The sequence below is a fragment of the Cryptomeria japonica genome, chromosome 5, assembly GCF_030272615.1.
Source record: "Cryptomeria japonica chromosome 5, Sugi_1.0, whole genome shotgun sequence".
Classification (NCBI taxonomy): domain Eukaryota; kingdom Viridiplantae; phylum Streptophyta; class Pinopsida; order Cupressales; family Cupressaceae; genus Cryptomeria; species Cryptomeria japonica.
Window position 1 is genome coordinate 814056961 of NC_081409.1, and position 72089 is coordinate 814129049.

Genomic DNA, 72089 nt, shown 5'->3' on the forward strand with positions numbered 1-72089 from the left:
GATGCTTTGGAAATGCCTTAGAATCTTGTAAACAACTGGTAGGTGGAAAGCCACATTCAATTTCAAGACCAGATTCTCCACTTCCTCTGTGTCGGCTTGCAAGATCAGCGACAGTTTGGCTCTCTGCACAATAACTTCTTTATAACTGCACTGGAAACAAGTCCCTTGTCTCCTCCACACCAATAATGACGTAGCAGATCTATCTAATGTCGAACTCGAAACACCTCGTCGTGTCCTTCATATTAAGATCTAAATTTCATTTTTTATAAACAGATTGAAGCAACCATTGTAGGAAGATTGGTTTGAGTTTGGCCCATCTTTTGAAAATAGATAATCCAGGCTAGAAGATTCTGGATTGGATAGTCCTGGCCTAAAAGGACTTGAAACAGATGGGTGCCAAACAAAAGAACTTCCAATCAGACTTTCAGATAAATTATTTTCTATAATGAAGTAGTCAAATGCCATTGTTTTAGATAGAATTGAATGGATATTTGTGATTAGAACATTTCAAAAACAATAATCATTTACACAACACTATAAGATGGGATGTGAAAACTTTGTTTTCCATTCCAACACAATGTCACTAAAAAACAGAGAACTTGGAAACTTTATTTCAACTCAAAAAAATCTATATGTATATCATCTTAAGTGAGAGAATGCTTCAAAAAATTGTATAATCTGGTAAGCTTTACAATCATGTTTTAACGCTACAACAGTAATCTTACAAGGATATTGATATAGTAGTTCAAAAAGACAAATTTGGCCTAATTGCAAGCATATGCACTTAAAATTATGTCCTCGAGAGCAGTTTGCTTAAAAAATTTGACCCAATTGGTGCTAGAAGTCATTTAATCTGATGAACTGGAAGGTATTAGTTTTGTTTCCAGAATATCTCCTTCTGATATGTGTCTACCTATTAATAAATAGATTCACCAACCCCTCACTCCTCCCTATTATCTTTACTACTATGCCTTCATTCCTCAGTCCTCAATCCTAACTCCCCCACAACAGGACGTCCATTGAAAATGCCTGCTCGCTTCATACTAGGGTTGGTTCATAATATGTTAATGTAACCCACATGGCCAGAGTCTATCTTTAAAGAGAAAGGCTACATCAATCCATTTCACAATTTTACCTATACAAAGAGGTGCATTCATTTGTTAAGAATATAAATGCCTATTAAAATGAAATTGGGGAGAGCTTTAGGAAAGGTTTAGAATATAAATTCCTGTTAAAATAAAATTTGGGGAGAGGATAAGATTTGTTTTGAAATTTATTTTGATGGATAATCATTTATTTATAAAATAATTTTATACATATTCAATTCCTGTGGATATAAAAAATCATATGATCAAATTTTTAAATTGCAGTTGCATGCAAGTCAGGTTTCCTTTCATTGTAGGAGGTTGGGATGCTTCACTTACTTCCCATGCTAGAGCAGCCCAGTTCGTTTGTTGTATTCATATGGACTATAGTCTCAATATCGAAAGAATAAAATATTACATCTACAAAATTAGAGGTTTGGGCTTTATAACTTTTATTTTTCTATGCCATATTTAAAGAGTTTTAGCGACAGGAATAACTTGTATAAAATGGCAATATGGATGCATTACTCTAGCGAATGCCTAATAAAGCACACATAGAACATTATAAATCACAATGAAAAAGATTGTAGTTCTTAGAACCCTAGTGGTGGATTGTGTTAAATTGATAATTTTGTATATATTTTTTTTGTGAAAGATAATGAATCTGTAACAAATTCTTATATGTTGCTCTTCATGTTTTTCAAACCATAGTCTTTATGTAAGATTTGCTTAGCTTTAAGTTTCTTCAGGTAAATAGCAAGCTTAATTCTATGGGGGGGAAATTGTGAAGCTAACCATACATCCCAAAAGCATATGAACAACTCCAATGTCGTTGGAAGGTCAAATGATTTCTTATAAGAATTTAAAAAATTGTATTTGTACTCCATTATTATAAACATTAATTTTCTTTTAATATCTTGATTATTTGAAAAAATCTCGAAGTTCACTGAGTTCCAATATTCACTTATCTTCACATTTCAAATTCAATTTACTTATATTCTACAAAGATAGTCCTAAAAATGAAAATTTTCATCCCCTTTTATTTGGCATTGGGGCAACCTTCATTCATCAATTGAAGTGAAAGTATTTGTAAGAATTTTTTTTTAATGTTTATTGTTTACTATTTTCTTTTTTCCCCTCCAGTAAAGGTAAATAAATTTACCGTGTAAGAATTTTTTATAGTTTAATGTTTATATTATATATTTTCATTTAAAAACATAATGATGTGGCTAGTGATTTAAAAGCTTTATGTGCTATTATAATATTTTATTTAAAATAAATATTAAATATAATATAATATGTTTGCCAAATATTAATATAATTTATATTACAATAAATTTATTTTAATACTAAGAGGATTTGGTTAACACTGAGAGGGAGGGTGAATCAATATTAACACAAATTGAAACTTTAAACACAAATCAAATTTATATCAGATCTAAAACCATTTATCAAATATCTCAACTTCTTTCATCAACCTCTTTATTAGATACATCAATCAAATCAATCAACACATATGTCAACTTGTAATAAGATCATTTACCATATCATTATTAGATCAAAGCATCTCATTAATCATATTATCAATACTGGTAACCTTTGATAAATCTTTGATAAACAATCATAAACTGTCATAACTGGTAATCAGAAATAATGCATGAAATAAAATATAAACATGAACATCATATGAAAAGAATTCCACACATGAACACCATAACTTTGACGTGGAAACCCACATAGGAAAAACCACGGTGGGAGTTGGTACCCACTAAAATTTGTGCTCTTTTGTAGTATGCCCTGTTAGGAGCTTACAATACGTCCTGTCAGGAGTCACCTAGTTAAGGGATTTGCCTATCAGCCTGGTTAGGAGCTTGATGACCTATTAGGATCAACCTCTTATGAGGATTTACCACTCTTTTTAAGAGCTTCCCTATTAGGGGACTTAAATGTTTCAGGCCTGTTAGGACCTACTTGGTTAAGGGATTTAACCTATTGCAACTGTTAGGGAACAACAGTAAAAATGTGATCTGTTACTTGCACTTCTCAACTTGCTAAATCAAATCCAGTTATTCTCAAAACTCAACAACACTTAGGAAGAATTGAATCTTCTTTGGGATGACTCAACACATTCTTCTAAGACCGCTGACACAATAAACATCAACTATGTCATCATAAATACCCATCTCAACTAGGTTGGCCACTAAACCCTAATTAAATTATGAAATTACAATACAAATTATTAAGGATCATGTCTGATCAATATACAGATCATTACATCAAATTACAATGCAATATCAACTATTGATTGATTGAAACCCATCACAAAAATCGGATTTGTACCAAAGTCAAAACCTCAAAACACTCCACTAAGTGTTTCATTGTTTCCCAAGAAATTCCTCCTTAAATCGTGCCAAAACAACATTCAAATCTTTCACAGGCATTTTGTCATGTTACCTCTTTCATGTAGACTTGATGTCAGTCACCGACATATCAAAAATCTTTACCCATTTGATGTTTTCTTCACTGATCCTTAAACCCTACTAAAAGCTTAGCAAAACTTCATCAAAAATTTGATACATGCCATCCGGTAGTCACCACAAGATGCTTTATCGGTTAAAGTCCTATTTCACAGTCTTTTGTTCTTTGCCAATAAACCCTGTCTCTGGTAGACCAAATCACTTAGATGACAAACCAAAACATTAGAAAACATCAGTAATCATCAACAAACATCAGTTCACGTCAATTACCATCAATGAGAACATAATTAATTGATCATGTCATCTAAACACAAAATCCCAGTCTTTTGTCCTCTACCGGTTCAATCATCATCCTTAAACTGCTTTACCTGCATCATCTCATCTGCATCAGTTATGCTAAATGCCAACAATTTATACAATTTTAATTTATATTATATTTTTTAATTAAATTTATTGATAGTAAATAAATTAAAGTATATGTATTATTTTATTAGTATATGTATAATTATTTTTTATAATTTTTTAAATGATAATAAAAATAACATTTTTTTTTTGTTATTTATATTGTTTAACAATATTCATTAAAGTAGATCTAATTTGTTCTTTACAAGTGAAGATTCATATTTACTCAAAATTTGAAATGTTATTTTTCTTGTCAGTAAAATATATGTATATGAGAGTATATATATATAAATAACTTGAAATTGAATGTATATTATTAAAATTATATTAATAATATATTTAATGATTAAATTGAAAAGCTTGAAATTGAATGTATATCCTTGAAAATAATTTATTTATTGTTCTATTATGCACATGTTTTTTAATAATTCCCCAACCATATTTAGTTCAAAATGTGAAATACAAATTAATATATATTTTATATAATATAAATTATTATAAATAAACATATTTAACTATTAAGAATATATTTAAAAATTTATAGTATATAAAAATATAATTCTTATTCAGAGGTTTTATTTCAATTGTGTTTGAATCCTTATAAGTAGACATCATCATTTTTTAAATGTCTTATCAATTAATCTCATGCACCAAACAAATGTATATGAAAAATAGACCATTTTATTTTATATTGACCTTTCACATCATTTCGGCACCAAGGTGCAATCGCTAGTTAATTTTAATTTTAATGGATAATATTTCTAACATGCCATCTTTCTTTATGCAGATGACTTTACATGGATTTTCTAGTTTTCTTCAAACTAATTGGTTCAAATAATTTGCATTTTATTACAGATTTCCTCGGATCCACTTTCTACATGAGTTTTTTTAGGCAATTTTTTAGCACTTGTCATTAGGCTAGTACTATTGCAATTGGTTGCACCCAATTTTCATTAAAATATCAATAAAATATTAGTATTAATTGTCTTTTCATAAACTTAAAATAATTGTAAAAGTATTTAATCTTTTAGCTTTATAAATTCTCAATCTTAATATTTTAATATTTTTTTAATTTTATTTAAATCATTGTATTAGTTATTACATTTATAATGTTAGATTATGATAATAAATATTTTTTTAATTTTTTATTCTTATTTATTAAATATTTATCTTTAAATTACAAGTGAATAATTAGTTATTTAATTTTTTATTTAAAATATTTTATTAATATTTTTTATTGAATAATTATTTTATTTTGTAATAGTAATATAATAAATATTTTTCTTACTCTAGATTCAACCCCGATATTTATTAAGTTAGAATTAGTATTTTAATTTAAACCATATTCATAATTTTATATCAAATCATAACTTTAATATTGGAAACAAACTCAATTTGAACCATAGTCTTAATTGAACATTAAACCAAATTAAACACCAACACTAAATAAATTAAACCTTAACCTTAATCACAACCCTAAACTATATCAAACCATAACCCTAACCTTAAAACAAAATGGATCCCTACTCTAACTCTCAACCAAATGTAATTCTAACCCTTAAACAAATTATAAATCCTAAAACTAACACTATAAAATAAATTAAATCCTATTCCAAATATTGAATGCTAACCCCAAACTAAATTATACCCTAATCTTAAAACTAATTGAATATTCTACCAAATTGAATTATAAAATATCATAATAAGTATAACCTTTTATACCTTAAATTAAACTAAATAAAATTATTAATATACTTTTTATAATAACTTAATTTTAATCAAATCAAATTAATTAAATAATATAATTTAGTTCAACTCAATAATTAAATCAAATAAATTAAAATAAATTAAATTAACTTAAATTACATAAATTAAAACATTTTAATACTATAATATTATATAAATGATAAACATAATTTAGTATTTTATTCTAAATCAAATTGAATGCTAAACCTTAAGACTAAACCAAAGTAAACACCAACAAAAAACCAAAACAAAATTTTAAATCACAACTGTAACCTTGCACCAAATTTAACCCTAACTATCGACATTCTACAAAGGCAACAAGGGTGGAGTGTGACCATGTTAATGTTAACTTTTATTTTTTAACTTAAATTTTTACAACCATTCACATGTCCAAATATTAGTATTAATTATAAACTTAAGAAATTGAATAAACATCATATAAAATAAAATATATCCTCATTAAAATTATAAGTTTTAGATAGATATATAAACATAAAATAAAAACAAAGATATTTAAAAATAATCCAACATTTCATAATTAAAATATTCATCAAAATTTAAATATAGAAAACTAGATGCCAATAAAATAGTTTCAATTGATATCTATACTACATTATCTTTAATTTTGACAATTTGGCTCAAAACCAAATTGTATCCAAATTGTATCATTATATTAACACTATACCAGTTAAATACTAACCATAAACCAAATTTAACCCTAACCTAAAAAATAGCCTTAACCGTGATTGAACAATAAACTCAATTCAATTATAAGACTCCTTCAATTCATTCTTGACCTTTTCCTTTCCTTTGTCTCCTTTACTAAAATTTTTAAAACTTTCAAAATTTTCAAATACAAGTACAACTTTTTATTTTCTTCTGATCATTGAGCATCACATCAAGCACTTCATTGCCACCTTTAAGCTTCTGAGCTTTGTCAATTTGTTCTTTTGCCTCTTTTAGCTCCTTCCTCAGAATATTCACTTCTTCTTCAAGTTTGATATATTCTTCAGATTTTTCATGTAGCTTTTTTTTCAAGATCATCAATAGCCTTTCTCCCTTCATCAAGTATCTTTCTTAGATAGGTGATCTTCTATTTTCTTGCACTTGTTTCTACTTTCATCTAGATCTGCTAGAGAATGCCTCAATTCTCCATCCATGTCTACCACAACATCAATGTCTTATTAATTTTGTTTCATAGCATCCAAATTAGAATCAAACATAGTGTTCAAAAACCTAGATCTACTTCAACTGTTATGCTATTAATTTAGGAACCTTGTTCATATACTGATTGTTGAACGCCACCAAATGTTGAGAGGGGAAGTGAATCAACAAATATAAAATATTAATTAGAATTAATATTTCTACTTATCTTTCATTCCATACTCTTTAAGCATGAAAGTAAAAGACTAAAAATGCAAAACCAACCACTCAAGAATACTAAGATTTTTAGTGGAAAACCCACATTGGGAAAATCCACAATGGGAAGTATCTCACTAAGTGATAAACTGATTACAATTTTTAGGTTGGAGGCCAAGGAGCTCAATGCCACTATAGATTAATTGTAAAGGTAAGATGCACAACCTTAAGAAAAAATACAAATAGGACTTGCAAAAACTAAAAACCACTTCTTCAGGGAAAGATACAATACATCAGATAAGGATACATCAATAGAATTGAGTTGTAAGGAACCACAACCACTAAAATGGTAATCATAGTTCACAATTTAAAACATATAAAAAAATGTCTTCATCATTGCTTTGTAACACTTTTATACCATTGTACTACTTCACATATACCTCAAACAACATGCACTACTTTTTTTTTATGTTTTCACAATGATTTAATCCTTTATATACCAATCACAACCTCAAGGACACCAAATAGGTCAACCTAATTAGGTGTAATATGTAAATTCGTGACTATTAGTCTAAAAACAACTTCCAATGCAATTCCTAAGGTAAAATAAGATGTGTGAGGCTTCCCACCAAGTTGGTACACCTTCCAATCCATCCCAAATCATCGCTCATAGATCCACATGCACTCACATGAACCAAAATATGATAGGTTAGGTGCAAAAGATAAAATTGTCAAAGCGCACTACCATAACTTTAATACACAACCTTCAATGCATACCAGTAAGAGTATTTACAAATTCCCAAGATAGAATCATAAAACACTACAAACACTAAATAATTGCATTACCAAAATACTAGTAGGTATGGGAATGCAACACATTCTTGTACACCGACACCAAAATAACCACACTTCCCTAAACACCAATTATGGATCCAAGAAACCAATGCTAAAGATTTAGAAACATCATGATACATTATTGTAAGCCTCCTATTACAACCACAAATAGATTCCACATATCTACATGATCATATTGCTACTCCAATGTAACTGTGCTATACCAGAACACATCCAGACCAAAGACTGTAACCAAGTTGTTCATCCTGATCAACAAAATTTGACATCAATAACAATAAGAACACATATTTGCAATACTTGCGTGATCTAATATACCTAAATGAATTTTTTCTTCTTCTTATGAGACCTCCCCCCTTGTTTGTTTGAAGTTTCAATCATTTAGCCATCTACATGTGTTTTGTCAATTATCGATAGCTTGACATAATCTTGTGTTAAGCATTATCTTTATATATGTTATGTATGTTCATACTTGATTAATTAAAAAAATGTTTTATGTGTTCTATGTGCATTTTTCTCATATTCTCTAGGGTTATTTGGTGGGTTGTTGCACTTCTAAAATTTATCATTCTTATTGACTTGAACATTTATCCCTCATTATCATCACTCCACTTATTCTTTGTTGCATATAGTACCCAATAAATATTAACATTTATACCAAGTGGAGCTAAATATTATTCAAAAAATAACCTAACCAAACATTTTATAGCTATGTTCCTTCCTTGGATCCTTGGGTAACTACTAAATTATTTAGGATCACAATTTGATTCTATTTATACTCTTCTCAACTTATTTCCATTCAACCATACCCCCAATTCATATGAAAATGATGCCTTTATAATCCTTATAGTTTCCTAGTTTTAAGAGCTCTTAAGATAAGAGATACTTTGAAAAAACCATGATTAGAGGAGTAGAGTGTGAAAATTCATATTAAACCTAAAAAGACTTCAACAACACAACAAAATATTGACCATGCTTTATGGTAATTCATCCTCCTTCGATTGCATATAAAATTATTGTCTAGGATATTGTATTAACCTACAATTTATGGAGCCAATCTCCTCTATGATATTTAAATATCATCCACATTGATGGTAAAATAGCTAGCGGTGTGCTAATGAATGGGGAATTCCCTTATAAAATGTACATTTATACCTAGGAGGAGCATCCATTCAAGTAGATGGATCATCTTAGAATGGGAGAAAGCTTGACCTGAAATGGTGCTTTAAGGAGGTCTTTGGAATTGAGATGATACTTTTCTTGAATTTTAAGTCTAAGAGGGATGAAGCAATAAGGATCTCTAAGCCTTAGTTATGTTCTGTGGATGTGTCAAGATGTGAATCTAGAATGGGAATTAGAATCAAGATCAAAGAGGAGGGGAGAAGGGAGTTAGGAAAAGGAAGGAAAGGGTTACAAGGGGAGGGAAGGTGATAGAACTAGGTACCTTAGGGTCTTGGATAGTATGTCCCAAGCCTATTTGAGGCTCTACAATCTAGGGAGGGACATGCAGAATTAAAAAGAAGAGAGAATGGAATGAGAGAAATAAATGCCTTAAGAATTAGGATAGTAAGAAAAATAACGACCTTGAGACCTCATCCTAGGGGTCTACAACCTATGACTTGTGAGTCTCATAGCATTTCTAATTCTTGCCTTCACTTATTATCACTTTATACCCCATTTAAACCATGAAATATGTTTGGTGAGTTTAAAAGATATTTAAGATGTTGACATTGTGAATTCTCTTCTTCTTGTATTAGAATATTTAAGTTTGAGAATTTTATATTTCCCCTAAAAAATTAGAGTTGTTCATCTATTTCTTACTTTGATATGGGAAGTTGGCCCCTTTATGCCACTATTGGACCTTTAACAAATTCATAAACATGAAACTCAACTACATTTTCAAATTTCTTACTATGCCTCACCTCATGCTATATTGTTAGATATTTTTATGACTTTTGAACCTTATTGAGGTTTTGTGAGGTTCAAAGAATTCAAAACCTCTCAACAACAAATCAAGGCATGCCTTGACCGGTTCACAAGCCCTAATTCATTAAGGTGTTTACCAATAACTATCAGTTCAAATCAAATGCTATTTAATTGTTATATTAACCGATAACAAATTGATATGTTTCGAATGCTATTTTAATATTATGATAACCGATAACAAATCGTATGATACAAGTGCAATACGATTATAATGTAGATCAATAACAGATCGGTATTAAAGCAAGAGCAAGTTTAATACAATAACTATCATATTTATCATATGATAATTATGACACATAACATAAATCCAATCTGCTTAATTATAATCACACCACAACATAAGAAATATGGTCATAGCACAGTCGATGACAGATTTGTAATGATGTCCAAGTGTTGAAATGTGCAATCTGATGCTTGGAATATGAAATGCATATAAAGATGATTATAACAAGTTTATTCACTCTATCATGAAGTCTACCATTATCTTGTAGTTGCATCGATAAGGTAGATGATTGAATGAGAGATAAATGAAGTCTCTCATTCAATCATTTATATTACCGAAGCTACTTAGTTTCAACACTCCCTCTTAGCTAGGGAAGATAAATGGAGACCTATGTTAACATTGAAATAAGCATCAAATTTCTCATAATAGAATGTATTACATGACCTTTTAATACAAAGGATCATATCACATATGCTCGTGATATGATTTCTCACATAACAAGTGACACAGGAATATATCACATCATCTCATGATATAGATATTACATAACACGTGATATCAGTATCACATAACATGCGATACCTTCGATATAAAATACTTGAGAATGTTGAATTCCCTTATATCCAAGTTATAGTATGTGCGCTGACATTACATCACATAATGTCTACCATAACATATCATGGCACATCCATGAGTCAAGATGATATCAAGTTAGTGTGATATCAACATTACAAGATCGTCAACTTATAATGTTTAATACAAGTGTTCATTGTCTAAAAGATAATCACCTTTTAGAAATGTACATAAGGGGTGGAGCCCATAAAGTCATAACACAACAAAATAAGTTTACACATTAAACATCTCATATAATAGTACAAATTACAAAAAAAATTACTACTCAATCATACCAAGACCTTTCTTGAAGTGTTCAACTTTCACTCTGGATAGAGGTTTGGTAAGTATGTCTATTGTCTAGTCTCGTATACTAATATTTTGTAAATGAATTACATTCCTATTCACCATATCTTTCACATAGTGATAAGGAATCTCTATGTGTTTGGATCTATCATAAAATATAGGATTCACAGAGAGTTTTATACAACTCTGATTATCACAATGAATTATAGTAGGTTTTAGTGGCTCACCAAATAATCCCACAAGAAGTTTCTGGAGCCATACTTCTTATCTTGTAGCCATGGAGGTTGTGATATATTTGGCCTTTGTAGAACTCTGAGCTACTGATGATTGTTTCCTGCTAATCCAAGATATCATGGCTGAATCCAAACTGAAGTAGCACCCTGAGGTGCTTTTCCTGTCAGTCACACTTCTAGCCCAATCTGAATCAGTGAAACCATGAAGATCCAAATAAACTTTCTCATACTTGAGGCCATAATTAAGAGTACCTTGAAGGTATCTCATAATATGTTTCACAACCATAAGATGTATCTCCTTAGGTTCACACATGAACTGGCTCAAGGCATCTACTGGATAACAATTATCAGGTCTAGTATTGACCATGTACATCAACGATCCAATCATCTGTCTATAGAGAGTAGGATCTACCAATGGGGAGTCTGTTGCTACCTTCTTTAGTTTGTGAAGATTTGTTTGCATAGAAGTCATGGGTTTGTAGTTCATCATACCAAATCTCTTCAATATGTCTAAGGCGTACTTTCCTTGATTAAGTACAATAATGTCAGTGTTTTTCCAAAATTCCAATCCAAGGAAGTAATGTAGAAGGCCTAAATCCTTCATATCAAACTCCTTCTCAGGGTTTTTCTTACATTGGCCAATAAGGTGATCTTCTCTTGTAATTAAAATATCATCAACATACAAGATCAGTATCAACATATCACCTTTGACTTCTTTGAAGTATAAATTTGGATCTACATCATTCTTTGAGAATCCCAATCCCATGAGATGGTTGTCAACTCTTTCATACTAAGTCGTGGGGGCTTGTTTGAGTCCATATAGGGCTTTCTTTAATCTGCACACATGTGATTCTGCATTGTGGATCTCAAACCCTTTTAGTTGTTCTAAGTAGACTTCCTCCTCAATTTTCCCATTCAGAAAAGCAGTTTTTACATCCATCTTATGGACTTTCCAACCTTTAGTTTCTGCAATGGCCAGTATTGCTCTGACTGAGGTGTATCTAGCAACTGGAGCAAATGTCTCATCATAGTCTATTCCCTCTTTCTGTGAGAACCCCCTGGCTACAAATCTTGATTTATGTTTCTCTATGCTACCATCTGTAGCATGTTTGATTTTGAATAGCCACTTGGATGAAACAACAGATTTTCCTTTTGGCCTAGGAACAATTTCCCAAACATCATTGTTTAAGATGGATTTATATTCCTCAAACATGGCATCTTTCCAAACTTGATGTTTAAGAGCTTCTGATACATTAGTGGGTTTTGATTTGGAGAGATCATTCATTAGGGCTACATAACTATTAAATCTTCGAGGCCTCTTACTTTCTCTAAAGTTCCTGAAGGAGCTGCAAAGTCCCTTGCATCTTCCATTGTTTTGTGAGCCTATAGAGGTTCTTTCTTAGGGATTTCTTTGGGAGGAATTTGTACTTCATTTTCTTCTAAACACTCCCTCTGAATCTCAAGAGTGGGATCCTCTTCTAGGTTTGAATATGGAGCATAGATTTATGACTCAATAGAGTATTTAGCCCTTTTGAAGGCTATGTCTTCTTCAAATATTACATCTCTACTAAGTTCAATATTTCTATGTCTAGGCACAAATATTTTGTAGGCTTTAGAGGTTTCACTATATCCAACAAAGATTCATTTTCTTCCAAAGGCTTCTAGTTTTGTTCTTTTCTCTTTAGGTATATGAAAGTAAATAGGGCATCCAGATATCCTAAAGTGAGTGATATCAAGCTTTATCCAAGTGAAAACTTCTTCAGGAGTTTTCTCTTCAATGTGAGAGTGAGGACATCTATTTTGTATGTATACAATAGTGTTGGAGGCCTCTGCTTAAAGATGAGTTTCTAAGTTTTGATCAAGAAGCATGGCTTTGGCTGCTTCTACAATGGTTCTATTTTTCCTCTCAACAACCCCATATTGTTGGGGGTTGTAAGGAATAGTGAACTCCCCCTTAATACCAGCTTCTTTACAAAATTCCCTAAAATGTCTAAGGTATATTCCCTCCCATTATCAGTCCTTAGGATTTTTATTTTCTTTCTGGAAGAGTTTTCAGAGAGAGATTTGAATTCCTTAAATCTCTTGAGGATTCAGGCTCTTTACATTTAATAAAGTAGATTTGGGTCTTCCTGTAGAAGTCATCAATGAATATTACATAATAAAGGAACCCTCCTAATGATGGTACATACATTGGCCCACATAGGTCAGAGTGAACTAGTTATAAAACATTGCTTGTTTTTCCTAGAACTATTTTGAAAGGAACTCTTAGTATTTTTGCCTAGGGCACACCCCTTACATGTACCAGAATGGTATTGTTTTAACTTAGGCAAATGAATTACTAATTTTTCCATTGAACATAAAGCATGAAAGTTTAAATTACCTAATATTCTATGCCAAATTAGATTAGAATCTGTAATCTCATGAAGTAGGGCTAGGTTAGATTCTGTACATACCTCATACAAATAGACTTTACTATGCCCTATGGTTATAACCTTCTTGATGGAAGAGTTTTGTGGCCATGCTAGAACTTTACCATTCATAAAGTTTATTTTGTACCCGTCATCTTCAAGTGCAAATATAGAGATTAAGTTCCTCTTGATGTCGGGAATGAATAAGACTCTGGTGAGTTGGAGGGACATGCTTGTCTTTAGCTTAATGGTGCAGGTACCGACACCTTTCATTGGATGTGCAGAGTCATCACCAATGGTTACTTCTTCATCAATATCTTCTAACATGGAATCCAATAATTCTCTATACCCAGTGATGTGTCTTGAAGACCCACTATCAATGATCCAGGTGTTAGATTTATTGGATACGTGGCTAGAGAGGGAAGAGTAAAATACATGCTTCTTGGAATCATGTTCTTCCCTTTTCACTTTTGCAAATGTAGCTTGTTGTTTGATTCTATCTGAATATTTTTTTGCATAGTGTCCATATTGATCACACCTAAAGCACTGAATGTGGGAGATGCCTTTCTTAGATGACCCTTTCTCACGTCGATTCTTTCTCTTCTTGAAATGTTTCTTCTTTCTTTTCTTGTTGGAGTTTGTATTTAGAACATGGAGATCTTCATCTATGTTCTTTTGCTTGATCCCCTTCTTATTTAACCTTGACTCCTCTTGAAGACAATCTGCTCTTAGCCTTTCAAATTTCAGATATTTAGCCCTTGCAATTAATGCCTTGGACAAATGTTTCCCACGTACTAGGCAACCCATCTAGAGCAATGACTGTTAACTCTTTGCTTTAGATCTCATATCCAAGTGTTGCCAATTCATCCCTTAAGGCTAATATCCGCATAAAGTATGCATTGATTGACTCTCCTTTGTTCATACTTATATGATTTATTTCCCTTTTAGAGCCAAGGTTCTACTTGCATTGTTTATCTCGAATGCACTTTCGAGTGCTTTGAACATATGGTAGGCAGTCTCATGCTTTGTTATTATTGGCATAATATGATTTCTCACTCCATCAATTATGATCTTCATGGCTTTTTTCATTTCCCTCAATCCATGTCAATTTGTCAGGTTCATTCTCTATTTCTTTAGATTCAACTCTTACAAATGATTCAACTTTATTCTCTTTTAGAATCATCTTAATTCTGAATTTTCATGCTGAGAAATTATCACCTCTTTCAAGTCTATCCTCAAATCTGATAGCATTAGCCATGGGAAATGTGATGTTTATATCCTCGATTTGAACTTCTCAAATTTGAATGCCTTAGGTTCAATCAATCTAGCTCTGATACCATGTACATGTAATTCAAATTTATGTTCAAAATCTGAAGTTGTAAGAATTTAGATATTCTTTTACTTTCTTATTGAATTACTTCAATGCTTAAGAAATATATTTAATCTTTTATTGTTTGTATTGATTGTTCCTTCTTATATTGCAGATTGTTGTAGATAAGATTTATTGATTTCAATTATCTCTGTAGCATTCCTCACAGTATATATATATGTGTGTGTGTGTGTGTGTGTGTATGTGTGATGCCCAATGATCAAGGCATGCCTTGACCAGGCATGTCCCTTGACATGCCCGATCAAGACATGTCTTGATCAGTTCACAAGCATCGATTCATTAAGGTGTTTACCGATAACTATTGATTCAAATCAAATGCTATTTAATTGTTATATTAACTAATAACAAATCAGTATGTTTTAAATGCTATTTTATTATTATGATAACCGATAACAAATCAATATGATGCAAGTGCAATACGATTATAAAGTAGATTGATAACAGATCGGTATTAAAGCAAGAGCAAGTTTAATATGATAACTATCATAGTTATCATATGATAACATCAATTGGTGTTATCATATGATAATTATGATAGATAACATAAATCCGATCTGCTTAATTATAATCACACCATAGCATAAGAAATATGGTCATAGCACGATCGATGACAAATTTGTAAACATGTCCAAGTGTCGAAATGTGCAATCCGATGCTTGGAATATGAAATGCATATAAAGATGATTATAACAAGTTTTTTCACTCAATCATGAAGTCTAACATTAGCTTGTAGTTACATCGATAAGTTAGATGATTGAATGAGAGATAAATGAAGTTTAGTGAAGCTACTTAGTTTCAACGGTAACATTAGAACTTATTGAAACCTTGTCCTTACTTCCTTATTTCCTTAACTCATTAACATTTTAGCCATCTTTCCTTGTCAAGTATTTGGATAATTATTGAACCATTGAACTCCTAAACACCATATGTCAAATTTCTTATCTATCAAGATTTTGACAAGATCAACAATTCACCAACATTTCAGACTTAGAATTTTTCCTACCTTTTTTTAGATGAACGGATAACTTTTGAATCTTGTTAGAGGTTCCTAAAAATCATGAGCAATTGAAATTGACAATTTTTTTACTTAGCATATTTGACACCCCTTTATTTTATATGGTCTCAACAAGGAATAATATGCGGGGAAAGTAATGCAGATGACACATAGAAGAATGGAGGAGAAAGGGAAGACAAGGACCAAGAAGGCAAGTGAAATAGAGAGATTAGAACTAGGTTCCAAGGTCACAATTCCACTTGATTGATTCTACCAAATGAGGAAAATATATATAGCTTACAATGAAGAGAGGATGTGAGGGGTAGAGTGTCTAGTGGAGTTCATACTAAGGGACACTGTGATAACGTACAAGGTGTATCCATGGGTTCATGGTCTACTAGGGAAAAATTTGAAGAGTGGGAGAGATAACTTAATAGGGAACAAGAAGGAGAATGGGTGGCACACACTATAGAAGGGCAGTGGAGGAAGTTGGGACCTAGAGACCTAATGTATAGGTGCACAAGCCCTACAAGGGTTTGAGAACTCATGATTGAATGATAGATACATTGCCACTTTAGAAACTGCATAAATTTGACAACATGAACTTCTGCTAATAAAACTCACTAAGTATTTTTAACAAGAAGATACTAATTGAGCATCCATAGGAAAATCCTCATGTGGGGAGCCTAGTGGAGTAATTCTTGGGTTGATTATTATTAGTGAGTAATTAAGGTCAATCATATGAATGCAAATAGAGAAAGAAACAATGAGGCACATTAAATTGAGGTGATAAAATAAGGATACGATTTTATTTGGGGATTGCAAATATGTATTTATGGAATATGTGTAAAGTGATTTAAAAGTGCAAGGTAGGCACTATATCCCTTACAATCATTAAATAGGAGGTTGCAACCACATGATCAACCATTTAAATTTTATTGTTTTTACTAAAGGTATGATTTGAAGGTCCTTCTTGACACATGGTTTATGCTTATCAATATAGAGGGGAAATTGAATATCATTAATAAACACTGAAAATATTTATCTTAAAAAATATTATTTTTTCTAATGTAAATTATTTAATTTGATTAGAAATACAACACCACCTTATCTGTTAACTTTAGAAATATTATATATACAATAAATAAACAAGATGTATAACCCTATGATAAATAGTTTATAAAAGAAGATATTGAAAAAAATGCAACAAGTATAATAAGTGGGATTGAAGGTAAGTGCACAAAGATGGAAATAGAAATGAGGTCTTAAGAGGTTACATTTTTACAATGATGCTTTTACGTGAACAAATTATTGGAAATACCTATGCTAGTAATTTGAAGAACGAGAATTATAACATTTTGGCTCTAATTTCAAATGGAATTTAAAATTTTCTTAAAAAAGAACAAACTAAGACAATTCTACAAAACCCTATGACAGAGTGACATGTTCTCGTTTGAGAGATATCTTTCATTGTTGCTATGTCATCGATAGAAGGTTTGCAATGTCCAGAGGCTCTACATGTCTTATGTATGCAGTGCCAACATTGATCCATTTGTTCTGGTATAGGAAGTCATTTGGTAGAAATTTCTAAGTGATGTCGTAATCAAATTCACATGAGAGTCTTTATTTTCGTCTAGTTTGAGAAAAATAACAAGTGTAGAAAATTTGCAAATTCACACTAGAGTCTTTCTTTTCGTCTAATGTGAGAAAAATAACAAATGTAGAAAATTTGCAAAAAGAACACTATTTTGAAAAGTTGCAACCTATTCGCTTGCCAATGACGTTATCTAAATTTGCCTTATCTTTTCTCCGCCATGTCTTTTGGTAGGGTTTTGTAATATTTTTCCTCCACTCTTTCCATTTTCCTTCCTTATCGAAATAAAGGATAGGTGATTTTGACATGGGAGGCAACTTGTTTGCATATGGAATGAAGGCTCACATTTTTTATGACTTGTTTATCTCTTATTTTTCGTAATTCAGCCAGCTAAGATGCGTTCATGATTTTATACTGTTTGCTTGTTTACATACGTATATCATTTTTATTTTTTCATATTTCTACTTTCCTATGCGTCAATGCTTTTATACTGTTTGCTTCTTTACATCCTAAAAACCGATGTATTTCGTTTCTTTTCAATAGTTCTATTTTCCGTTTCTTGTCATTATTTATTTTTTCACCAACTCTATTGGCGTGTTAACTTTTTAGACAACACAATTGTTTCACCTGAAATTTGACAGTCTATGCCATTTTTTCAGTATATGACAGCCTTAAAAAAATATGTATTCATTGACGTTTTATGGTGTTGATCTTATCTTGTTGTTACATTCCACCTCATGTGAAATATTATATTGTTTTTTCTACCTACCCACACCTATTTCCTACCTACCCTTGTTTCCTATTGAGCCACATGTTTGTGTACTCACATATCCATATAGACTTGCCTATATAAGAAGACTCATCTACATTGTTTGTATCTAGTTGATCATATTTTGCATCTTGATAGAATACAGTTTATTCCTATCATATATTTTATCTCTCTTAGCCTCTAGATCTTGACAAATTCTCATAAATTATAAATAAGAAATGATATTTTAATATGATTTTTTAGAATAGTTTCTATTTTAATTATAAACAAAAAAAATTGATGTAAATTTAGAAATAAATTATAGATTTATCACTATTTTCTAAATATTTTAGATTCTTTTTATTTGTATTTTATTGTAGTTTTTTTTATTTATAATAAAGTATACATTTACTTATACTTTGTTGATGCAAGTCCGCCACTCATTTTAATTATCTTCTGTATGCAAATTAAATTGTAGACCATAATTACAAATTTTAAAACTATCATTGTTTGTGAGTGAAAATAATATTTTTAATATTCTGTTTAAATTAAATATTTTTGATAGTTAATCTCTTACATATAACGTCAAATGAAAGGTATGGGGAAACCGTCAAATTCCAGGCGTGGGTTAGGGTAATTATGAAGATGTAATTGTTTTGAAAATCGATTTATAAAATACAAATATGAAACCGGCCAATAACAAACAAATTACATACTAAAATAAAAGGTGTATCAGGTCCACGGTGCTTGGCTCACAATAAAACCATGTCCACTCACAAGTGAAAAAAGATGAAATCTTTTTGACCGGCCAAATTTTGGTTGGCTGCAATTGCTCCAAAAGATGTCAAAGACCCTTACCTGGGTTCACAATATTGATGCTGAAACAAGTTATTTGCCCTTATAGAATTTTCTTTTCACTCAAGTCACCGTTATGAATCGATTACTTTCTTTGAAGATTCGGTATAAGTAAAATAAATACTAACATTTATTATTATTTGCACATATATCCAAGACGGAATGACTAATATGTGTCAAAGTTGTGCATTATCCATCTTTGAAATAATATTTGGTAGAATATAAATTATGATTTTAAATACATTTTAAACAAATATTAGCACTTGCACTAAAATGAAAAGGAGGTGTTATGGTTATACAATTTGTTATCTGTAGATATTTTATTATTAATACATTTGTATTTTTTTACAATATAAGGAAACAATTAACTTGTGAAATAGATTTCTCATTATTGATATGTCTTCTTTGTTGTTGGTTTCATAGTTTGAGTATGACCATGTCATGATTTGGCGTTGATTCATGTCTCTATAATCTCCACTTTATCTATCTCTCTATTTCTCCCTCTTTCTATCCTTGTCTCTCTCTCACTATCACTCTCTCATTCTATATCTCTCTACTTCTCCTTTATCCTCTTTGTGTTTATCTCCCCCCTCTCATTCCCTCCATCTCTCTTCCTCTCTCTATCACCTCCATCTCTCATTATTGTCCCCACTCTCTCTCTCTCTCTCTCTCTCTCTCTCTAATACACTCAATCTCTCCTACTCCCTCTCTCTCTTTATATCTATCACTCTACCTCTCTTTATATATCATCCCTTTTTATATATTTTTTCTTATCTCCCCTCTCTCTATATATGTACCTCTCTCTCTCTCTCTCTCTCTCTATATATATATATATATATATCACTTAAACACACACACTCCTTGTTTGGTACATGTCAATCATTATGTAATCTCTTTATCTTCTCCCCTCTCTATCTCTCTCCCTCTTTAATACCTCTCTTCATATCACTCCCTATTTCTACATGTCTTTACTTTTGTATTATCTCTATTTTTCTCTCCTTCCCTCTCTATCTCTTTATATATAACTCCCCCCTCCCTATCTCTCTTAATCACACACATGTGTGCACACACACACACACTCATTGTTTCTTCTTCCCCATACCTTTCTCTCATTCTCTCACTCTCTCTACCTCTCTCTCTCTCCCCACCATCTATCTCTATCTTCCCATATCTAGGCTTTTGTGTCTATATCACTCTTTCTCTCCATCTCTCATTCCATCACTCCTACTCTATATCATGTAATTATTTTGAGAATTGATTTATAAACAAATATCAAACCGACAAATAGCAACAAATTACAAGCTAAAATAAAAACCCTATTAGGTCCACCATGCTGAATCAACAGATGGATGCATCCACTATCATGGTCAATTATAAATTTCAATCTATTAAAGCACCTAGCTTTGACCTCTTATGTGTCTCAATTGACCCAAGAAGATACGTGATTATCTCCTTAGAGAACTTCCTCTTGCTTAGGCTAGAGGATTCAACCATTTCTTAGAATTAGGGTTTTTCTAAATATATGAAAAGATTGGTTAGGATTTCAAGAAAGAATTTAGAATGAACCTCTCTCTAGCTATGGATGACTCAAAAACTTATGAAACTAGAGCCTTTACAAAGAGCAACATAAATGATACAATAAATGCGACTGTAACCTATGCAGAAAGCCTTGAGGAAAAAAACCCTAACAATGCTAGGATTGAATTGCGAATGATGCATAGAGCATTTTAGAGCATAAAAAATGTAGACTGAGATCAAAGTGAAGAAAATATTCTAAAAATTTAGGCTATATCGGGAAATTGGGCACATTAATTGCAAACACGTATGCGGGTTTGATGGCACAAACTAGCCATTGAATTTTGTATTTGAACATTGTGGCCCGAACAACAAAATCCTTGTCAAGCAACAATGAATAGGAAGTGAGAACGTAACCATCTTTATCATTTATTAATCACCACCATTCAGTAAGCCCTTTCAGAGTTGTGAAGTTAGGTCCCATGAGCATCTTTAACTAACTGTGCAATCACGTGAAGATCTAGGACATAGATCTTATGAAGGGCAATTTCCCATTATCATGACTAGAAGCCAGGTAAGTTGAGCCCATGTTTTTTGTCTGTGTAGAGTTTTTTGGTAGGCAAGGCCTTTCTGAAGAGAGAGGGTAGGCATCAGGGTGAATCCCCGCCCCGGTTGCTAGTCTAGTCTAGTTATATATATATATATATATATATATTAAAGGGTGACTCAAAAATGAGCATTCCAAGCATTCGATATTCTAGATGTTAACCCGATTCGACAAAGAAAGCAATTGACCGTATTCATTCTCAGGTGAACCCGTTCCTACCAACATTGCTGCAGGATCCTCTTGCCTTCCCTATGGGGGTAGAGGGAAAACCACCCTTTGTTCGGGCCGATCAAGTGCCGGAACTACGAAATGCAATTTAGGGCTTTCATTTTGCTACGTGGCCTCCTATATGTCACATGTTTATTGGTCTAGGTGTGTGATGTCATCCTTGGTGGGGACCATATGCCATGTCTGCGGGTGAGGCTACAAACTTAGGTTGGATAAGTACTTTTGGTTAACTGCACAATCGCATGATGATCATAGGCGTTGATCTCAAGGGAGATGCACAACAAGATAAAAAAGGCTGTAGATGACAAAAATCGGTAGGCTAACACATGGGGCTAGCCACAACAATGACTTAAATGACACAAGTCATAATTTAAAGAACTCGGAACCAACTAAAGCAAGTGAATGGATGATTATTAAAAAAGGTAAAATAATTCACAATGAGCCCTAGGGTTTAGGGTTTAAGGATTTTGGTTTAAGCCATGAAACTATAATGATATAAGAACTAGACATTTTTAACACATAGGGGAAATTTTTGGCACATCCTAATAGGATCCTTGGACCACTACTAAATTATTTAGGGTTACAAAGACTGTAACTACTCTTCTCAACTTTTTTTCTTTTCAATCATCTTCCCAATTCATATGAACATGATTCTTTTAGTTTCCTTGTAATATTCCTAAGTTTTAAAACTCTTATAAGCTGCAACATAGTCCAAAAAATACATGATTATAGGAGTAGAGTGTGGAAATTCATATTAAACCTAAAAATACTTAAACAAATACACAACAAAATATGACCATAATTCATGGGTAGCCATCATCCACAAATTCCACATCCACAAATTCCACATAAAATTAGTTAGGATATCTTATCAACCTACAACGTATGGAGTAGTTTTCCTTTGTGATCTTTAAATATCCTCCACATTGATGATGAATTGGCTAGTGGTGTGTTAGTGCATAGGGAAATCCATTATAAAATGTAGAGTTATACCTAGGGGGAGCATTCATTTTAATAGATGGATCATATTAGAGTGGGAGAAAGCTAGGTGAAATGGTGATTTTAGGAAGGCCTTATAATTGAGATGATCCTTTGCTAGGATTTTATGTCTAAGAGGGACCAAGGAATAAAGAGCATTAATCCTTAGTGACATTTTGTAAGTTTGTTAAGATGTGAGCATAGAATGGGAATGAGAATTGAGATCAAAGAGGAGGGGTGAAGGGAGTTGAGAAAATGAAGTTAAGCATTACAAGGAGAGGGAGAGTGATAAGATTAGGTACCTTAGGACCTACTTCCTATGTCCCAAGTCTTTTTGAGGTTCTACAATCTAGGGAGGGACATGGAGAATTAGAGAGAAGGGAGAGCGGAAAGAGGAATAAATTCCTTAAGAATTAGGGTACAACAATAAAAATAAGGACCTTGAGACATCATCCCAAGGGTCCACAACCTACCATTACAACATATTAAAAGTAATCCATACCTTCTTCAGATTGAATATCTATGCACAACATCAATTTGTTAGAGTTTTAGTAGGTTTAAGAAATTTCGAACCTCCTAGCATTTTCAATTCAATCCTTTCCTCAATATAAATTTACACTCCAGTTAAACCATGAAATATGTTTGATTATTTTAAAAGATACTCAACACGTTGACATTGTGGACTCTCCTCTTCTTATTTTAGAATTTCAAGGAGTTTGAGAATATTTTGATTACCTTAAAAAATTAGACTTGTTCAAATTAGAGTTTGGTTTAAGTATTTCAAATATGCATTTACGAAATATTTTTAAAGTGATGTAAAAGTGCAAGGTATACACTTTTATCCCTTACACTCATTATATAGTAGATTGCAACAACATTTACCATTTTTATTTATTATTTGTTTGACTAAATGTGTGATTTGCAGGTCATTTTTGATGTATGGTTTATGCTTATCTATATAGAGGGGAACTTGAATATCATCAACAAATAATGGATATATTATTCTTCAATTTTTTATTTTTTATTTTTTATTTTGTAATGTAAATTATTTAATTTTATTAGAAATAAATCACGACATTCTTTAGTAGTAACTTTAGATATATAATATATTCTATAAATGAACAAGATGTATAGTCTTAAGAATAATAGTTTATTAAAAAAAAAAATTAAAAAGCATTGCAATAACAAGTGGGAAAAGGCCATTTGGTTAATTGCAAAGTCCATGTTGTACACATCTAGATGGTGTTGTGTTCAAATCTTTATCACTGCATAAAAGAAGTGTATAAAGAGTGTGGTTGAAGATAAGTGCACAAAGATGGAGATAGAAAGGAGGTCAAACAATGAAGCTTGAAATTTAAGAAATTATTGAAAATAATTATGCTCATAATTTTAAAATGTTTCAAGAACAAGAATTATAACATTTTGATTCTAATTTCAAATGAAATTCAAAAAGTCAAAAAAATGAACAAACTAAGATAATTTTACTTAAAATAACACAATGTAAACATACTAATACATTTTATAATTTCTATTAACGTCTTTTAATAAAGAACTAAATAAAATTATATTACTCAACATATTTTTTATAATTTTTAATCATGTTTAGATGAAAGATAACTATTTAAATTAACACACCCTTAGATATTAATTCTTAACAAATGTGCTTCCTTAATTTCAAATGCAAATCCAAAATTAAATAACATAAATAATTAAAATTTTCACCATCCATGAACATTTGTAATAATATGAAAATTTATGCCATTCTTATTCTTTAAAAAAATAATAAAAGATAATAATATGTTTAAATAACTCTTATCTAAAAGGAAAAAAAAAAGGTATTATAGATGATACAAAATCGACTATAAACATGAATAACATAAACTTATTTAAGCTGAAAAGATCACAACTGAAAAATCTCTTATTATTAGGAATATAACATAGACTTATTTACATTGAAAATAACACAACTTAGCAAACACAGGCTAATTTAGATTGAAAAGGAAAACAACTTTTCAAGCAGGGGAAGGCCCATGGAAATAAACAACTTGTAACAAACTATAAAACTAAATAAAGACCTAGCTTCTAAACCTCCATATTCAGATTTTCCATGGATCTGAGCAAAGGGGAACTTGATATCCATTCTGGGTATTGTAGTTGAAACTCTTTGTATTTGTTCCACCATACCTTGAAGCTGCTCTGTTTCAAGAAAACCTCCTCGGAAATACTTTTCTCTTCTATCATTTTCGACACATAAACCTCAAAATTTTCCAGGCTTTCCTTAAGATGGGCATTGATAACTTGATGTCTTTCTTGCTCTTGCTGGAGATTTGTCAAGTCTTTAGCAGCTTCTTCTACGTGAGCCCAAAAACAAGAGTCCTCAGTTAAGGATGCAAACTTTGTGCGAGGCCTCCTATCTCTACCTGTGCGAGTTTGGTTTTTATCATCCAGCCATTTTTCCAGAACCATATGACGAACCGGCCTGTTCCCAATTGAGAGATAGTTTCCTCTCTCGTTTTGCAGATGATAGAAGGCTGCAATGTCCAGAGGCTCTACAAGTCTTCTGTATGCAGTGCCAGCATTGATCCATTTATTTTGGTATCGGAAGTCATTGGGCAATTGCTGATTCTTCACCATCTCAACTATTTCATCCCAGAAATTTCTTAGAGATATCCTAATCAAATTCACACGAGAGTCTTTCTTTTCGTCTAGGTCTCTGAAAACATCGTACAAGCTACGGCTGTTGCCCTCACAGACTGTTTTTATGTACCATTCCAGCTCAGCCATCTCACTTTGTCTCTCGCTCAAGTTCTTGTTTAGGTTCTCAATGTCCATGCCAAGCTTGTTTTTCAAATCTTCAGGTCCTTTCAGGGCATCAAATGCATAATTATTCTGTTAAACAATAAAACTCATCAGTCTCGATTCCTAAACATAGTAAACAACATTGAGAGAAAATAATCAGTGTAAACAGAATAACTTAAGAAGCTACAGCATGTAAGGAAATAAAACGTATGCAAGAAAGTAATCTCAATTTTCAATTTCCCCTCCCCTCTAAAGGGGCTTGAGATTTAAACACTACATTCATTCAATTTGTTTAGGTGGTTTATCTGAAATTATGAAATTATAGTGATAGGTGAAAGAATGCTTATAAATTTAAATCTATCTGAAGCAGAGTTAGATACCTCCTACATATTGAAAGTATGGAATAGTCTTATATACTATATGTAAACCAAAAAAACAGATTACCTTATTGAAATAGATGAACCACCTAAACAAATCAAAACCAAAAAATATACTATCTAAATCCATGAATGAATGCCATAATAAACTACCAGTTTTTCCCAATCTTTTTGCTGACTAAGAAATTTCAATTTAGAAGTATTCACTTGTAAAAGATCGATACTGTGCAATAATTTACCTTGACTAAGCTAACCTCTCACAAAATGGAAGCAATCTCGAACGAAGTATAATTAAAGTTTCAAATATCGTATTGTAGGTTTTGAATACTAAGAGTCATGTGACTGATATATTAAGAACAACTATTAAAAGTAATATGAGATTACCTGAGTCTGAAAACCCATTGCTTCTAATTGCAGTGCTATTCCCATCTCAAAGGAGGATTCTGAAGAGAGATTTGAAGTTCTTGTTGAGCATGCACTTTCAATAACATGTCTCAACTTATCACCATAACTTACGTGCTCTGAAATTAAAGCAGCCGCAATACTATTTTCTTCTTCAATACCATTTTCTTCTGTGTTTTGCAAAGTTAGAACTAGCATCTTCAAGACAGCTTGAGGGTCCTCAACACAAGCTGCACCGTAGACAGAGAAGAACATGTAAGTACCAATGGGTTTATACGGGCTAGATTCTCCAAGGCACTTGATATTGTCAAGAAGTTTCCTGCAAGCCTCTGGAGAAGAAGGATGCATTAAACTAGCAGAATCATTGACCATTATGCTCCCTCTAGGTGGAAAAATCGAGTTCAATTGCTGTCCAATTGATTCAAAAGGTGCAAGGAGCATCCGCGGAACAATATCATTTTTGGAAACCACATGACAAAAATTTCCGGACCAACCTTGGCAATCAATTGATTGTATAAGAACAGTATCTCCAACCAAAGGAGAACCAAATGTAATGCAGATAGGAGAAATTTGTCTCAGCCTTTTTTCCAGAACCCAGATCGTAGCAAGAGTTGCAATGGCACCTCCTATAGAATGACCCACAAATATAATGGTTTGTTCCTTTCTTTGCTTTGAAAACTTGTCCATCTATTACAACAAACAAGTAAAAGGGCCACACTTTTAGATGTTAAAACTTTATAAATTTACTAAATGAAATCTGTTCTTGCAATACTGACTTTGACAAAATACATTGAGTAACTACTGTTCAAAATTGCTTTATATTTGCACGATTAAGACCCAGTCCAAATTTTACCCTGAAAGAAGCAGATAATATCACTGATAACACGAACATGTTGAAATATAAACATCCTCACGATGAATCATAGACTAGATCAAAACATTGATAAAAAAATATGTACTCAATTCCAAAAGTCAGCATGCTAAAAAAAAACCTTTAACATATATAGTCATAAAAAAACATAAAAGAGAAATTACAAAAGATGGAGTAAAGGGTCATTGTACCTGGGTTTCCAAGTCTGAATTTCTCAGAATGTTCAAGAACATGTTGAGAGCTCCGTTGTGAACAAGAGCCGGTTGATCATCATCACCCTTGAGACGGTCAGAGAAAACTTCATTCTCATTCTGGATATCGCACTGTCCGTATGGGCTATCACTGGCAGTGAAATCTCCAATATAAAAGGAAGGGAATGTGATAAATACTACACTTTCATACTCACTCAGACCAAAATAAGTAATATCATTGTTATTTGAAATACTGCGTGTCTCTCCCCAAGCTCGTTCTAGGATTTCACAAGAAGAAAGAAAAATCGCCTGCTCTTCCCCAACAGTGAACCTATAGCGAAAATTCGAGCCATCAGTACTAACTGGGCACTACAAAATTTAAATCTATTCCTACAAGTTTCAAGAGAAAAATTGAAATTCTATAAAAATGAATACATTTCTGGTTAAAGCCACTTACATTTTTGAAAGAAGATTCAAATTTCTATACTCCTTTTGACCAGCCAACGAGAAACGGCATCACGATCGTGTTTAATATGCAATACAAACTAATTTTATTAAGTCCACCAATCTCTTGTTAACTAGCGAACAAAGCAAATTTTGTTCGCCAAAAAACTATGTTAAAATCGTAACCAAAAATGATAATTAACAAGCTTGTACTTACCGTGGTCGACTGGACTCCAAGCCTTCATCAATGGTTTTCAAGATTGCATTCGCTGCTTGCTTCGATCATTTCGATTGTCAAGGGAGACTGTTTTATAGGATAATGGGTGTGCTAGGTGGAAATTTTGGAGAAAGTAGGGTTGCTTAAACACTAAGGTATCCGGAAACCGCCTAGAAGCAAGAACAAAGAAAGGTCCGCGAGACTGCGATTACCTAAAGAGGAAGTTACACTCCGTAAGGAAGGAGGATAGGAAGGAGGAGATGAGGCGTGAGCGTCCTACTCATTTAGGTCATCTGCCATCCACTGTTCACGGCTTAGTACATACGGTATGCGGCCACTTCAATTTAAAGGTAGTAGTTGTTTATGATTAATGCCCTGCAGCTTCCTTGTTCTTTGCTGAATTGATAGAAGAGGGTACGACTTTCTATTGAATTAATGCCCTGCAGCTTCCTTGTTCCTTGTTCTCTGTTTCCCGCTTGCTACTTTTCCGATTGAATTACTACACGTCCAACTCTGTCAGTCTCGAGTTTTGTTTGGTACTTTTAAACCTGCAGCCGTTGCCTTCCAAGCTTCTCGTGTACGCATGAGCGTTCACTCAAATTGAAAAACATAATTTGTAGATTTACGTATTTAAATCACTATACATTTACTTTGCACTCACCTTTATTCATATTCGTATAGTAAAGTTCACTTTTAATATAGTTCGTTTGCTTTTAGCTTTTATTAAACAAAAATTAAGATTCTTGTCATGTCTTTATCAGTCCAAAGTCTGGCTATGAAGTTTAATAACAACCGTATATATATGTATTCTACGTAGACTTGCCTACCATATACGACAACAGCACATACGGATATACAGTGTACGGACAAAATAACAATACAAATAATTAAAATATGATTTAGATGAAAGGGTAAAGGAAGTGAATTTTTTACTTTTTAGTTAATTTAATAATATCTATATAGAAGTATAACTATTTTGAATTAATAGGTCATATAAACAAATTAATATTTTATATTATTAAATTATGTACAAGATACAAAAAACATTTATTACAACTTAAATGCAATAAAGTGAATTGTTCAAAATTTACATCCAAGCTAACATTTTTAATCAATTTAACAAGATTATAGACATTTTCTAAAATTGATAGCTATATAATTTTATTAAGAGTGTATTTTTTCTTATGTATTTTCATTTGGCAATGTCGCTAAGCAATCTTTTTCTAACTTTCTTGGTGCAATATATGGAATATCTTGAGTGGGTGCATATATTTCATGTGTAAAGGTGGGACACATGCAAAAAATCACAAGGCAAAATACTTTTCATATGGTTATGAATGTAAGTCCTTGGTGATCAATGTTGTTGACATTAAATGATGCTCTTTAAGTTTGACTTAGCTTGTGATTTATGGATTGTTAAGGTCCATGCCATTTGCACAAGAACCTAGCATGACCCATTGTGACTTATTGGGATGATTTAATTTGGAGATTTTAGCCAATCGACTTTCCTTCAAATGAGCATAAATTTTATATACATTTTGTGAGATGTTCAGGAACTAGATGGGCATTGTTAGATTGCAAGGTCGCTTAATCTATGGAGTTTTGTTGAGAAAAAATGGTTCATAAGTTGCGAATCTATAAACCTATTTCCCACATCCTGTTAAAGATAATGTTTAATAAAATTTTGAATTTTGCAAATGCACCACACTATCTCTCAAACTACTAGAAACATGAGATGTCCCACACAACATTCCACTATTGTTAATCCTATGTTCTAGATCCCATCATCATAATTAAATCATGCATCTAATTTATTCATCTGTAATGCCCCGCCAGGAAACCCCGAAGGGATAAGCTAAAATAACAAGAAAAGAGTGCAAATTTTTTTTTTTGAAGTTACAACACATAAGATGCAACAAGATAACAAAGATTCAGATTACATAGCGGAAGACATTAACAACAATCTCCTAAAGAGTTTCCCAACGAGATTACTTAAATTTCACAATTCATTTAACTCACACAATTAATCCATTAAGCTGAATATCTTAATAATGAGATAAATCACAATCAGGATAATTTCTTTCAAAGATGGAAATATAAATCACAAGCAAGATTCATCATTAAGATCCATTCCTAATACTCATTCAAGCTTTTCATTTAAAATTGCAAACCAAACATCTAACATTCTAATACACTAGGATTTCATCATAACATAAGAGATCTTTCCAAGCATATTTAAATTCCTTAACGACAACTGAGTATAATTCATTACTCTAAGTTACATTCATTCATATACCAACTTATTGTGTTAAAAGGACGATTTCACACATGCATTACGATAAACCGCATCTCAACCAATTATGCATTCGATCAACAAGGCATTCAAGATAGACTGATTATGAGCATTTTAAGTTAATTCCTATTATCCACTTAACCATTTTACATAAATTAATCATACATGATAAAGCTGAATAAAGGAAACATAAGAGAATACACCACATAACACCATAATGATCTCGGAGTTCACCCCTAATGGGCTACATCTCCGGGTCTGCTCAACTGCAAGACCCCCTCTGATAAATAATAAGGTTAAGAGTACAAGAGGTTACACCGTACAATCCAGCCATCAAGGCGATACATAACAATATACAAACGACCACATCGGTCCATAATACAAAAACGATCCTTACAAGGAACAGGATCCAGCTGAACATAATCGAAGCTAATAACATAAGAGTCCATGAGAGCATCCATAAAACTGAACCATCACTACCCTAGGGGCTAACATGAAACCGACACTCACAAGGGCAGTGACAAAGGACGACTCACAAAGGTACCCAAAACCGGACAAAACGACAACACACTAACGAACGTAGGGACAAGTGTCATCACACAACCTGGTATGGATACCATGGCAAGTCTTCATAGGTCCCGGCCCATACACTGGTAACCCTGGCAACCTAATCCGAACTTCCGGCCCATCCAAGCCTCATGTGGACCCACACATCCTCTCGTGAAGACAAGGAAGGTGGTTTGCCATTTCAGGCCTTCTCACAGCATGTCGAGTCTATGCTAGCACTCGTCCCATGTGTGAGGCACATTATCTTATTTAAAAATTATTTTCTAATCTACTTAGGTTATCACTTATTAGACTCACTTTCGACGGGTTATCCAGCAGCCACTTTGGGCGCGGCCCCCAATCGAAAGCCACTTTCCCATACGACACTAGACTAACTCAGACGAACTCAAACCAAGGAATACACATGGTCAGACGAACGGAGTTCAAGAAGGAGAAACAATCATCTGGTCAAACACGACTCAAAGGTAATCACTTACTGACGGTACTCTAATCTAGAGACCCGACCAACAACGGTCAACCACAATCATCATTCGACTCACACACAAGGAGGATACGATCAATTATGACAACATCACAAAACAATAGTCAACTCGGAATCGAGGACTGAAACAGGAACACCAAATCATCCATACGACAGGGTCCTATTAAACAAAGCAAAACATGCCGTTTCATAATTAAAGGCGAATACAGAAATTAAACTCGCAAGACAATAATCAGAAAAGACAATATTTCCTCAAATTGATTTAAACATTACAAGGCGATCAAGTTTTCTACAAGATCCAAATCAGATTACAGTTATCTACCTCCACTGGGGATAAGTTGTTCTTGGTTTTCTAACTCCTAAGGTTCACGCATTGAACAGGCAATTTAAGCCATAATGAGTTCTTAAACCAAATTCATGATAATCAAATTCAGACAACCATTAAACAATTAAAATAAGATATTTAATCTCCATTCCAAAACGTCATTAACATACTGGTCTAAATTCAATCTCTACAGATTCATAATTTCAATTCCAGTTACATAATACGGATTACGAAAATAAAAATGCAGAAAGAGAATCTAAAAGAAGATAGTCATTTCCAATAACATAATATTCTATTTCGTTTTTAAACAATACTACCTCAATTAGCCAACTTCCCAAATCAGCTAGCAGGTAAGATCTAGGTTCATTAATCCAAGATCAATAAAAATATATTCGACAATATTAGATTGCAAAATTACAGTTGAAGAACTTAATTAGAAGGGGGCAAAGTCTCGAAATAAAGTTGAGTGACAATTGGCCTATAAACTCCATAGTAACATTAATCAATTTCAACTAGCATTTGCCACTATTATGCCTCCTTAATCAGAATTAAGAACTAATTAACTTAATCATTAAAATAATATTCATTCACATGATATTTTAAAATCATAGGCATCTTTTTTTTTAATACTAAAAATTACCTTGAAAACGCATTTGAAACATCGCTTAAAACAAAATAGGTTTCAAAAACTACATTTAAAACAAAAAACGCTTTTAAATGAATCTATGTTCTTTTAAAAAAAAAACACGCATTTAAAAACTATGTTTAAAACAAAAGCAACGCGTTTAAAACAAAAGCAACGCGTTTAAAAAACGCGGCTAGGGCACGCGGCGGCGCTCGCAGGCGGCCAGGCGGCGGCGCCCTGCGGTGCCCGCAAGCCCGCGGCGCCCTGCAGCCACCGCGGCCCTGCGGCCACCGCAGCGTGCCGTGGCCAAGGTCGTAGCACCGGCGAAGGGGGGGGGAAACACAGAGGACGCGCGGGGCGATAGGGAGGAAGAGTGGGGAAGGGGAGGGGAGCGGGTGGAGCTCCGCTCCCCGCTCTCCCAAACCCCGAACCACCGTTTCAAACAATGAAAAAAAAACGCCCAGCTCGGTTTAACCCAATTCACACGGCGCTTAAAAAACATAAAATGAAACCTAGTTTAAACACCCCGCCCAGCTCGGGTTTTTTGGTAATATATTTGATATATAAAAAGCATAGTTCGACATCAATAATCACAAACGCCCATCACAAAGATTTTACTGGAATTTTGATTTACCATACATCCGGTTTAAACATATTGAGATTGTTATCACGTTTTCATGCAGGGTTTTCTCATTCTATACAACACCCAAGGGTTTCGAATGCCCAAAAACATGAGGAATTAACAGCACCTCTAAATCACTTCCAGCCAAGCTGGTAATTTACCAAATCGATCCATAAACATGGCATTCGAAGGAAAATTTAAATCCAAGATAGAACCCCCATTTCATTTTAAACAAAAACTAAAAAGAATGAGAGTTGGATCCTACCCGATCTCGCGTTCCTGGCAAGATCGGCTGAAGAATCCCAATCTCAGCTGCCAAAGCCTCCAATTTTCCATCTCCACTCCAAAACTTCCCAAAAATGTCCATCCCCTCCAAATTTCCCAAATTGGGTTATATGGAAGAGTTGACCCCAAAATTTCTATTTTTGGAATAAAAACTCTTATTTACAAAATAACTCTCAAAAATTAATTCTTTCTCACAAACACAACAAATAACTTGCCTTTTCAATTCAAAATTCGATTTCCTCATTTAAACAAATTTAATCTTTCAAATTATAAACGCCAACAGAATGCAATTAACTTAATGGCGATAAAATCTAAAACTTTCTTTTCCACAGCATATATAAATGCATTAATATTCAAAATCAGTCATTTAAATCAAATTTGCTTCCAATTAAAATAGGCAATTCATTAACAACGAAAATCGCATAACGAATACTTGATTAATTTAATCCATTAATCCTCAATGCACAAACGCATATATTTAATAAAGAAAATTACTAAGGACTAATTCATCAATTAACCAAACACACCAGGCACGCAAACCGAGAAGGTCAACCAAACAGACGACTCGCAAACCCAAACAAGAAGGGATTACTGACGACGACTGACGATGCTCACTTGAGCACGACTAAGGTCGACTAGGGTCTTACGACCACCTAATCCAACTCTAAGGATTAAAAGGTATGCTCAAACCTGCAAAACCAGGTGACGACGAACCTCGCACTCATGCGACTTCGTACCTGAAATCTCCTGCAACCAACGATCATACATGCATACATATATAATAACTTAATGAATGCGTTAGCTCGATGAATACCATGAAATAAGAACACTAAACAACTAGCATAAAACTAGTGTGAGAACCACATCAATAGCTATGCGTAAAATCAACATCTGACTATAACATAACATTAAGATAAACTAATCAAGACTAAACCAAGGTTAGAAATAGACTAGGGTAGGGGTACTACATTCTCCCCCCCTAGGTTCCGACTTACTCCTGGAAGTCGTAAGGCTAGATGGAGAACATGTCGTAGGCATCAGCCCTGAAACTCATTCAACAAAGATCAAATTGCACATAGAATTCTTTCCATAAATAAATGAAATATTATTGCAAAATTCTTTACAAACGCCATTATCCATTGGCCAGATACATCTAAAACCCTACATTCCTTACAATATTCTAGGAATTATCCACAATCATAGCAAAGAAACAAGAATTTTCTTCCTTTCGTAACATCAAATTAAAGCATTTTAAAGAGGTAAACCACAATTACCATAATCATCGATCAAGAATGACAAGAAAACATGCCATAATGATCAATTTCCTTTACCAATCCATCTTTATCATAAAATTTAATAACATAGAACTAGCTCAAAATATCGATTTCTACAACCAAGTTAACTTTCAATAAATAAGAGCAACGTAAATAACTCAATTGGTTACACTTGCCAGGCATAAGAACACCTTTCCAATGACTATGTCCCATAACATAGTGACAAGCTAACACAATTTACTCCATGATACAAATAATAACCATCCACATAACTGGAATGCATAACAGAAAAGGCCACATGTGAGCATGTCTAATGCTCGGTCAAAGGTAACATGCACGATCAGCATCTCTATGCCTGATCTCAGAACTACAATAAGATCATAAGAATCCAATATCTCACTCCAAGGCTTGATGGTGCTAGGCACACCATAGCGGTGCTACCTTCCATACAAGACCTTTGTAAATATCCCTTGTTGTGTAAGGTATTTAGCCTCCAAGAGATAGTCACCACTCATAGGTAGGTAGTGGATACTAGCTGCAACACAGCCTCACATACCCCCATCCTCAAGGTTCCTTGCGTCTACTTCCTCGTATACACTCATCCAAGCCCGTCTCCTACGTTCTTGGAGAGGAATTCACATTGCAACACAAGACCAGCATACGAAAACAACAATGTTAAACCAGTTTAGCCACCAAAGTACAGAAGAATAAAGATAATAAATCCTCAATTCCAACAGTAAGGCAAGAAAATAATCCGGAATCTCAACACCAAATCAAAGTGCAAAAGATCACAAGATCGTGGCCAAACCTTCAAAATCAAAGTAAAATAAACTGCTGATCCCCAAAGAAATATAAAGAATATCACAATTGCACATTACATCACTACGTGACTAATAGCTAGCCACCAACGAGGAAGGAAGGAACAATCGTCAAGCTATCCTAGTAGCTCATCATATGGTGTGGCCAAGTCACACATCCACATGGCATGGCAGTGTTCACCTCGACATCACCCCGCATCACGTCGTCACGTGGCATGGCAATACCCCAAGTGGAGAAAACACACAATGGACGTATCCCGCATGGTAGTGCACCTCGCGGAAAAAGCACGCGCAAGCCACATCCCGCATAGCGACGTATCTAGAAGGATACTCATCGTAAGTCAGAGGTATACGTGACTATGGTCCACCCACATGCCCACCAATACATACTAACTGGCAGCACATGTGAATAAACCTACCTTTCATGAAGACAAGGCAAAGGATCCTCCAAATCATACCATCACTATACATAGGAATCACCATCCAAATGCTCAAATAAGGAAGAGAATAGGCTGGCAGACATAAACCTGTAAATAGGTTCATCAAAGGGAAAGTATTGAGTACACCTTGATACAGTTTAGTAGTACAACTATATCATTCCTCGAAGTAGAGAAGCTAAAGTCGCTTTGCGCCGACATTACTATTTACCCTGGGTTCACAATATTGATGCTGAAACAAGTTATTTGCCCTTATAGAATTTTCTTTTCACTCAAGTCACCGTTATGAATCGATTACTTTCTTTGAAGATTCGGTATAAGTAAAATAAATACTAACATTTATTATTATTTGCACATATATCCAAGACGGAATGACTAATATGTGTCAAAGTTGTGCATTATCCATCTTTGAAATAATATTTGGTAGAATATAAATTATGATTTTAAATACATTTTAAACAAATATTAGCACTTGCACTAAAATGAAAAGGAGGTGTTATGGTTATACAATTTGTTATCTGTAGATATTTTATTATTAATACATTTGTATTTTTTTACAATATAAGGAAACAATTAACTTGTGAAATAGATTTCTCATTATTGATATGTCTTCTTTGTTGTTGGTTTCATAGTTTGAGTATGACCATGTCATGATTTGGCGTTGATTCATGTCTCTATAATCTCCACTTTATCTATCTCTCTATTTCTCCCTCTTTCTATCCTTGTCTCTCTCTCACTATCACTCTCTCATTCTATATCTCTCTACTTCTCCTTTATCCTCTTTGTGTTTATCTCCCCCCTCTCATTCCCTCCATCTCTCTTCCTCTCTCTATCACCTCCATCTCTCATTATTGTCCCCACTCTCTCTCTTCCTCTCTCTCTCTCTCTCTCTATCTCTCTCTCTCTCTATCTCTCTCTCTCTCTCTCTCTCTCTCTCTCTCTCTCTCTCTCTCTCTCTCTCTCTCTCTCTCTCTCTCTCTCTCTCTCTCTCTCTCTCTCTCTCTCTCTAATACACTCAATCTCTCCTACTCCCTCTCTCTCTTTATATCTATCACTCTACCTCTCTTTATATATCATCCCTTTTTATATATTTTTTCTTATCTCCCCTCTCTCTATATATGTACCTCTCTCTCTCTCTCTCTCTATATATATATATATATATATATATATATCACTTAAACACACACACTCCTTGTTTGGTACATGTCTATCATTATGTAATCTCTTTATCTTCTCCCCTCTCTATCTCTCTCCCTCTTTAATACCTCTCTTCATATCACTCCCTATTTCTACATGTCTTTACTTTTGTATTATCTCTATTTTTCTCTCCTTCCCTCTCTATCTCTTTATATATAACTCCCCCCTCCCTATCTCTCTTAATCACACACATGTGTGCACACACACACACACACTCATTGTTTCTTCTTCCCCATACCTTTCTCTCATTCTCTCACTCTCTCTACCTCTCTCTCTCTCCCCACCATCTATCTCTATCTTCCCATATCTAGGCTTTTGTGTCTATATCACTCTTTCTCTCCATCTCTCATTCCATCACTCCTACTCTATATCATGTAATTATTTTGAGAATTGATTTATAAACAAATATCAAACCGACAAATAGCAACAAATTACAAGCTAAAATAAAAACCCTATTAGGTCCACCATGCTGAATCAACAGATGGATGCATCCACTATCATGGTCAATTATAAATTTCAATCTATTAAAGCACCTAGCTTTGACCTCTTATGTGTCTCAATTGACCCAAGAAGATACGTGATTATCTCCTTAGAGAAATTCCTCTTGCTTAGGCTAGAGGATTCAACCATTTCTTAGAATTAGGGTTTTTCTAAATATATGAAAAGATTGGTTAGGATTTCAAGAAAGAATCTAGAATGAACCTCTCTCTAGCTATGGATGACTCAAAAACTTATGAAACTAGAGCCTTTACAAAGAGCAACATAAATGATACAATAAATGCGACTGTAACCTATGCAGAAAGCCTTGAGGAAAAAAACCCTAACAATGCTAGGATTGAATTGCGAATGATGCATAGAGCATTTTAGAGCATAAAAAATGTAGACTGAGATCAAAGTGAAGAAAATATTCTAAAAATTTAGGCTATATCGGGAAATTGGGCACATTAATTGCAAACACATATGCGGGTTTGATGGCACAAACTAGCCATTGAATTTTGTATTTGAACATTGTGGCCCGAACAACAAAATCCTTGTCAAGCAACAATGAATAGGAAGTGAGAACGTAGCCATCTTTATCATTTATTAATCACCACCATTCAGTAAGCCCTTTCAGAGTTGTGAAGTTAGGTCCCATGAGCATCTTTAACTAACTGTGCAATCACGTGAAGATCTAGGACATAGATCTTATGAAGGGCAATTTCCCATTATCATGACTAGAAGCCAGGTAAGTTGAGCCCATGTTTTTTGTCTGTGTAGAGTGTTTTGGTAGGCAAGGCCTTTCTGAAGAGAGAGGGTAGGCATCAGGGTGAATCCCCGCCCCGGTTGCTAGTCTAGTCTAGTTATATATATATATATATATATATATTAAAGGGTGACTCAAAAATGAGCATTCCAAGCATTCGATATTCTAGATGTTAACCCGATTCGACAAAGAAAGCAATTGACCGTATTCATTCTCAGGTGAACCCGTTCCTACCAACATTGCTGCAGGATCCTCTTGCCTTCCCTATGGGGGTAGAGGGAAAACCACCCTTTGTTCGGGCCGATCAAGTGCCGGAACTACGAAATGCAATTTAGGGCTTTCATTTTGCTACGTGGCCTCCTATATGTCACATGTTTATTGGTCTAGGTGTGTGATGTCATCCTTGGTGGGGACCATATGCCATGTCTGCGGGTGAGGCTACAAACTTAGGTTGGATAAGTACTTTTGGTTAACTGCACAATCGCATGATGATCATAGGCGTTGATCTCAAGGGAGATGCACAACAAGATAAAAAAGGCTGTAGATGACAAAAATCGGTAGGCTAACACATGGGGCTAGCCACAACAATGACTTAAATGACACAAGTCATAATTTAAAGAACTCGGAACCAACTAAAGCAAGTGAATGGATGATTATTAAAAAAGGTAAAATAATTCACAATGAGCCCTAGGGTTTAGGGTTTAAGGATTTTGGTTTAAGCCATGAAACTATAATGATATAAGAACTAGACATTTTTAACACATAGGGGAAATTTTTGGCACATCCTAATAGGATCCTTGGACCACTACTAAATTATTTAGGGTTACAAAGACTGTAACTACTCTTCTCAACTTTTTTTCTTTTCAATCATCTTCCCAATTCATATGAACATGATTCTTTTAGTTTCCTTGTAATATTCCTAAGTTTTAAAACTCTTATAAGCTGCAACATAGTCCAAAAAATACATGATTATAGGAGTAGAGTGTGGAAATTCATATTAAACCTAAAAATACTTAAACAAATACACAACAAAATATGACCATAATTCATGGGTAGCCATCATCCACAAATTCCACATCAACAAATTCCACATAAAATTAGTTAGGATATCTTATCAACCTACAACGTATGGAGTAGTTTTCCTTTGTGATCTTTAAATATCCTCCACATTGATGATGAATTGGCTAGTGGTGTGTTAGTGCATAGGGAAATCCATTATAAAATGTAGAGTTATACCTAGGGGGAGCATTCATTTTAATAGATGGATCATATTAGAGTGGGAGAAAGCTAGGTGAAATGGTGATTTTAGGAAGGCCTTATAATTGAGATGATCCTTTGCTAGGATTTTATGTCTAAGAGGGACCAAGGAATAAAGAGCATTAATCCTTAGTGACATTTTGTAAGTTTGTTAAGATGTGAGCATAGAATGGGAATGAGAATTGAGATGAAAGAGGAGGGGTGAAGGGAGTTGAGAAAATGAAGTTAAGCATTACAAGGAGAGGGAGAGTGATAAGATTAGGTACCTTAGGACCTACTTCCTATGTCCCAAGTCTTTTTGAGGTTCTACAATCTAGGGAGGGACATGGAGAATTAGAGAGAAGGGAGAGCGGAAAGAGGAATAAATTCCTTAAGAATTAGGGTACAACAATAAAAATAAGGACCTTGAGACATCATCCCAAGGGTCCACAACCTACCATTACAACATATTAAAAGTAATCCATACCTTCTTCAGATTGAATATCTATGCACAACATCAATTTGTTAGAGTTTTAGTAGGTTTAAGAAATTTCGAACCTCCTAGCATTTTCAATTCAATCCTTTCCTCAATATAAATTTACACTCCAGTTAAACCATGAAATATGTTTGATTATTTTAAAAGATACTCAACACGTTGACATTGTGGACTCTCCTCTTCTTATTTTAGAATTTCAAGGAGTTTGAGAATATTTTGATTACCTTAAAAAATTAGACTTGTTCAAATTAGAGTTTGGTTTAAGTATTTCAAATATGCATTTACGAAATATTTTTAAAGTGATGTAAAAGTGCAAGGTATACACTTTTATCCCTTACACTCATTATATAGTAGATTGCAACAACATTTACCATTTTTATTTATTATTTGTTTGACTAAATGTGTGATTTGCAGGTCATTTTTGATGTATGGTTTATGCTTATCTATATAGAGGGGAACTTGAATATCATCAACAAATAATGGATATATTATTCTTCAATTTTTTATTTTTTATTTTTTATTTTGTAATGTAAATTATTTAATTTTATTAGAAATAAATCACGACATTCTTTAGTAGTAACTTTAGATATATAATATATTCTATAAATGAACAAGATGTATAGTCTTAAGAATAATAGTTTATTAAAAAAAAAAATTAAAAAGCATTGCAATAACAAGTGGGAAAAGGCCATTTGGTTAATTGCAAAGTCCATGTTGTACACATCTAGATGGTGTTGTGTTCAAATCTTTATCACTGCATAAAAGAAGTGTATAAAGAGTGTGGTTGAAGATAAGTGCACAAAGATGGAGATAGAAAGGAGGTCAAACAATGAAGCTTGAAATTTAAGAAATTATTGAAAATAATTATGCTCATAATTTTAAAATGTTTCAAGAACAAGAATTATAACATTTTGATTCTAATTTCAAATGAAATTCAAAAAGTCAAAAAAATGAACAAACTAAGATAATTTTACTTAAAATAACACAATGTAAACATACTAATACATTTTATAATTTCTATTAACGTCTTTTAATAAAGAACTAAATAAAATTATATTACTCAACATATTTTTTATAATTTTTAATCATGTTTAGATGAAAGATAACTATTTAAATTAACACACCCTTAGATATTAATTCTTAACAAATGTGCTTCCTTAATTTCAAATGCAAATCCAAAATTAAATAACATAAATAATTAAAATTTTCACCATCCATGAACATTTGTAATAATATGAAAATTTATGCCATTCTTATTCTTTAAAAAAATAATAAAAGATAATAATATGTTTAAATAACTCTTATCTAAAAGGAAAAAAAAAAGGTATTATAGATGATACAAAATCGACTATAAACATGAATAACATAAACTTATTTAAGCTGAAAAGATCACAACTGAAAAATCTCTTATTATTAGGAATATAACATAGACTTATTTACATTGAAAATAACACAACTTAGCAAACACAGGCTAATTTAGATTGAAAAGGAAAACAACTTTTCAAGCAGGGGAAGGCCCATGGAAATAAACAACTTGTAACAAACTATAAAACTAAATAAAGACCTAGCTTCTAAACCTCCATATTCAGATTTTCCATGGATCTGAGCAAAGGGGAACTTGATATCCATTCTGGGTATTGTAGTTGAAACTCTTTGTATTTGTTCCACCATACCTTGAAGCTGCTCTGTTTCAAGAAAACCTCCTCGGAAATACTTTTCTCTTCTATCATTTTCGACACATAAACCTCAAAATTTTCCAGGCTTTCCTTAAGATGGGCATTGATAACTTGATGTCTTTCTTGCTCTTGCTGGAGATTTGTCAAGTCTTTAGCAGCTTCTTCTACGTGAGCCCAAAAACAAGAGTCCTCAGTTAAGGATGCAAACTTTGTGCGAGGCCTCCTATCTCTACCTGTGCGAGTTTGGTTTTTATCATCCAGCCATTTTTCCAGAACCATATGACGAACCGGCCTGTTCCCAATTGAGAGATAGTTTCCTCTCTCGTTTTGCAGATGATAGAAGGCTGCAATGTCCAGAGGCTCTACAAGTCTTCTGTATGCAGTGCCAGCATTGATCCATTTATTTTGGTATCGGAAGTCATTGGGCAATTGCTGATTCTTCACCATCTCAACTATTTCATCCCAGAAATTTCTTAGAGATATCCTAATCAAATTCACACGAGAGTCTTTCTTTTCGTCTAGGTCTCTGAAAACATCGTACAAGCTACGGCTGTTGCCCTCACAGACTGTTTTTATGTACCATTCCAGCTCAGCCATCTCACTTTGTCTCTCGCTCAAGTTCTTGTTTAGGTTCTCAATGTCCATGCCAAGCTTGTTTTTCAAATCTTCAGGTCCTTTCAGGGCATCAAATGCATAATTATTCTGTTAAACAATAAAACTCATCAGTCTCGATTCCTAAACATAGTAAACAACATTGAGAGAAAATAATCAGTGTAAACAGAATAACTTAAGAAGCTACAGCATGTAAGGAAATAAAACGTATGCAAGAAAGTAATCTCAATTTTCAATTTCCCCTCCCCTCTAAAGGGGCTTGAGATTTAAACACTACATTCATTCAATTTGTTTAGGTGGTTTATCTGAAATTATGAAATTATAGTGATAGGTGAAAGAATGCTTATAAATTTAAATCTATCTGAAGCAGAGTTAGATACCTCCTACATATTGAAAGTATGGAATAGTCTTATATACTATATGTAAACCAAAAAAACAGATTACCTTATTGAAATAGATGAACCACCTAAACAAATCAAAACCAAAAAATATACTATCTAAATCCATGAATGAATGCCATAATAAACTACCAGTTTTTCCCAATCTTTTTGCTGACTAAGAAATTTCAATTTAGAAGTATTCACTTGTAAAAGATCGATACTGTGCAATAATTTACCTTGACTAAGCTAACCTCTCACAAAATGGAAGCAATCTCGAACGAAGTATAATTAAAGTTTCAAATATCGTATTGTAGGTTTTGAATACTAAGAGTCATGTGACTGATATATTAAGAACAACTATTAAAAGTAATATGAGATTACCTGAGTCTGAAAACCCATTGCTTCTAATTGCAGTGCTATTCCCATCTCAAAGGAGGATTCTGAAGAGAGATTTGAAGTTCTTGTTGAGCATGCACTTTCAATAACATGTCTCAACTTATCACCATAACTTACGTGCTCTGAAATTAAAGCAGCCGCAATACTATTTTCTTCTTCAATACCATTTTCTTCTGTGTTTTGCAAAGTTAGAACTAGCATCTTCAAGACAGCTTGAGGGTCCTCAACACAAGCTGCACCGTAGACAGAGAAGAACATGTAAGTACCAATGGGTTTATACGGGCTAGATTCTCCAAGGCACTTGATATTGTCAAGAAGTTTCCTGCAAGCCTCTGGAGAAGAAGGATGCATTAAACTAGCAGAATCATTGACCATTATGCTCCCTCTAGGTGGAAAAATCGAGTTCAATTGCTGTCCAATTGATTCAAAAGGTGCAAGGAGCATCCGCGGAACAATATCATTTTTGGAAACCACATGACAAAAATTTCTGGACCAACCTTGGCAATCAATTGATTGTATAAGAACAGTATCTCCAACCAAAGGAGAACCAAATGTAATGCAGATAGGAGAAATTTGTCTCAGCCTTTTTTCCAGAACCCAGATCGTAGCAAGAGTTGCAATGGCACCTCCTATAGAATGACCCACAAATATAATGGTTTGTTCCTTTCTTTGCTTTGAAAACTTGTCCATCTATTACAACAAACAAGTAAAAGGGCCACACTTTTAGATGTTAAAACTTTATAAATTTACTAAATGAAATCTGTTCTTTCAATACTGACTTTGACAAAATACATTGAGTAACTACTGTTCAAAATTGCTTTATATTTGCACGATTAAGACCCAGTCCAAATTTTACCCTGAAAGAAGCAGATAATATCACTGATAACACGAACATGTTGAAATATAAACATCCTCACGATGAATCATAGACTAGATCAAAACATTGATAAAAAAATATGTACTCAATTCCAAAAGTCAGCATGCTAAAAAAAAACCTTTAACATATATAGTCATAAAAAAACATAAAAGAGAAATTACAAAAGATGGAGTAAAGGGTCATTGTACCTGGGTTTCCAAGTCTGAATTTCTCAGAATGTTCAAGAACATGTTGAGAGCTCCTTTGTGAACAAGAGCCGGTTGATCATCATCACCCTTGAGACGGTCAGAGAAAACTTCATTCTCATTCTGGATATCGCACTGTCCGTATGGGCTATCACTGGCAGTGAAATCTCCAATATAAAAGGAAGGGAATGTGATAAATACTACACTTTCATACTCACTCAGACCAAAATAAGTAATATCATTGTTATTTGAAATACTGCGTGTCTCTCCCCAAGCTCGTTCTAGGATTTCACAAGAAGAAAGAAAAATCGCCTGCTCTTCCCCAACAGTGAACCTATAGCGAAAATTCGAGCCATCAGTACTAACTGGGCACTACAAAATTTAAATCTATTCCTACAAGTTTCAAGAGAAAAATTGAAATTCTATAAAAATGAATACATTTCTGGTTAAAGCCACTTACATTTTTGAAAGAAGATTCAAATTTCTATACTCCTTTTGACCAGCCAACGAGAAACGGCATCACGATTGTGTTTAATATGCAATACAAACTAATTTTATTAAGTCCACCAATCTCTTGTTAACTAGCGAACAAAGCAAATTTTGTTCGCCAAAAAACTATGTTAAAATCGTAACCAAAAATGATAATTAACAAGCTTGTACTTACCGTGGTCGACTGGACTCCAAGCCTTCATCAATGGTTTTCAAGATTGCATTCGCTGCTTGCTTCGATCATTTCGATTGTCAAGGGAGACTGTTTTATAGGATAATGGGTGTGCTAGGTGGAAATTTTGGAGAAAGTAGGGTTGCTTAAACATTAAGGTATCCGGAAACCGCCTAGAAGCAAGAACAAAGAAAGGTCCGCGAGACTGCGATTACCTAAAGAGGAAGTTACACTCTGTAAGGAAGGAGGATAGGAAGGAGGAGATGAGGCGTGAGCGTCCTACTCATTTAGGTCATCTGCCATCCACTGTTCACGGCTTAGTACATACGGTATGCTGCCACTTCAATTTAAAGGTAGTAGTTGTTTATGATTAATGCCCTGCAGCTTCCTTGTTCTTTGCTGAATTGATAGAAGAGGGTACGACTTTCTATTGAATTAATGCCCTGCAGCTTCCTTGTTCCTTGTTCTCTGTTTCCCGCTTGCTACTTTTCCGATTGAATTACTACACGTCCAACTCTGTCAGTCTCGAGTTTTGTTTGGTACTTTTAAACCTGCAGCCGTTGCCTTCCAAGCTTCTCGTGTACGCATGAGCGTTCACTCAAATTGAAAAACATAATTTGTAGATTTACGTATTTAAATCACTATACATTTACTTTGCACTCACCTTTATTCATATTCGTATAGTAAAGTTCACTTTTAATATAGTTCATTTGCTTTTAGCTTTTATTAAACAAAAATTAAGATTCTTGTCATGTCTTTATCAGTCCAAAGTCTGGCTATGAAGTTTAATAACAACCGTATATATATGTATTCTAAGTAGACTTGCCTACCATATACGACAACAGCACATACGGATATACAGTGTACGGACAAAATAACAATACAAATAATTAAAATATGATTTAGATGAAAGGGTAAAGGAAGTGAATTTTTTACTTTTTAGTTAATTTAATAATATCTATATAGAAGTATAACTATTTTGAATTAATAGGTCATATAAACAAATTAATATTTTATATTATTAAATTATGTACAAGATACAAAAAGCATTTATTACAACTTAAATGCAATAAAGTGAATTGTTCAAAATTTACATCCAAGCTAACATTTTTAATCAATTTAACAAGATTATAGACATTTTCTAAAATTGATAGCTATATAATTTTATTAAGAGTGTATTTTTTCTTATGTATTTTCATTTGGCAATGTCGCTAAGCAATCTTTTTCTAACTTTCTTGGTGCAATATATGGAATATCTTGAGTGGGTGCATATATTTCATGTGTAAAGGTGGGACACATGCAAAAAATCACAAGGCAAAATACTTTTCATATGGTTATGAATGTAAGTCCTTGGTGATCAATGTTGTTGACATTAAATGATGCTCTTTAAGTTTGACTTAGCTTGTGATTTATGGATTGTTAAGGTCCATGCCATTTGCACAAGAACCTAGCATGACCCATTGTGACTTATTGGGATGATTTAATTTGGAGATTTTAGCCAATCGACTTTCCTTCAAATGAGCATAAATTTTATATACATTTTGTGAGATGTTCAGGAACTAGATGGGCATTGTTAGATTGCAAGGTCGCTTAATCTATGGAGTTTTGTTGAGAAAAAATGGTTCATAAGTTGCGAATCTATAAACCTATTTCCCACATCCTGTTAAAGATAATGTTTAATAAAATTTTGAATTTTGCAAATGCACCACACTATCTCTCAAACTACTAGAAACATGAGATGTCCCACACAACATTCCACTATTGTTAATCCTATGTTCTAGATCCCATCATCATAATTAAATCATGCATCTAATTTATTCATCTGTAATGCCCCGCCAGGAAACCCCGAAGGGATAAGCTAAAATAACAAGAAAAGAGTGCAAATTTTTTTTTTTGAAGTTACAACACATAAGATGCAACAAGATAACAAAGATTCAGATTACATAGCGGAAGACATTAACAACAATCTCCTAAAGAGTTTCCCAACGAGATTACTTAAATTTCACAATTCATTTAACTCACACAATTAATCCATTAAGCTGAATATCTTAATAACGAGATAAATCACAATCAGGATAATTTCTTTCAAAGATGGAAATATAAATCACAAGCAAGATTCATCATTAAGATCCATTCCTAATACTCATTCAAGCTTTTCATTTAAAATTGCAAACCAAACATCTAACATTCTAATACACTAGGATTTCATCATAACATAAGAGATCTTTCCAAGCATATTTAAATTCCTTAACGACAACTGAGTATAATTCATTACTCTAAGTTACATTCATTCATATACCAACTTATTGTGTTAAAAGGACGATTTCATACATGCATTACGATAAACCGCATCTCAACCAATTATGCATTCGATCAACAAGGCATTCAAGATAGACTGATTATGAGCATTTTAAGTTAATTCCTATTATCCACTTAACCATTTTACATAAATTAATCATACATGATAAAGCTGAATAAAGGAAACATAAGAGAATACACCACATAACACCATAATGATCTCGGAGTTCACCCCTAATGGGCTACATCTCCGGGTCTGCTCAACTGCAAGACCCCCTCTGATAAATAATAAGGTTAAGAGTACAAGAGGTTACACTGTACAATCCAGCCATCAAGGCGATACATAACAATATACAAACGACCACATCGGTCCATAATACAAAAATGATCCTTACAAGGAACAGGATCCAGCTGAACATAATCGAAGCTAATAACATAAGAGTCCATGAGAGCATCCATAAAACTGAACCATCACTACCCTAGGGGCTAACATGAAACCGACACTCACAAGGGCAGCGACAAAGGACGACTCACAAAGGTACCCAAAACCGGACAAAACGACAACACACTAGTGAACGTAGGGACAAGTGTCATCACACAACCTGGTATGGATACCATGGCAAGTCTTCATAGGTCCCGGCCCATACACTGGTAACCCTGGCAACCTAATCCGAACTTCCGGCCCATCCAAGCCTCATGTGGACCCACACATCCTCTCGTGAAGACAAGGAAGGTGGTTTGCCATTTCAGGCCTTCTCACAGCATGTCGAGTCTATGCTAGCACTCGTCCCATGTGTGAGGCACATTATCTTATTTAAAATTTATTTTCTAATCTACTTAGGTTATCACTTATTAGACTCACATTCGACGGGTTATCCAGCAGCCACTTTGGGCGCGGCCCCCAATCGAAAGCCACTTTCCCATACGACACTAGACTAACTCAGACGAACTCAAACCAAGGAATACACATGGTCAGACGAACGGAGTTCAAGAAGGAGAAACAATCATCTGGTCAAACACGACTCAAAGGTAATCACTTACTGACGGTACTCTAATCTAGAGACCCGACCAACAACGGTCAACCACAATCATCATTCGACTCACACACAAGGAGGATACGATCAATTATGACAACATCACAAAACAATAGTCAACTTGGAATCGAGGACTGAAATAGGAACACCAAATCATCCATACGACAGGGTCCTATTAAACAAAGCAAAACATGCCGTTTCATAATTAAAGGCGAATACAGAAATTAAACTCGCAAGACAATAATCAGAAAAGACAATATTTCCTCAAATTGATTTAAACATTACAAGGCGATCAAGTTTTCTACAAGATCCAAATCAGATTACAGTTATCTACCTCCACTGGGGATAAGTTGTTCTTGGTTTTCTAACTCCTAAGGTTCACGCATTGAACAGGCAATTTAAGCCATAATGAGTTCTTAAACCAAATTCATGATAATCAAATTCAGACAACCATTAAACAATTAAAATAAGATATTTAATCTCCATTCCAAAACGTCATTAACATACTGGTCTAAATTCAATCTCTACAGATTCATAATTTCAATTCCAGTTACATAATATGGATTACGAAAATAAAAATGCAGAAAGAGAATCTAAAAGAAGATAGTCATTTCCAATAACATAATATTCTATTTCGTTTTTAAACAATACTACCTCAATTAGCCAACTTCCCAAATCAGCTAGCAGGTAAGATCTAGGTTCATTAATCCAAGATCAATAAAAATATATTCGACAATATTAGATTGCAAAATTACAGTTGAAGAACTTAATTAGAAGGGGGCAAAGTCTCGAAATAAAGTTGAGTGACAATTGGCCTATAAACTCCATAGTAACATTAATCAATTTCAACTAGCATTTGCCACTATTATGCCTCCTTAATCAGAATTAAGAACTAATTAACTTAATCATTAAAATAATATTCATTCACATGATATTTTAAAATCATAGGCATCTTTTTTTTTAATACTAAAAATTACCTTGAAAACGCATTTGAAACATCGCTTAAAACAAAATAGGTTTCAAAAACTACATTTAAAACAAAAAACGCTTTTAAATGAATCTATGTTCTTTTAAAAAAAAAACACGCATTTAAAAACTATGTTTAAAACAAAAGCAACGCGTTTAAAACAAAAGCAACGCGTTTAAAAAATGCGGCTAGGGCACGCGGCGGCGCTCGCAGGCGGCCAGGTGGCGGCGCCCTGCGGTGCCCGCAAGCCCGCGGCGCCCTACAGCCACCGCGGCCCTGCGGCCACCGCAGCGTGCCGCGGCCAAGGTCGTAGCACCGGCGAAGGGGGGGGGAAACACAGAGGACGCGCGGGGCGATAGGGAGGAAGAGTGGGGAAGGGGAGGGGAGCGGGTGGAGCTCCGCTCCCCGCTCTCCCAAACCCCGAACCACCGTTTCAAACAATGAAAAAAAAACGCCCAGCTCGGTTTAACCCAATTCACACGGCGCTTAAAAAACATAAAATGAAACCCAGTTTAAACACCCCGCCCAGCTCGGGTTTTTTGGTAATATATTTGATATATAAAAAGCATAGTTCGACATCAATAATCACAAACGCCCATCACAAAGATTTTACTGGAATTTTGATTTACCATACATCCGGTTTAAACATATTGAGATTGTTATCACGTTTTCATGCAGGGTTTTCTCATTCTATACAACACCCAAGGGTTTCGAATGCCCAAAAACATGAGGAATTAACAGCACCTCTAAATCACTTCCAGCCAAGCTGGTAATTTACCAAATCGATCCATAAACATGGCATTCGAAGGAAAATTTAAATCCAAGATAGAACCCCCATTTCATTTTAAACAAAAACTAAAAAGAATGAGAGTTGGATCCTACCCGATCTCGCGTTCCTGGCAAGATCGGCTGAAGAATCCCAATCTCAGCTGCCAAAGCCTCCAATTTTCCATCTCCACTCCAAAACTTCCCAAAAATGTCCATCCCCTCCAAATTTCCCAAATTGGGTTATATGGAAGAGTTGACCCCAAAATTTCTATTTTTGGAATAAAAACTCTTATTTACAAAATAACTCTCAAAAATTAATTCTTTCTCACAAACACAACAAATAACTTGCCTTTTCAATTCAAAATTCGATTTCCTCATTTAAACAAATTTAATCTTTCAAATTATAAACGCCAACAGAATGCAATTAACTTAATGGCGATAAAATCTAAAACTTTCTTTTCCACAGCATATATAAATGCATTAATATTCAAAATCAGTCATTTAAATCAAATTTGCTTCCAATTAAAATAGGCAATTCATTAACAACGAAAATCGCATAACGAATACTTGATTAATTTAATCCATTAATCCTCAATGCACAAACGCATATATTTAATAAAGAAAATTACTAAGGACTAATTCATCAATTAACCAAACACACCAGGCACGCAAACCGAGAAGGTCAACCAAACAGACGACTCGCAAACCCAAACAAGAAGGGATTACCGACGATGACTGACGATGCTCACTTGAGCACGAATAAGGTCAACTAGGGTCTTACGACCACCTAATCCAACTCTAAGGATTAAAAGGTATGCTCAAACCTGCAAAACCAGGTGACGACGAACCTCGCACTCATGCGACTTTGTACCTGAAATCTCCTGCAACCAACGATCATACATGCATACATATATAATAACTTAATGAATGCGTTAGCTCGATGAATACCATGAAATAAGAACACTAAACAACTAGCATAAAACTAGTGTGAGAACCACATCAATAGCTATGCGTAAAATCAACATCTGACTATAACATAACATTAAGATAAACTAATCAAGACTAAACCAAGGTTAGAAATAGACTAGGGTAGGGGTACTACATTCTCCCCCCCTAGGTTCTGACTTACTCCTGGAAGTCGTAAGGCTAGATGGAGAACATGTCGTAGGCATCAGCCCTGAAACTCATTCAACAAAGATCAAATTGCACATAGAATTCTTTCCATAAATAAATGAAATATTATTGAAAAATTCTTTACAAACGCCATTATCCATTGGCCAGATACATCTAAAACCCTACATTCCTTACAATATTCTAGGAATTATCCACAATCATAGCAAAGAAACAAGAATTTTCTTCCTTTCGTAACATCAAATTAAAGCATTTTAAAGAGGTAAACCACAATTACCATAATCATCGATCAAGAATGACAAGAAAACATGCCATAATGATCAATTTCCTTTACCAATCCATCTTTATCATAAAATTTAATAAGATAGAACTAGCTCAAAATATCGATTTCTACAACCAAGTTAACTTTCAATAAATAAGAGCAACGTAAATAACTCAATTGGTTACACTTGCTAGGCATAAGAACACCTTTCCAATGACTATGTCCCATAACATAGTGACAAGGTAACATAATTTACTCCATGATACAAATAATAACCATCCACATAACTGGAATGCATAACAGAAAAGGCCACATGTGAGCATGTCTAATGCTCGGTCAAAGGTAACATGCACGATCAGCATCTCTATGCCTGATCTCAGAACTACAATAAGATCATAAGAATCCAATATCTCACTCCAAGGCTTGATGGTGCTAGGCACACCATAGCGGTGCTACCTTCCATACAAGACCTTTGTAAATATCCCTTGTTGTGTAAGGTATTTAGCCTCCAAGAGATAGTCACCACTCATAGGTAGGTAGTGGATACTAGCTGCAACACAGGCTCACATACCCCCATCCTCAAGGTTCCTTGCGTCTACTTCCTCGTATACACTCATCCAAGCCCGTCTCCTACGTTCTTGGAGAGGAATTCACATTGCAACACAAGACCAGCATACGAAAACAACAATGTTAAACCAGTTTAGCCACCAAAGTACAGAAGAATAAAGATAATAAATCCTCAATTCCAACAGTAAGGCAAGAAAATAATCCGGAATCTCAACACCAAATCAAAGTGCAAAAGATCACAAGATCATGGCCAAACCTTCAAAATCAAAGTAAAATAAACTGCTGATCCCCAAAGAAATATAAAGAATATCACAATTGCACATTACATCACTACGTGACTAATAGCTAGCCACCAACGAGGAAGGAAGGAACAATCGTCAAGCTATCCTAGTAGCTCATCATATGGTGTGGCCAAGTCACACATCCACATGGCATGGCAGTGTGCACCTCGACATCACCCCGCATCACGTCGTCACGTGGCATGGCAATACCCCAAGTGGAGAAAACACACAATGGACGTATCCCGCATGGTAGTGCACCTCGCGGAAAAAGCACGCGCAAGCCACATCCCGTATAGCGACGTATCTAGAAGGATACTCGTCGTAAGTCAGAGGTATACATGACTATGGTCCACCCACATGCCCACCAACACATACTAACTGGCAGCACATGTGAATAAACCTACCTTTCATGAAGACAAGGCAAAGGATCCTCCAAATCATACCATCACTATACATAAGAATCACCATCCAAATGCTCAAATAAGGAAGAGAATAGGCTGGCACACATAAACCTGTAAATAGGTTCATCAAAGGGAAAGTATTGAGTACACCTTGATACAGTTTAGTAGTACAACTATATCATTCCTCGAAGTAGAGAAGCTAAAGTCGCTTTACGCCGACATTACTCGTACGCCAATCCATACTATTCAAGGAACGGTCGCTTCGAATACTACCCCTTAACATACCGAGTTACCCACAACCCGAGGTTTGGTACTCAGTAGGGACACAAATAAGAAACATTACATAAACAGTATGGTTTCCCATACTCATAAGCAACATATCCTCCATGGTTGATTACTTCACCAATCCATGGGCACATAAGATAAGCACTGGTTTCTTACAATACACACAAATACACCAGTACTGGTTTAGTCACATTTACGGGGAGTACTTTTCAGTACGCTAACATCTATACAAGGAAGATTTCAATTATGCTTTCTATATAAATAACTGAATCAAGTTTACTCTAGATACAAGTACTGAATTCATTAACAATTCACAATTATATAAGGAATTAACATCATTCCTATAGCTTTCTCGAATCTCACTAAGCATTCATAATTAAATTACTAGCTAAGCAAATTCATTTCTAAAGCTTAAGACTTTCATCTATCACTATGAATCCAAAAAGCAACATACAATTGCACATGTTTTATAAACATTCAATTTAAGTCAGTGCACTCTTAATACCATTTCTAAAATTCTTATGATTAGGCAAAGAGAAGGGAGAGAGAGTTTGATAATCAAACTGTTTCCTACAAAGACACAAGATCAATCAAGATCACCCTATAATATTAAAATTTCTCACTATAAGCCTATCATTTCAATTATATGGTTTTCATTTCGCTACAGTTAGAAGGATGAAAATTAGTCTAACAAAACACTTCCAATAATTATGGTTGCAACAAGAGGTTCTAGTTTTCCAAACAAAACAGAGATCAAGAGAGACAATCTTTTCGATAATGCAAGACCTCATAAGAACACTCACTTAATAATAATAAAATATAGACACATGTCATAATTTGCAACCTATTAGAGAAGATCACATTATGATCAAAGATAAGCAAAGAGCTATTACCCAAATGAAACATATTAATGCACGCACATCAAACAAGCTTTTCCATTCGCACTTTCTAAACACCTTAAGGTAATTTCATATACCCAAAAGCGAGTTCAATAGAGCATTTGCTAAAATATATCTTCAATCAAACTAGATTAATGAAACACATAAGAAAATCTTTCGGAAAACACATTATTACTCTCTCGAAGCTACAATAATCATGCTCCTTTTAACACTTCTACAAACCAAGCAGTTTCACATAATTCAACTATTCACATAGCAATGCACCTTACTAAGGTAGAATTTAATCATGCTACTCCTACAAAATACACATGGAGAATTCTTTAAACGTACTCATACAGTTTCCTCCCAATAACCAAAATAAAATTTCAAACCCATAGCCCTTTTAATAATCTAAAAACATAAGCAACATAAAGCTTGCACAAGGGTTCAAGAAGTCACAACCTTTTCTCTTTCAAACAAGAAACTCAAATCAAAGATAATCACACATATCCTAATCATTTTAATTTCCAGAAAGAGAGAGAGGAATGGTGATGATCATTTAATTTTCTACAAAATAAGCATACAAAGCACATATAAGCACTCAAACACAAACATCAAGAAGGCGAAAACATGATGTGAACACATACGTTACACACCAGACAAGGTCTGCTCAATCACTCACATGCAAAAGGAGGACAAGCATACACATAAGGTCGATACACCTCACACAAATAGAGGGCACACGCGACACCAGAGATCCCAATGTTTGCAACATGGGCTCTGATACCAAATGTAATGCCCCGCCAGGAAACCCTGAAGGGATAAGCTAAAATAACAAGAAAAGAGTGCAAATTTTTTTTTTTGAAGTTACAACACATAAGATGCAACAAGATAACAAAGATTCAAATTACATAGCGGAAGACATTAACAACAATCTCCTAAAGAGTTTCCCAACGAGATTACTTAAATTTCACAATTCATTTAACTCACACAATTAATCCATTAAGCTGAATATCTTAATAACGAGATAAATCACAATCAGGATAATTTCTTTCAAAGATGGAAATATAAATCACAAGCAAGATTCATCATTAAGATCCATTCCTAATACTCATTCAAGCTTTTCATTTAAAATTGCAAATCAAACATCTAACATTCTAATACACTAGGATTTCATCATAACATAAGAGATCTTTCCAAGCATATTTAAATTCCTTAACGACAACTGAGTATAATTCATTACTCTAAGTTACATTCATTCATATACCAACTTATTGCGTTAAAAGGACAATTTCACACATGCATTACGATAAACCGCATCTCAACCAATTATGCATTCGATCAACAAGGCATTCAAGATAGACTGATTATGAGCATTTTAAGTTAATTCCTATTATCCACTTTACCATTTTACATAAATTAATCATACATGATAAAGCTGAATAAAGGAAACATAAGAGAATACACCACATAACACCATAATGATCTCGGAGTTCACCCCTAATGGGCTACATCTCCGGGTCTGCTCAACTGCAAGACCCCATCTGATAAATAATAAGGTTAAGAGTAGAAGAGGTTACACCGTACAATCCAGCCATCAAGGCGATACATAACAATATACAAATGACCACATCGGTCCATAATACAAAAACGATCCTTACAAGGAACAGGATCCAGCTGAACATAATCGAAGCTAATAACATAAGAGTCCATGAGAGCATCCATAAAACTGAACCATCACTACCCCAGGGGCTAACATGAAACCGACACTCACAAGGGCAGCGACAAAGGACGACTCACAAAGGTACCCAAAACCGGACAAAATGACAACACACTAGCGAACGTAGGGACAAGTGTCATCACACAACCTGGTATGGATACCATGGCAAGTCTTCATAGGTCCCGGCCCATACACTGGTAACCCTGGCAACCTAATCCAAACTTCCGGCCCATCCAAGCCTCATGTGGACCCACACATCCTCTCGTGAAGACAAGGAAGGTGGTTTGCCATTTCAGGCCTTCTCACAGCATGTCGAGTCTATGCTAGCACTCGTCCCATGTGTGAGGCACATTATCTTATTTAAAATTTATTTTCTAATCTACTTAGGTTATCACTTATTAGACTCACTTTCAACGGGTTATCCAGCAGCCACTTTGGGCGCGGCCCCCAATCGAAAGCCACTTTCCCATACGACACTAGACTAACTCAGACGAACTCAAACCAAGGAATACACATGGTCAGACGAACGGAGTTCAAGAAGGAGAAACAATCATCTGGTCAAACACGACTCAAAGGTAATCACTTACTGACGGTACTCTAATCTAGAGACCCGACCAACAACGGTCAACCACAATCATCATTCGACTCACACACAAGGAGGATACGATCAATTATGACAACATCACAAAACAATAGTCAACTCGGAATCGAGGACTGAAACAGGAACACCAAATCATCCATACGACAGGGTCCTATTAAACAAAGCAAAACATGCCGTTTCATAATTAAAGGCGAATACAGAAATTAAACTCGCAAGACAATAATCAGAAAAGACAATATTTCCTCAAATTGATTTAAACATTACAAGGCGATCAAGTTTTCTACAAGATCCAAATCAGATTACAGTTATCTACCTCCACTGGGGATAAGTTGTTCTTGGTTTTCTAACTCCTAAGGTTCACGCATTGAACAGGAAATTTAAGCCATAATGAGTTCTTAAACCAAATTCATGATAATCAAATTCAGACAACCATTAAACAATTAAAATAAGATATTTAATCTCCATTCCAAAACGTCATTAACATACTGGTCTAAATTCAATCTCTACAGATTCATAATTTCAATTCCAGTTACATAATACGGATTACGAAAATAAAAATGCAGAAAGAGAATCTAAAAGAAGATAGTCATTTCCAATAACATAATATTCTATTTCGTTTTTAAACAATACTACCTCAATTAGCCAACTTCCCAAATCAGCTAGCAGGTAAGATCTAGGTTCATTAATCCAAGATCAATAAAAATATGTTCGACAATATTAGATTGCAAAATTACAGTTGAAGAACTTAATTAGAAGGGGGCAAAGTCTCGAAATAAAGTTGAGTGACAATTGGCCTATAAACTCCATAATAACATTAATCAATTTCAACTAGCATTTGCCACTATTATGCCTCCTTAATCAGAATTAAGAACTAATTAACTTAATCATTAAAATAATATTCATTCACATGATATTTTAAAATCATAGGCATCTTTTTTTTTAATACTAAAAATTACCTTGAAAACGCATTTGAAACATCGTTTAAAACAAAATACGTTTCAAAAACTACATTTAAAACAAAAAACGCTTTTAAATGAATCTATGTTCTTTTAAAAAAAAAACACGCATTTAAAAACTATGTTTAAAACAAAAGCAACGCGTTTAAAAAACGCGGCTAGGGCACGCGGCGGTGCTCGCAGGTGGCCAAGCGGCGGCGCCCTGCGGTGCCCGCAGGCCCGCGGCGCCCTGCGGCCACCGCGGCATGCCGCGGCCAAGGTCGTAGCACCGGCGAAGGGTGGGGGAAACACAGAGGACGCGCGGGGCGATAGGGAGGAAGAGTGGGGAAGGGGAGGGGAGCGGGTGGAGCTCTGCTCCCCGCTCTCCCAAACCCCGAACCACCGTTTCAAACAATGAAAAAAAACGCCCAGCTCGGTTTAACCCAATTCACACGGCGCTTAAAAAACATAAAATGAAACCCGGTTTAAACACCCCGCCCAGCTCGGGTTTTTTGGTAATATATTTGATATATAAAAAGCACAGTTCGACATCAATAATCACAAACGCCCATCACAAAGATTTTACTGGAATTTTGATTTACCATACATCCGGTTTAAACATATTGAGATTGTTATCACGTTTTCATGCAGGGTTTTCTCATTCTATACAACACCCAAGGGTTTCGAACGCCCAAAAACATGAGGAATTAACAGCACCTCTAAATCACTTCCAGCCAAGCTGGTAATTTACCAAATCGATCCATAAACATGGCATTCGAAGGAAAATTTAAATCCAAGATAGAACCCCCATTTCATTTTAAACAAAAACTAAAAAGAATGAGATTTGGATCCTACCCGATCTCGCGTTCCTGGCAAGATCGGCTGAAGAATCCCAATCTCAGCTGCCAAAGCCTCCAATTTTCCATCTCCACTCCAAAACTTCCCAAAAATGTCCATCCCCTCCAAATTTCCCAAATTGGGTTATATGGAAGAGTTGACCCCAAAATTTCTATTTTTGGAATAAAAACTCTTATTTACAAAATAACTCTCAAAAATTAATTCTTTCTCACAAACACAACAAATAACTTGCCTTTTCAATTCAAAATTCGATTTCCTCATTTAAACAAATTTAATCTTTCAAATTATAAACGCCAACAGAATGCAATTAACTTAATGGTGATAAAATCTAAAACTTTCTTTTCCATAGCATATATAAATGCATTAATATTCAAAATCAGTCATTTAAATCAAATTTGCTTCCAATTAAAATAGGCAATTCATTAACAACGAAAATCGCATAACGAATACTTGATTAATTTAATCCATTAATCCTCAATGCACAAACGCATATATTTAATAAAGAAAATTACTAAGGACTAATTCATCAATTAACCAAACACACCAGGCACGCAAACCGAGAAGGTCAACCAAACAGACGACTCGCAAACCCAAACAAGAAGGGATTACCGACGACGACTGACGATGCTCACTTGAGCACGACTAAGGTCGACTAGGGTCTTACGACCACCTAATCCAACTCTAAGGATTAAAAGGTATGCTCAAACCTGCAAAACCAGGTGACAACGAACCTCGCACTCATGCGACTTCGTACCTGAAATCTCCTGCAACCAACGATCATACATGCATACATATATAATAACTTAATGAATGCGTTAGCTCGATGAATACCATGAAATAAGAACACTAAACAACTAGCATAAAACTAGTGTGAGAACCACATCAATAGCTATGCGTAAAATCAACATCTGACTATAACATAACATTAAGATAAACTAATCAAGACTAAACCAAGGTTAGAAATAGACTAGGGTAGGGGTACTACATCATCAATGTCTACTCCATTTTCTTATTAATTGGATGTATTTCATCTTCTAGGAAAAATATGTCAATATTATATGTAATGGGTACATCTAACAGATCTTAAAGGTGAATTGTTGAGTCCTTAAGCCCATGATATATTGGATTGGTGGACACATCCCATGGAGACATGCCATATTTTGATTGTTGACCAAAATGATAATAAAATATCAATTTATCTATTGTCAACATCTCCTTCCCTCTAATATATATCCTTGTTCTCTCTCTTTCTCTCTTTTACCTCTCTATCAATCCACCTCTCTCTCACAATCATATGTCCCTATCCATCTCTTTATTTTTATTTATCTCCTTCTCTATTCCCTCTTTCTATATTCCCATCTCTCTATCAATATTCCTCTGACTAACACTCTCTCTCTCTCCTTTTCTCTCTTATACTCTATCTCTCTCATAATATTCTTCTCTTTATATATATTTACCTTTCTCCATTCTTTTTGTTCCCTCTTTCAAACATCTTCCTCTCTCTCTCCTTCTTGCCCTCTTTCTCTTTCTACATTTATCTTAATCTCGAACTCTTTATATAATTTTATGTTTCTCTCTTTTTCTTCATCTCTCTTTGTTCCATTAGATTATTTTAACTCAACTATTTCTCCATATCTATCTATCTACATTTATTCTCTCTCTCTCTCTCTCTCTCTCTCTCTCTCTCTCTCTCTCTCTCTCTCTCTCTCTCTCTCTCTCTCTCTCTCTCTCTCTCCCTCTAAATATTTCTTTATCACCCTCTATCTATATCTCTTCTTCTCCCCCTCTCCCTCTTTATACATTGAGCTATCTCTCTCTCTCACCCCTTTTCTTCCTCATCTCCCTCTCTACCTATCTCTCTCCCTCTGCCAATTTCTCTCCCCCTCTTTCCTCCCTCTCTTTCTATGTCTACCCTCTCTCTTTCTCTTTGTCTCTCTTCCTCCCTAGCTCACTCCCTATCTCTATCTCTCTCCTTTTATCTTCTCATATATCTCTATATCTCTCTTTCCTTTCTCATATACCTCTATTATCCCTCTTTTTTTGTCCCTCTCTCCATCTCTATTTGCCTATCTCTACTTCTCCTTATTTGTTTTACTCTCAATTTGTGTCTTTGTTTCTTTCCCTCTCACCCTCTCTCTCTCTCTATCCTTATATCTCTATCACTCTATCATCTTCTATACCTCTCACTATCTATCCCTCTCTCTCTTCCTCCATATCTCTCTACCTTTCTATGTATCTTTATCTTTATCTCCTCTAGTAGAAATATGGCCAATAAATGACTACGTGACCAAAAATTTTAGTCACAAGACCAAATTTTTGCATTTTTTTACAAAAAAGATATGAATGACTAATGTGGTCATTGTGTGAGATCACACAAATAAAAATGACTAAATAAATGGCTAATTTGGTCATCGGGTAAGAGAACACAACTATAAATGACTAAATAAATGACTAATTTGGTCATTAGGTAAGAAACACAACTAAATGATTAGTCACATATATAAAAATGACTAGATAAATGACTACTACTTGATGCAAAGGCCTACCCAAACTCCTAACGACAAGTCCAAATGAGGTTAGGTTAGTGACCCTTCAAATACTCACAAGGGTCCTGCAAGGAAGAACTCTACACCTTGGATGATACTACTCACACACTCACTAGTCATGTGCCTACTCAAGATGAGTAAAATGCTTCAACTCTTCAAAAGTATCTTACCGGTGATCCCTACTCCTTGGGATTTTGTACTTGACCAACACATAACATATAAGACCTTTTTCAAGCACTATTTTTGATCTAGGGTATCAAACCCTAATACCTCCTTTGTAAACCTACCCCTTTGGCTAGTAGCCCTCCTATACCAGTGTTTTGGCCTTAACTCAAAAATATCCCACACACCCATAAAAAAAACTTATCATTTAAGACACTATTTTGGAAGTTATACTAATCCCCAAAATGGTTTGATCAAATCTACAAATATAAGGTCTGCTTCCTTTAGAGGCTAAGAGACCTAATAGGGGCAATTAGCCCTATTTTCCAAAACAACTACCTTTACTGGTAGACCAAATGAAAAATTAACTTAATAGGCATGTTGGGGTTAGTGAGAAACTTATAATTCTAGGGTTGCACACCTGGAATCCATTGCTAAGACAAATTATGATGATTGTCCTAAAACTTGTCTTAGGTAGTCACATAGGGATGCCTACCTAAATCTTTTCTTTTCTCCACACAACAAGGTCTCCCTTTCAAAAAAAACACACACAAAAAAAAATACAAAGGCTTATCCTACATCCCTCCAAAGGAAGAGTCTTCTAATGGACTGAAGTGCAATATAAAGCCATTTTGGTTCAAAACCCTCTCCAAACCCCCACTTTCCAGGTCACAGTCATTAAAATGGAGGGTTCTCTCTACTATAGAATGATTAAGACCTCAGACCACTGTAAAAATAAATCTAATTCATCTCCCTATCTACTCTATGGATTGTGGGGTTCAAACTAATCTATACGGTCACATACAACACCTGCAAACTCAGAAATTTCTAGGAAAAACTGAAGTATTTTGAATGTTATTGCTTCATAAACTCTAACTCCAACAGCAACCACCTTGGGAATCAAGCCGACGAGGGTTATACAACTCTCCAGTGGTTTTTCACCAAATTTAGAGTAGGTTGGAGTCGTTGAAAGGCTTCCCCCAATCGAATTACAAAAAGTTGCACTTCTGCACTCAAAAGTTGCATTTTTGCACTTTTGCTCACAAAGTTGTCATACTTCCTAAGGTTGGGATCCACACACATGGACCAACCAAACACACACAAAAAATGTCTAAAACCTATCAAACACAAATATAAACCATCTACTACCCCTCTTTACCACATTGTCCCAATTGGCTTCTCATATTGCCTAATTGGTGACATGGGTTTACATGGTGGGGTTTATTTGCATATATGAAACACAAGACACTCTAACACATCCTAATGGTCCTAGTCTTCATCCTCATGGTCATCAATAGCTTGTTGATGAGGTTCTCCTATGCCACTGCTCCTCTATACTATTAGTCATGAGGTATCCCTCATTTGATAACACATTATACAAAAGTTGGACATTAAACAACAAGTATAGGGCATTAAATTAACAATTTCTATCAGAAGAATTGGAATGCGCTCAACTACTAGGTACTTTCCCCCATTTAGATTTTAATTGAAAATGAAACAATATTGCTTTCAAACTAGGTACTTTATATTCTACGTGCATTTATACATAACTTTTGGTTTATAATAGATATATTTTTTAAAAATGATTGAATGCAATATTTTTGTCTGTAAATTCTTAATCAATTTAAATATTAATTTTATTTATAAATAATAAATAATTATATTAGCATATGTATTATATTATACCATTAAAAATATAATAAGAATAAAAGTAATAACATTTCACCACTACTACATAAAAAGAAGGTTTAAGATAATTTTTAAAGATAAAATAATTATTTTCTTAAACATTTAAATTATTATTTAAATTATCTTAAATTAAAAATTAGAAGTATTTTGATTGCCTTAAATAAAAAATAAACATAGAAAAACTTGAATTTTAGCATATTGAGCTTCTAATTAAGCGCAAATGAATGGCGCCAAGTAGATTTTTGTGTAAAAAACATTTAGCATATCAAGTGGCAAATGAATGGCGCAAGTTTTTCATCTCTAGGTGGTAGCTTATTCATAGAATATTTGCTTTCATCTCGTGTCTACCTTTGTCTCCAGATGCTACAAGGCCCACGAGTATGTATTCATCTTGCCTCTAACATTAAATGTATTGTTTTCTCCTAGTTTTGCCTTGTTTACTTTTGAAGCAATAGTCGCAGCAAGGGTAGTGTGCCTATTGATAAATATAGAGATGCATTCATATATAGTCAACTGATTTTGCATGATGATCAAATGATTGATTAGATTCCAAGAGCTCAGATGTCTAATTTAAATTATTTCATGCCAAGAGAGACTCCCAAATGTTCCAAAAATGAAAGTTTTGGGATGCAAATTGTTGCTAATATATAGGCATATCTATAAAGTATCTTTTTTCAAGTCAAATCTGGTTTAAGTGTCCAAAATTACTCTACTATTATCATCAAAATTTCTCTCATCTTTTGAGGTCTGCACCCATTGCCCATGACTGTCCTAACCTTTTGACAGGGATTTTGCTTTGATAGTGCTTCTATATTATTATTATTCTAGGTCATTTACTTGTCCTTCTTCAATATACTTTCATTATTGGATTATCTTTGTCTAACCTTGAGGGTTCTGATCTTCATTATTATTCCCTTAGACTAATCATTGTCACTCGACAATGTTATTAGACCCTTCAAGTGACTGTATCTTTGTCTTCACAACTATCTTTTTGTTAGGTCCTGGAGACAACTGAGAGGGGGGGGGGGGGGGTGAATCAGTTGTCCAATAAATACAAACAAAAACTGACTTAACCAAACTTAATGCTTAATACTGGTAAACCAAACTTTATGCCGGTAGACAGTTTTATTAGTTAATTATAGTATCGGTAAAGTTTAATACATGAAACAGAAAGGCAATAACATCCACAACACATAACACATATATTTGTACGTGGAAACTCTGTAAGGGGAAAAACCATGGTGGGAAACCTTACCCACAATCAGATGATACTACTGCAGATAGTATGTGTGTACAATAGGGAGTCTGCACATGCAGAAAGGCCAACTGCCTAGAGCTCATTGCTCAATCACAAAATGGGAGTCACACTGACTACAATTGGATGGTTAAATCCAATGATAATGTACTACTCAAAATAGCATCTTCATATGTTGGATTCAGTACTGGTTAAGCTCTGATTTGCCTTCTTCAAACCTCCCTTCAATCTTGAATGATGTATGTGTGTATAGATCTTCTTATATTCACATATACCTTATTATATTCCTCTTCCACCATCCTTTTCTACTGCCACATAATCTCATAAATGAGATCTTACATATATACCAAAACCTAAGACCAAATGTGTAGGTCGGCTCACTAAGATATTATAATTAAATCAATTACAAATGAATCAATATATGATGCATGATGTCGGCTCAATACATTTACAATAATAATGAATCATCTTCATGACGTGTCATGCTGATTGGAATAGATAATGCTTGCCAGTGCATATCCTAGACCTATTTGCCAGTAACAAAAAATATGCAAACCCAATTGGATCAATGACCAAATCACAAAAACCAAGTGTCCAAACAATGTCTTTGACATAACCAAGTAATCTCCAGATGATTCCAAGTGCCGGTGAACAATATAACCAGTCGGTGAACTAGATACCGGTGACTGTGCATAAGTCACTAAACATGTTGGTGAACATAACCAAAGATCTCCAAGTGTTGATAAGTGTTGACAAGTGTTGACATCAATCACAAAACCATATCAACATATCCAAAATACCAACAATCGCCCCCTTTGGAATTGATGGCAACACAAGATGGAAAAACCATCAAAGTGCCAAAACAGAAATGCCAAAAACCAAAAACCAACAATCTCGCAAAGAGATCATCAAAATACAGATACAGAGAGTAACAATCTCTCCCCTAAAGAATAATATCTCCCCAAAACATAATGTGTTTTTTCCATAGATATCTCTCCCCATTTGACATCAAATGCCAGAGTAATACAAAACCAAATACAATCAATTCAAAGAACTTGTTACAAAATACCAACTTATCAATTTATCCAACTACTCCCCCTGAGAAGTAGCTCTCCTTATCAAATCCAGAAAAAGATTTCTCTATTAATTCTGCCAGTTGATGACAATCATCAACTGTCTAAGTCTCTACCAGTGGGGGTATAACCCCAAGCTGCTCTCTGAGATACTCAAAATATTCTTTAAGCAAAGGCTTAGTAAAGATATCTGCAATCTACTCTTTAGTATTCACATAAACCAATTTCACTTCTTTTGCTTCAACATTATCTTTTAGAAAATTGAATTTAATAGAAACATGTTTAGTATTTGAGTGAAATACCGGATTCTTTGATATATCAATTGCTGCTATATTATCACAGTAAATGATTATAGGCTCCTTGCATTTTACCTTTATGTTATTCAACATTTGCTTAATCCATAATACCTGTGTACAATTAGTTGTTGCTACAACATATTCTGATTCTGTTGTTGATAAAGATGTGCAACTTTGTTTCTTGCTCAACCATGAAATTAGTCTGCTACCAAGAAAGAATGCTCCACCGGTGGTGCTTTTTCTATCATCTACATCTCCTGCCCAATTTGCATCTGTGTATGCACATAAATCAAAATTTTCATCTTTAGGATACCATAAACCAAGATTTGTAGTTCTTTGTAGATACTAGAAGATCCTTTTCACAGCTAATTCATGATTTTCTTTAGGATTACTCTGAAATCTTGAAACAATACATACTGCATTCACAATATCATGTCTTGTTTGTGTCAAATACAGTAAACCTCCTATCATAGACTTGTATCTTGTTGGATTAATAGGTGTTGATTCATCCTTCAAAGATAGTTTATCAGTTGTATTCATAGGTGTGCTTACCGATTTAGAGTTTTCCATGCCAAATTTCTTAAGTAATTCCTTCAATTACTTTGATTGATTTATGAATATATCTTTATCAATCTATGAGATCTGTAGTCTTAAAAATAATTTTATCTCTCCAACCATAGAAATTTCAAATTCTTCCTCCATCTTATTAGAAAAGTCTTTATATAATCCATCTTCTCCTCCCAAGATTATATCATAAACAAAAACTTCTATAACCAAGATGTCATCATTAGTCACTTTGTAATATAGATTGCTATCAGCATTACCTTTAGTGAAACCAATCTTCAAAAGATGTTTGTCTAATCTACCATACAAAGCTCCAGGAGCTTGCTTCAATCCATATAAAGCTTTCCTTAACCTGCAAACCATATCTTTGTCATCTGTTAAAGAAAATCCATCTGGTTGTTTAATGTAAACTTCTTCTTCAAGATCACCATTCAGAAATGCACATTTAACATCCATTTGATATACTTTATAGTTCTTGTGTGTTGCAAAAGCTAAGAATAATCTGACTGCCTCAATTATAGCTACGGGTGCAAAGGTTTCATTGTAATCAATTCCTTCTTTCTGTGAATATCCCTTACACACTAATCTTTCTTTATTTATGATTACCTTACCATCTTCATTGAGTTTATTTCTGAATACCCACTTAGTTCCAATTACATTTTTGTCTTTAGGCCGGGGAACTAATGTCCATGTGTTATTCTTTTGAATTTGTTCCAATTCATCTTCCATAGCTTTAATCCAGTGTTTATCTTCACATGCCTCATTAACTGATGCTAGTTCAATTTGAGAAATAAGACATACCTCTTCATTTTCCAATCTTCCTCTAGTCATAACTCATTGATACTTGTTCCCAATTATCTGACTTTCAGAGCGATTCAATCTTACATACTGGGGTGTTTTTACTTGTTGCTATTCCCCAATCACTATGGAATTCTCAAATGATACCGGTGTGACTGGATTAACATTATGTACCAGTGTACTCATAGTAGGTTCATATGTGATTATCTCAACTGCCAGTTCAGAGTTTATAGACCTTCCAAACTGTTCATCAATCTTCACATTTGCACTTTCAATAATTTTCTGCAATCTCTTATTAAAACATCTATATGCCTTGCTCTTAGATGAATAACCAAGAAATATTCCTTCATCACTTCTAGGATCAAATTTGCCAATATACTCATCTCTTCTAATATAGCATTTACTTCTAGATATTCTGAAATATTTAAGAGTAGGAGTATTACCAGACCATAGTTCATGAGGGGTCTTACCAGTTTCACCTTTGATGTGAACTCTGTTGAATGTGTAAATAGCTGTATTAACTGCTTCTCTCCAATATACATGAGGTAGGTTTGCTTCTGATATCATGCTTCTGGCTGCATCCAAAATAGTTTTTTTCTTCCTTTCCACAACTCCATGCTGCTGATGTGTCTGAGGTGCTGATAACTATCTTTTAATTCCATTCACTTCATAAAATGTATTAAATTCCTTAGATGTGAATTCACCTCCTTGATCTGATTTCAAACATTTGATTCTTACTGGTTTCATTCTCTACCATGACCTTGAATAGTTTGAATTTCCCAAAAGCTTCTGATTTCTCTCTGAGAAAAGTAACTCAACACATTCTAGAATAATCATCAATGATTAGCATAAAATACCTATCTCCTTGTAAACTTCTAGTTCTTGCTGGACCACATAAACCAGTATGAATTAAGTCAAAAACATTATTGGATTTATCTGGAATACTCTTAAAAGATGCTCTAACTTGCTTTCCAAATTGACATTCCTTGCATACCGGATTATGAGGCTTAACAATCTTAGGTAAATCTCTTAATGCCTTAGTTGTACTGATTTTCACAATGCAATCAAAATTTACATGACAAATTCTCTTATGCCATTACCAACTTTCATCAATATGTACAATTAAGCATGCTTTCTCATTGTTATTCAAATGAAAGGTATTACCTCTAGTCTAATTATCAGTCACAATTTCCAAACTAGTTCTATTCATGATTTTGCATTTACCATTCTTGAATTGTAATTGACCAACACTCAAAATATTGTACTTCAAACCTTCAACATAGTAAACATTATAGTATTATGCTTACCATCAAAAGATATAGTGCATTTTCCTTTGATCAAACAAGCTTTATCATCCCCAAACCTTACTAGACCTCCATTGTATTCTTGAAAGGATAAGAATTTACTTTTATCACCTATCATATGATGCGAACATCCAGAATCAATGAACCATTCATCCTTATCTTCAATTTTAGTGTCAAGGCTTGCTCTGTCGGTTGAATAGTAGGTGTGGTTGATCTTTTGTTATAGCAACAAAAGCCCATCCATTGTGTGTTGGTTCTTCATCAAAATCATTAGTAACTCCTTCATCAGCATAGTAACATGATTTATCTCTATTCTTCTTAAATATGTACCTTTGATATTCAGGGTTAGGCTTATATGTTCTTTTAGCTTCTTCTTTCAATATTGCATGTCTATCAGGATACCTAGATACCATATGACCAATCTTATTACAGTTAAAACATTTAAATGGTGCTTTACCTTCATACTTACTTCCAACTAGACCTTTTAGGCATTTTCCTTGCAAATAGTGCTTCAAATTCTTCTAGTTCTTCATTCTCCTTTCTAATTTCTTCAATTTCTCTTGCATAGAAGGCTTTCCAATCAGATTTCTTAGATGATGATGATGATGCCTTGAAAACTAAATCTATCTTAATAGTAGCAATAAGACCAAATTCCTCAAGTTCAAAAGCTAAAAGTTTTCCAACCAAACTGTCTTTAGATACTGATGTATTAGGCATTGTTCTTAATTCATTTATAGCAGTTACTTTCATTTTATATGTCAATGGCAAAGCTCTTAAAAATTTAGAAATAATTTCATCTCCACTTAAGGTTCCTCCACAACATTGTATGCCCAAAATAATTTCATTTACTCTTTCCATAAAAGCAGAAATCCTTTCATCTTCTTCCATTTTCAGATTTTCATACCTAACTCAGAAGCATTCTAGTTTTGCAATTTTTATAGTGGTATCACCTTCATTCAATTTTTATAACTTGTCCCAAATAGATTTAGTAGTAGATCTATCTGATATTCCCATGATTTGCTGATCAGACAATGCGCTCAAGAGTGCTTCCCTTGCTTTGCAATCATTTTCCTCATCTTTAGCCAAGGTTGGTGGAATAGGTTGACCTTGAGTAGGAACAACATAGCCATTCTTTGTAACATCCCATATGTCCTTCCCAATGCAATTCAAATGTGTTTCCATCCTGATCTTCCATATGTCATAGTTAGTTCCATCAAGTTTCAGACTGTCCTTCCTGAAATAGCTAGAAGACATTGGATCTCCTCAAGTTGTTAAACTTCTGCAAAAAGAGGACTTCACTCTGATACCAATTGTTAGGTCTTGGAGACAACTGAGAGGGGGGGGGGGGGGGTGAATTAGTTGTCCAATAAATATAAACAAAAACTAACTTAACCAAACTTAATGCTTAATACTAGTGAACCAAACTTTATGCCAGTAGACAGTTTTATTAGTTAATTGCAGTACCGGTAAAGTTTAATGCATGAAACAGAAAGACAATAGCATCCACAACACCTAACACAGATATTTGTACGTGGAAACCCTATAAGAGGAAAAACCATGGTGGGAAACCTTACCCACAATCAAATGATACTACTACAGATAGTATGTGTGTACAATATGGAGTTTGCACATGTAGAAAGGCCAACTACCTAGAGCTCACTACTCAATCACAAAATGGGAGTCACACTAACTATCATTGGATGGTTAAATCCAATGATAATGTACTACTCAAAATAACATCTTCATATGCTGGATTCAATACTTGTTAAGCTATGATTTGCCTTCTTCAAACTTCCCTTCAATCTTGAATGATGTCGATGTGTATAGCTCTTCTTATATTCACATATACCTTATAATATTCCTCTTCCACTATCCTTTTCTACTGCCACATAATCTCATAAATGAGATCTTACATATATACCAGAACCTAAGACCAAATTTGTAGGTCGACTCGCTAAGATATTATAATTAAATCAATTACAAATGAATCAATATGCAATGCATGATGTCGGCTCAATGCATTTACAATAATAATGAATCATCTTCATGACATGTCATGCTGATCTGGAATAGATAATGCTTGTCGATGCATATCCTAGACCTATTTGCTGGTAACAACAAATATGCAAAACCGATTGGATCAATGACCAAATCAGCAAAACCAAGTGTCCAAACAATGTCTTCAACATAACCAAGTTATCTCCAAATGATTCCAAGTGCCGGTGAATAATATAACCTGTCGGTGAACCAGATACCGGTGACTGTGCATAAGTCATTGAACATGCTAGTGAACATAACCGAAGGTCTCCAAATGTTTATAAGTGTTGACAAGTGTTGACATCAATGACAAAACCATATCAACATATCCAAAGTACCAACACTTTTGTGGCTTTATAACCTTTTTTAGTATTTTATGCATTGTGTTCTTTTGATTCAATCATAGTATCTTCTACAATGCATGCTTTGATAGGCTTCATGATTGAATATCTCTGCCCTTTGGATAGATTTGCTAACAAACCTTCATTCATTCCTATCTATGCTAGGGTTGCAATATTTTGTGTCGAATGTTTCTACAATCTTTGATGCAAGAATTAATGTCTTTTGACAGTGACTCTTGATTGTGAGAATCTAGCATGTTCTCTTCTAAAAGTTGTGACTATTCAAAAGAATGTTTTTTATTATCATTGAAAGACTTTTTTAAATCTCTTTGTCCCTTGATTGTGAAAATTGAGACAAAACCTATTAATTGCAAGATTACCCTTTTCTAACACATCACTATCATTTTGATACTTTTTTTCATTGTGTTTGATTCAAACATCATATTATCTTGTAGCACCTCTAACTCTTGATCTTGAAAGGATCCTTAGCCTACCATACTCTTCATGTTAAAATCTATATTCATATTCACCCCAAAGTGGTTAGAACCCTTGGTATCTTCTAATGTAGTACCCCTACCGTAATCGATCTCTAACCTTGGTTTAATCTTGATTAGATTATCTTAATATTATGTGATAGTCAGATGTTGATGTTACGCATAGCTATTGATGTGGTTTTCTTTCTAGTTGTATGCAAGTTTGTCAGTGTCCCTATTTCGTGATGTTAGTATCGGACTAATGACTTCATTAAAATTGTATATATGTATGCATGTATGATCTTTGGTTGCAGGAAATTTCAGGTACAACGCCGCATGAGTGCGAGGTTCGTCTTCACCTGGATTGCAGGTTTGAGTGTACCTTTTTAATCCATAGAGTAGGATTAGGTGGTCATAAGACCCTAGTTGGCCTTAGTCGTGCTCCAGTGAGCATCGCCAGTCATCATCGGTAATCCCTTTTGTTTGGGTTTGCGAGTCGTCTGTTTGGTTGACCTTCTCGGTTTGCATGCCTGGTGTGTTTGGTTAAATTGATTAATTAGTCCTTGGTAATTATTTAGATTATTTATGCATTTGTGCATTAGAGATTAATGGACTAGATTAATCTGGTTTCCGTTATGCGATTTTCGTTGATATTGATTTGCTCATTTTTAATTGGGAGTAAATTCGATTAATGACTGTTTTCGAATATTAAATGCGTTTCATTTATGCTGTTGAAAAAGAAAGTTTTAGATTTTATCGCCATAGAGTTAATTGTGTTCTGTTGGCTTATTTGAATTGAAAGATTAAATTTGTTTAAATGAGGAAATCGATTTTTGATTTGAAAAGCAAGTTATTTTGTGGTGATAGTTAGAAAGGATTATGTGGAGAATTATTTGTAAATAAAGATTTTTATTCCAAAAATGAAATTTTGGTCAACTCTTCCATATAACCTAATTTTTGGGGGATGGACAAAATTGGAGAGGATTTTGGTTGGGAAGAAATTTTGGAGGTTTTGGAAAGGAATGTTGCTAGATCTGACAGGTGGGCTCTCCCTCAGCCATACCAGGATTGCGAGTTAAGGTAGGATTCTAAATTGGTTATTGAAAATCAATTTGAATGTTCATTATGAATTTGGTTGGAAATTTTAATGGAGATGGGTATTTTCCTCATTGCTGTTTGGGTGTTTGAAACCCTTTGTTATTGGGAGGGATGAAAAAAACCATCAAGAAAATTTGATTTCTAACACAGTTCGTTTAATTCGAATTTATAAAGAATCAGAATTTTTATCAAATGACCTGTGCTGGGCGTTTGTGGTAATTTTCAGATTGTGTGTATTTTGTTTTAAAAAAAAAAAATATATTGGTTTTGCCCTGTGCGTTGTTTCTTTTATTTTGAAATCGAGCTGGGCGAAAAATTCAATAAACCCGAACTGGGTGTTTGAGTTGGTTTCCGAACTGTGTGTTCAAATTAAATTTAAAACGTTTTTTTTTTGTTGGCTATGCGTGTTTTTTTTTTATGCTTAGCGAGCCGAGGGTTTGGAGTGGAGGGCGGGGAGCGGAGCTCCACCCGCTCCTCCCCTCTCCCCCCACTCGTCCCCTTGTTTCCCCTCCCTTCGCTGGCGTTGAAGGCTTGGGCCGCGGCACACTGTGGTGGCCGCAGGGCCGCGGTGGCCGCAGGGCGCCGCGGACCTGCGGGCACCGCAGGGCGCCGCCGCCTGTCCGTGTTGAGTGGCGCTACGCTGGGGTTAGGGCACGGCCCTTCCCAACTCGTCTCCATCGTTTAAAAATGCGTTTACTTTGTTTAAAACGTAGTTCCTTTTAAAAATCATTTTTTTTTAATGTATTTTTTTAGTAATTTAAAAAAAATGCATATGATATGAGTACCATTATTTATGAAAGATGTTTTTTTTTAAAAATGTATTTTTTTTTAACTCAAAAAAATATATGTAACGTTTTTAATATTATTTAATGTGGATTCTGT

At 34.2% G+C, this 72089-nt stretch overlaps 2 protein-coding genes across 3 annotated transcripts; both read right to left on the bottom strand.

Moving 5' to 3' along the window:
* Window positions 1–24496: 24496 nt before the first annotated feature.
* Window positions 24497–28171, bottom strand: LOC131876419 (lipase-like PAD4). 2 transcript variants are annotated; one of them, XM_059221767.1, is made up of 5 exons: window positions 27900–28171; window positions 27696–27727; window positions 27239–27569; window positions 26159–26863; window positions 24497–25487 (listed from the first exon to the last, which is right to left on the bottom strand). In XM_059221767.1, coding segments are annotated over exons 2-5 (1845 nt in total). In that variant the 5' UTR covers window positions 27698–27727; window positions 27900–28171; the 3' UTR covers window positions 24497–24680. The 2 variants fall into 2 exon arrangements, with proteins under 2 accessions (XP_059077750.1, XP_059077749.1); XM_059221766.1 differs by having other exon boundaries at window positions 27696–27783; window positions 27900–28170.
* Window positions 28172–41185: 13014 nt separating this feature from the next.
* Window positions 41186–44829, bottom strand: LOC131042552 (lipase-like PAD4). Its single transcript, XM_057975870.2, has 5 exons — window positions 44589–44829; window positions 44385–44416; window positions 43928–44258; window positions 42848–43552; window positions 41186–42176 (listed from the first exon to the last, which is right to left on the bottom strand). Coding segments are annotated over exons 2-5 (1845 nt in total). The 5' UTR covers window positions 44387–44416; window positions 44589–44829; the 3' UTR covers window positions 41186–41369.
* Between the last annotated feature and the right edge of the window lie 27260 nt (window positions 44830–72089).

What these genes read in the sequence shown, in the direction of transcription:
- LOC131876419 (XM_059221767.1), bottom strand. An exon ending in ATTCAGACTTGGAAACCCAG is followed by an intron (nt 26,864 to 27,238) that starts GTACAATGACCC and finishes TTGTTGTAATAG; the next exon opens with ATGGACAAGTTTTCAAAGCA. An exon ending in CAATGGGTTTTCAGACTCAG is followed by an intron (nt 25,488 to 26,158) that starts GTAATCTCATAT and finishes ATTGTTTAACAG; the next exon opens with AATAATTATGCATTTGATGC.
- LOC131042552 (XM_057975870.2), bottom strand. An exon ending in ATTCAGACTTGGAAACCCAG is followed by an intron (nt 43,553 to 43,927) that starts GTACAATGACCC and finishes TTGTTGTAATAG; the next exon opens with ATGGACAAGTTTTCAAAGCA. An exon ending in CAATGGGTTTTCAGACTCAG is followed by an intron (nt 42,177 to 42,847) that starts GTAATCTCATAT and finishes ATTGTTTAACAG; the next exon opens with AATAATTATGCATTTGATGC.